The sequence below is a fragment of the Hypanus sabinus genome, chromosome 6 (assembly GCF_030144855.1).
Source record: "Hypanus sabinus isolate sHypSab1 chromosome 6, sHypSab1.hap1, whole genome shotgun sequence".
Lineage (NCBI taxonomy): Eukaryota > Metazoa > Chordata > Chondrichthyes > Myliobatiformes > Dasyatidae > Hypanus > Hypanus sabinus.
This window is the reverse complement of record NC_082711.1, coordinates 26,760,117-26,832,205: the sequence shown is the minus strand read 5'-3', so window position 1 is coordinate 26,832,205 and position 72,089 is coordinate 26,760,117. Positions and strand designations below refer to the sequence as shown.

Here is a 72,089-nt window from a genome sequence, read left to right as displayed (position 1 = left end):
GTTCAAAGTTCAATGTAAATTTATTATCAATGTTTGTATACTATATACAACCTTGAGATTCAGCCACAAAACAAAGAAACTGAATAGAACCCCTTTAAAAAAAAAGACCGACAAACACCTAACATGCAGAAATAAACCGTCGAAACAGTAAGTTCACGAAGATGAGTCCACAGCTGGAAAGCTAGTCATCACCGCAGCTGACCAAAAGCCTACTAGTTGCAGGACTGGTGCACCATCAATAACTCTCTCTGAGATGTAAAGGCGAGATATCGGCTTTTATTGACTGGAAGAAGGAACAAGCAGTGGTTGACCACCATACTACATCCTGGAGACTGAGAGGCCGGACTCAGGCCTCAATCGCCTTTATACAGAGGTCTGTGGGAGGAGCCACAGGAGCAGTCAGCAGGGGGCATGTCCAGACAGGTATATGTAGTTCACCACAAGGATACAGCCTCAGTTTAATGCAGAGACCAGTAAATATTAGCAGTAAGATCTCCTTCATTGTCTCACAGGCCTGGCAGTCTTTTCTCCCCCAGATTGTTCAACTAGTGTATCTTCCCTTAAGTTTTCAGACTGAGTGCACCATAAGACATAAACATTGCATGCTAAGTCAGTATCTATTGCAGATTCACAATTGTCCTCGAGGCTGTGGCAGAGAACAGCAGCACTGAGCTGCTGAAGCCCACATGGTATTGGATAAAGAGTTCAGCAATTTGCATTCAATGAGAATGAAGGAATAGTGATAAATTGCCAAATCAGAGGAGGGAGTGAGGTGGAGGAGAATCTGTAGAAAAATGTAATCACAACATCTTGCTTAATTACACAAAATTAAGAGTGGTATAGATAGGGTAAATACAAGCAGGCTTTTCCCACTGAGGTTGATCGAGACTACAACTAGTGGTCATGGTGAAAAGGGAGATGTTTAAAGGGAATATGAAGGGGCTTCTTCACTCAGAGTGGTGCGAATGTGGAATGAGCTGCCAGTGGAAGTGATTGATGATTGATTTCAACATTTGAGAGAAATTTGGATAAGTGCATGGATGAGAGGGCTATGGAGGGCTAAGATCCAAGTCGATGGGACTAGGCAGATTAACGGTTTGCCACAGACAAGATGGCCGAAAGGTCTGTTTCTGTGTTGTAGAATCGTATGACTCTAAGTGGAACAAATTGCCAAAGAAAGTGATTGAGGAAGGTTAAATAACAACATTTAAAAGGTATTTGGGTAAGTACATGGGTAGGAAAGGTTTAGAGGGATATAGGCTAAACACAGAAAATGGGACTAGCTTGGTTGGGATAGATGAGATGGACTTAAAGGCCTGTATCTGTGCTGTATGACTCTATGACGCTAGACTGGAAGTCTGAAATAATCAGAGAATACTGGAAACATGCTACAAGTTAGGTAGCATATGTGAAAAGATATATTCCTGTTGCCAATCTATCTATCCCTAATTTTCACTAACTTGATTCTTCTCATATATCCCGTTAGGATGAAGGTTCCATGACCCAAAACATTAACTCTTTTACTCTTTTACTTTTACTCTTTTACCGCAGACCAGGACCCCTCACCGCAGTCTAGGACCCAAAATGACAGTCCAGGACCCAACACCGCAGACCAGGACCCAACACCGCAGTCAAGTACCCTCCACAAATGCTGCCTCACCTGCCAGAGAGTAGCATGGTACAGAAGCAGGCCTTTTGGCCTATCAAGTTTACATAGACCATTTAACACCCACTTACCCTAATTTTTCACTTGACCTTTTATTCATCCCACATTCCCATCGACTGGATTTTCCCACTCATCAACACAGTGGAAATTGCCCCTGATCTACAGTGTAAGTTCAGTGTAGCTTACACTAGTCAGTTAACCTGTTAACTCACATGTCTCTAAGATGTGAAAGGAAGCTGGGACTAACGTATGTTGAATTCGCAGCCTAATACAAGCCAGGTTGCAGGTGGAAACCAAGTTTTAGGTCACTAAATCAATCAGTAAGTTTTGAAGCAACACTTGGACTAGGAATCAACTCTGCTGATTCTGATACAGGTCGTAATTATTGGAGAGCAGTTCATAACAGTCTAGTCAAAATGTGAAAAGTTCTCCAAATGTACTTCTTTTTCTAGCTCTCTAATATGAGCCTCAGGAAATATCTGTCCTCTAACCTATCCTCATTCAAGCTCAAGTTTAATGTCAGGGGCATAGAAAAGACCATTTTATCGTGGCTGATCTATTTCCCTCTCAGCCCTGTTCTCCTGCCTTCTCCCTGTAAGCCTACATTCCCTATCTATTCAAGAACCTATCAACATCTGCCTTAAATGTACCCAATGACTTGGCCTTCATAGCTGCCTGTGACAATGAATTTCATGGATATATGTGGTGTGTAGATGCCAAGAATGGTAGTACTTTGCAGCAGCAACACAATGTGTTACAAACATGACAAATATTATTTTCATAAATTTAAATTAACATAATTCATACATAACTTGCACAACAATGAAAAATAAACATAACAAAGTACAAGTTGAGGGATAGATAATCCGAGGTAGACTTAGGGTTTTTTGGGACACTTCAAGACCTGATAGCAGTGGTTGGGGTCAAAGCGGCTGTTGAACTTTCATGTGTGCGTCTTCAGGCTCCTGTACGTCCTGCTTGATAGCAGCAATGAGAAGAGGACATGGTCTGGACAGTGGGGCAACTTAATGATGAATATCATCTTTCTGAGATATTGTATCTTGTAGATATCCTTGTTGTACCCATAATGAAACTGGCTGAGCCAACACAAGGAAATCTGCAGATGCTGGAAATTCAAACAACACACACAATATGCTGGTGGAACACAGCAGGCCAGGCAGCATCTATAAGGAGAAGCGTTGTCGATGTTTCGGGCCGAGACCCTTCATCAGGACTAACTGAAAGGAAAGATAGTAAGAGAATTGAAAGTAGTGGGGGGAGGGGGAAATGCGAAATGATAGAAGACCGGAGGGAGTGGGATGAAGCTAAGAGCTGGAAAGGTGATTGGTGAAAGTGATACAGAGCTGGAGAAGGGAAAGGATCATGGGACGGGAGGCCTTGGGAGGAAGAAAGGGGGGGAGCAGCAGAGGGAGATGGAGAACAGGCAGAGTGATGGGCAGAGAGAGAGAAAAAAACAAACAACTAAATATGTCAGGGAAGGGGTAAGAAGGGTAAGAACTGGCTGAGCCTCTTGCATCCCTGTGTATTGGAGTTCCCATTTCAAACCATGAAGCAAACTGCTAAAATTCATTCCACTATAGATACTTGTCATAATCTTTAATAAAATGTGGAATTTCCTTAACATTTAAAAAAATAGAGAGCTGGTATCATCTTCCCCATCTCTCCCTTCCTCACTCTCATTTTTATGCTCATGACTTCTAATCAATCTGGTGCTGACTGAGATCTTTTGGTGTTATATTTTAACACATATCATTGGAAGTGTTGGGAACTATTGCTCAGCAATAGATGTGAGCACTCCATACAATCACAGTGAGACTAAATATTGAAGATTTGTTCTGCATGTTACAGATAAGCCAAAATATCTTTGGACTGTTCTCTTAATTTTTTTTTGCCGGTAGTTTTCCAAATTGATGGATGCATTAAAAACCAATATTTATTCTCTTTAGTAATTTAGTGAGTAAGCTATTTTTTCCATTTTTGCTAACAACTTTGGGCTAAGACCACTTGTTACTCCTGCTATGACTTAATGTCTGATTACCCCAGCATAGCTTTTTCCCTATAAATTTAGACAATGTTGTAGTTGCTGTTGGAACCTTTGAAGAGATTCATGGACAACAAGACAGATCAAACTGAGACTGAGAAAGTCTTCCCAACCTTTGAGCATATTTACAAGGAGCACTGACGCAAGGAAAGCTGCATTCATCATCAAGAACCAACACCCTACAGGTCATGCTCTCTTCTCACTGCTGCCATCAGGAAGGAGGTACAGAAGCCCAACATCCCATAACACCAGGGTCAGGATCGATTATTACTCCTTAACCATCAGACTCCTCAGCTAGAGTGAATAACTTCACTCACTCAACTGATTTCACAACCTACAGACTCACTTTCAAGGACTCTACAACTTATGTTCTCAATACTTAATTTTTTATTTATTGATTATTTTTATTTTCCTCATTGTATTTATTTATTGTCTTCCATGCTTTGGCTGTTTGTATGTCTTTGCAGTTTTTCATTGTGTTTCTTTGCATATGGTGTGTATGTCTGCAAGAAAATGAATCTCAGGGTATTACATAGTGACATATACTATATGTACTTTGATAATAAACTTACTTTGAAGTTTGAACAATGGAAGACCAAGAACCGAACATTAGTTGAACACCCAAGTTGGTGCAGTCTTTCATTGATTCTCTTATAGTTATTGTGGATATATTGAGTATGTTCACAAGAAAATGAATCTCAGGGTTGCATATGGCAACATATATATACATTGATGATAAATTTCCTTTGAACTTTGAATACATCAGAAAGAACCAGAAATAGTGGGAGAGTATAAAACAGGGAGAGAACTGAAAAAATGGAGGATAATATGTACAAAGAGAAAGAGGGCGCCATTTTCCCTTTACTTGAAGGTGCAGGCAAGGTGAGGTTTGTTAGCTGTTATTTCCCCACAGATTTTGAAGCCATAGATTAGACTAACACCTAAAGAGAATCAGGAAATACTTGCTGTCCTATACAGATAATACTCAAACAGGAAAACAAACATAATTCCTTATTTCAAATACCTTGCTAACTAATGGCAAGACCCTGCCTTACTTTAAGATTAGGCAAATGGTCTGCGAGCCTTGTCAAAACAGAATTGATCCTGAATAACGCTGACTCTGCTGCAAGCTTCAGTCACGATGATTGTCTAGTTTAACACTTTAAGTAGCAAGTGGTATTCAGAAGTTTTACAAAAGCTCTATTGGGGTTGTGCCCACGTTATTCTAAAGGTGTTCATTGTACTTATTCCATCTGAACAATTAAAATCATGCCAGATGACTAGAGTCCTGATGAAGGGTCTCGGGCCAAAACATTGACTGCTTATTCCTCTTTGTAGATGCTGCCCGACCTGTTGGACTCCCTCAGCATTTTGCGAGTGGATTTCCAGCATCTCGTGTTTAAAAGTTATCCCAATTATCCCAAGAATCCAGTGACTCCAAAAGAATCAGTACTTGTGGCATCTATTTCCACACTGGTGTCAATATACAGATTTGAAAAAGTCACTTTTCAGGTTAGACCCTCGCAAAAACTGTTAAGATGCTACTCATTTTTACTCCCAGAAATTCTTATTTTTGCGGGTAGCTATTTGAATTTTTATTAACGTTCGGAAAGTACTGATTCCTGCTCAACAGCTCAAAAATTCCTTTGTGCGTGTACATATACTGGCAGCTTATGAGGTGAGGTTGAAACATCAGACATGAGTTTTTGGTCTGAGGATTTTGGATCATAAAGGTCATCGACAGGGGAGGGAGAGGTCAAAAAGGGCTAAAAGGCAGCAGTCAGTCAGAAGACAATGGCAATCAGGTTGAGGTCACAATGGACTGATAGATAGAGCACTATAGCATAGAAACAGCCTCTTCTGCCCATCTCCTCCATGCTAAATTGTTATAAATTGTCAGAAACAGAGTATTCCTTATTTCAAATACCCTGGGAACTAATGACAAGTCCCTGCCTTACTTTAAGGTTAGGCTAATGGTCTGTGAGCCCTGTCAAAACAGAACTGATCCTGAATAATACTGATCCATCAAGCTGCACCTGGACCATAGCCCTCTACACCTCTCCATCCATGTACTTATCAAAAATTCTCTTGTACTTTGCAATTAAAACTGCATCCATTACTAACACTGGCTGCTCGACCCACACTCACACTGCTCACTGGGTGAAGAAGTTGCCTCTCAGGTTCCCTTTAAGTATTTCACCTTTTGCAATTAACCTATAAGCTCAAGAGCTACTCTCACCCAAACTCAGGAGCAAAAGCATACTTGCATTTACTTTATCTCTACCTCTCAATTTACCCCCCCCCCCCCCCACTTATTCTCATGCTCCAGCAAATAAAGTCCTATCCTATTCAACTTCGCCTTATAACTCAGCTCCTCAAGTCCTGGCAAAATCCTTGTAAAATTTCTCTGTAGTCTTTTAGTCTTATTGATATGTTTCTTGGATGTAGGTGACAAGAATTGCACAGAATACTCCAAATTTGGCCTCACCAACATCTTATACAACTTCATCATAACATTTCAAATAATCCCTGGAGCCGTTGATCCTGATACACAGGAAAAAGATAGTGAGGTTTGCTTTATTAGGGACCTCTTGTGCCTAATGAAGTGACCACTGCGTGCACGTTTGTGATGTTCTGCTGCTGCAGTCCATTCACTTCAAGGGCTGACATGTATGTTCAGACATATTCTTTTGCACACCGCTGTTGTAACGCACGGTGTTTTGCGTTGCAATCATCTTCCTGTCAGCTTGAGCCAGTCTGGCCATTCTCTGAGCTCTCTCATTAACAAGGCGTTTTTGCCCATAGAACTGCCGCTGACTGGAAGTTGTTCGTTTCTCGCACCATTCTTCATAAGCTCCAGATGTCATAAGGTGGGCGTTGGGAACGGACTCAAAGGCAAGACACAGACACTGAGCTACCAGGAACAGGACTAGGCCTGAGAAGGAAGAAGGGAAGTGAGGAAGGAAGGATGCTGGACATGACAAAGGCCCCGGACAAGACAAGGATTCCTGGCATGGGCTAGGACTTGACGAGGATAGCGGAACCAGGACATGGAACTGGGAACTAGGAACCTGGGCTTGGACTCCGAGCCAGAGACTGGACAAGGACCCAGAACTTGGCGAGGGCAAGACGTGGCTACAGGACGAGGAGAGGCACAGGACTGGATGTGAGACTTCTGGACAGGACAAGGGAACACCCAGGACCTGGCTGGGCAAGGTACTCCTGGGCTGGAGGAGGCACATCGACAAGACGAGAACACAGAACCCTGGTTGAGAGAGAACAGGAATGCAGAACAGAGTCGAAGGAGAGACAGGAACATGGAACACCGAGCTGGGACCCCTCCTTGAGTACAGGACATAGGGCTGGGACTCATTACACAGAATGCTGAACAAAACGAGACAGTTCCCAATGCTAGGTAGCGGCAAAACAGCCAGACCTACCTAGCGAAGGCGTGGACACAGACAGACAGTTCCAAACAGGGTGAGGCTCCAGACACAAGCGAGGCAAGGCAAGGCTCCAGACACAAGGATCCAGGCAGAATCAAGGTGAGGCAGAGCAGGGCCCCAGGCATAAGTTGCAGGGCTTCGGAGGGAAAGAAGGGAACAGTTCCCCCTCAGGGTAACAGCAAGGACAGCCTGACTTACCCCATGGGGGGGCGGGGACAGGATACCCATGGGACAAACCCACACAGAGGCAAGAACATGATACTGACAAGACAAACCAGCCACCACCCTCGAACCCAGGGCCACCTATATTCCTGCCCCCAAGAGGAGAATCAGGTACCTATGATTAAGCCCAAATGGGACAGGGGAACGCCGGAAGACCCGAAGTCTGGAGTCTATGGACTGGACTGTGAGCCGGAACGCAGACTTCACGGACTGGACTATGACACCAGAGACTTTTGAGCATATAAATCCGAGGAGATCAGCAATTTGTGAGACACTCAAATCACCAACAATCGTTCCATAATCAAAATTACTTAGATCATATTTCTTCCCAGCACTTCCCCAAATCAACACTGAGATGTTGCTGCATGAATGGCTGCTTAGATATTTGCATTAATGAGCAGGTGTAAATTCGTGCGTAATAAAATGGCCACTGAGTATAGGTTGACAACAATACGTAACAGAAGAAACGAGGCAATACAATGTGCATTTCTTCATAGCTGTGATATGGATTTCATCATAGGAGACCAGAAGATGTAGCACCTGTAGTGTGAAGTGATATAGTTAGCAGACAGGACTGACTGAGCTACACAGTGATAAGAGCATGACCTCATATTCCACCTTGCCAGTCTCCATTTGCAGCATTAACATCAAATTCTCCAACTTTCAGTAACCACTCCACTCCTCCCATTTTTTCCCCTTAGAGATACAGCGTGGAGGAGGCCCTTCCGGACTTCCGAGCCACACCGCCCCAGCGACCCCTGACAGCGCAAACCTAATCACAGGACAATTTTCAAAGACCAGTTAATCTACCCGGTATGTACTTGGACAGTGTGAGGAAAGCGGGGAAACCCCATTCATACCAAGGAGAGGATGTAGAGAGACTCCTTACAGAATGGTGCTGGAATTGAACTCTGAACTTCAGCACTCAAACTGTAATGGTGTCGAGCGAGTCACTACATTACTGTGGTGCTTCCTTATCGCTCTGGCCTCCATCTTTTTTCTCTTACCCTTTCCCTGCCCTCTCTATTTGCCCCTCACCCACACACTCTTCCCTTTGGTTCCCTTCCCCACCTGTCTGTCCATTATTATATGCTCCATTGTTCTCTCCTATCAGATTCCATTCTCAGCTCTTTCCCACGTCCCCATATCACTTCCCAGCTCCTTACATCATCTCCCCATCTGAATCCACCAATCACCTGCTGGCTCTGACTCCAACCCTTCAACCCACCTTTTTATACAGACTATCTCCACTCTTTACTTTCCAGTTCCTGGCAAAAAGTCCCAACTTGAAATGTCAACTGTCTATTTCCCTCCATAAATGTTGCTTGACCCGTTAAGTTCCTCCAGCAATTTGTGCGTCGGTGAGATCGTGAAGGTTGCTTTAACATAAGCAAATACCACCCTAGAGCTCAAGGAGTACAGCCACTGGAAAGCAGAATCCATCATCGAGGATCCTCGTCATTCAGGCCATGCTCTGTTCTCACTGCAGGAGGTACAGGAGCGTTAAGTTTCACACCACTAGGTTTAGGAGCAGATATAACACTTCAACCATTAGGCTCCACACCCAGCAAGGATATCTTCACTCATCTCAATGCTGAATTGACTCCACAGCCTACAGACGCATTCAACGACTCCATATCTCATGTTCTCGGTGTTATTTATTTCATTTTTAAAATAATTTGCATAATCTGTCTTTATCACATTGATTGTTCATCAGTCCTTGTTATGTATAGTTTTTCATAAATTTTATTGTATTTCTTTTCTCCCTGTAAATGCCTGCAAGAAAATGGTGACATATATAGTTCGTATTTGATATCCAGTTGATCACCACAAATCTGGAATGAGTGGGACCTGTGCAGTGCCAGAATCACAAGTGGTTAGGTAAGGGTTAAATAAATAAACACTTCTAATCCACTTGATGATCACCTCACCCTTGGATAATTTAAAAAAAAAGTAACTACAAATGAAAAGCAAGTGAAATTTGCGGATAGTGTTCATCTCAGAGTCCAGCGCCAATATAAAGCAGTTTTGTCTGCATTGTAGTTCTTTTCATCAGAAACTAACTTAGCAAACTCATCAACAAACTCAGCCCTGCTTCCTTGTCTGCTGATCGTTTTTCACTACACGCTGCTTGAAATTTCGTGCCATGTCGCTGTTTGAAAGGCTAAAGCTACCCTTCACTGTAATCACACTTATAATCCAGTCCTAGTTCTTCATGAAATAGTTTCACTTGTTTCTTCACTATCTCTCCTGACAGTTCTACGCCTTCGCTGATGGAGAGTTCGAGAACTTTATCTAGTTGTGAACACCTTCCATCCTTCATTGTTTTTGTTACGTACACCTGTTTTATTTTTGATTCACTGGAAAGAACTGGAGCAACTTTTCTTTTTATTTCTTTATATCATAAACGGTGAAAGAGCTAATGTTACACAAGCTGCATATGCTTTCACAGACAGACCACTGTCAAGTTTTTTCAGAATTTCCACCTTACCTTGTATAGATATTACATGCTGTTTGCACTTTACAGCACAAGGAGCACTTTCTTTATTCAATGAAGACATGACTGTGGCTAGATAAACACAGGTTATGAAAATAAATGCAGAATAACACAGACGAATGACTTGCTTCTTTTAAAGACCGTGCCAGCAGTTGATTCTGCTAATGGCACCACCAAAACAGCAATGACAGTCGACATGGCGACGTGGCAAATGAGAAATCAGGCAGGCGAAAATTATGTACAACCAGCAGTGAAATTGGATTATTGATATCCGGTCTTGAGGTGGTTAACCTGTAATAAATGTACTTTAAATGTTGAACTTGAAATATATCAGGTATGTAGCTCCAGATGAATTCCAGCAATGTTTCTTCTAACTTTTTTTACAGCTGCACAGACCAAGCATGGAACAGAGCAGGACATTTTTACCTGGCCTGAAAATTGTGCAGCACTTTAATAAAACATTATATAAAAGAGATTTCCAGCTACATGGCAGTAAAGGCTAGGGTGTCATTCTGTTCAGATATGGCCCAAATACAGAGCAAGAGACACTGAAGTGAGTCGATAGTTCACAGATTTTAATGTGAACAGAGTTAGGGGGAAATGAGTACAATAAACATTAGGCCAAACAGGGCTGTTAAATTAAACTCTAAAATGAAAAACAAAGCCAACACAACGGCTGAAAGGAATAATTAAATATAAAACAAATCCCGCTATTCTTCAGAGTCAGTTGACTCGACTGTCCGATTTCTCAGGCAAGACCAAATGCAAGCAGGCATTGAAACATTGCTGTGCTTTGCTCAAGTCTCAACATGCGCTATGATGAAAAGAATGGAGTTAAGTACCATCACAATGAAATAATAATTACCTGACGCGTGCATATTCCTGAGAGCAATTGCTGTATCTGCTGCACTGCTGAATCCGTGGTTGTGACAACGTGTTACTGTGTGGCCATGCACCCGCACAGCTTAGATAGAACAGTGAATATGAGATATTTTTGATGGCAGAGGGAAATCAAACCGGAAAAAAATAGTATACACAGACAGCATGAGTAGTGAGAAGCAGAGAAGCACAGTACTTCAGCATGTTTGCTAAAACCTAGCCCTAATTGAAAAGAGTTGGAGACAATGCAATGATGAAGAACACCAGAACAACATCAGGCATGGTAGAAGGCTGTAGTGGTTCAACATGCATCAACATGTGACATCTGGAGTTTGGAGTTCAATTCCTACATTGTCTGTAAGTAGTCTGTATGTCCTCCCTATGGAATGCGTGGGTTTTCTCTGGGGCCTCCGGTTTGCTCTCACAGTCCAAAGGTGTACCAGTTAGTAAGTTAATTGCTCATTGTAAACTGTCCCATGATTAGATGAAAGGTGGTGTGGCTCGAGGGACCAGGAGGGCCTATTCCCACTTCGGAATAAGCACATATTTAGAGCTGTATCTCTAACTTAAAAAAACCCAAAATAAAGTAAACGCAGATGCGGGAAACCCAGAGTAACATGCACTAAATGCTGTCATCTTTTTCTTTTTTTGTAATTTATTTTTTTATTGAAGTTCATCATCAAACAAACATTTCCATAAGATGTATTTCAGACATTGTACATATAAATCATATAATCATATATATAACAAATCTCCACAAAGCATTGTGTATCCCCCTCCAATATTTTTTGATAACAGGGCAGTCCCAAAAAATATGATAATGATTTGCATTTTGATTTCCACAATTTCTCCAGCTAACAGGGAGGTTACTATCATAATGGGATTTCTGAGAGGGTGTAATAAAATATCTTATCAAGTTTTTCCATCCAAACTCCCTCCATTTCTGTAAACTGGTACACTTCCATTGATATCTCCATATTGTTGTCCATTCTTCCTCAGATATAATTATCCCTCCTTCCTTCTCCCATTTTGTTTTAATGTATGAAGTCGAATGTGCTTTAAGATTTGACAACCCCTTATACGTGCTTGAAATGATTCTACTCCCATTATCTGAATTAAATGCTTTTCTAAAGAGCTCTATCAGGCATGTATTTGCCTTGGTTACATTTTTAAGCGTCTTATTAACATATTGTCGCATCGGATTTGATTTCATTTTTTATCAACAGAGCCACCCAACCCCTCTGCCTACTTGCCTGTCCTTTCAATACAAGTGTATCCTTGGATGTTACGCACCGAACTATGATCTTCTTTCAGTCACAACTCCGTGATGCCCACAACTTCAAACCTGCCTCTCTTTAACTGTACGACAAGATCATTTACCTTTTTCCATATACTGCATGCATTCAGATATAACACCTAGAGTCCTGTATTCATCACCATTTTCAAGTTCGTGCACGTTACACCTCAACTCATCCCACTGATGGCAATTTTGCCCTACCTTCCTCACAGTCTGCCTGTTCTTCCCCACAGTCTCACTACACACTAACTACCCCATCCACAGCCCCATCCCATCAGTGGGGTGAAGGTAGAAAACACAGAACCAATAGCATGGATGGTACATATAATTATGATAAAAAGATACATAATAAAGCATGTGAAAAAAAAATAGTCCAAGATATTGAGTATCATGACCTGCAGATTGATGGTATGTGAATGGGTGGGTGCAAGGATTAGAAGGATAACTACTTTGTAAAATATTTGTTTCTTTCTAATTGTGTTACATAATTACAGAAGAAATGTACTTTTTTCATGTGTAAATCTTGTTGTTTGCAATTTTTCTGGTCTTTAGATTGCATTTCTTTGGGGATTGTTATTGTTTTTACAAAATTCCTTTACTACAAATATTAGTGCTATACAATATATACAAAACAGTGACTAACACAATTACTTCACTACATATAGACAATACACATTAAACCAAAATGTTCCCATCTCTATCAATGATGGCATTTACACCCCGCGGAGCCCAATGGTCCTGGAACGCGTGTTCCTTTTCAATATTTACCCGAACATACCCTCTAAACATTGCCAGGCAGTCTGCCCGGGCAGATCCTCCTGCCATCCATTTCCAAGACCCACGGATGGCTGTTTTTGCCAGCCCCAAGAGCAAATTAACAAGGACATCCTTATCCCTCTATGTCCCCCTCCTGACTGGATGACCATATATAAATAGGGTGTGGCTAAAGTGCAACCAAAAGGTGAGAAGCAGCCCACGCAAATACGCAAAAAGAGGCTGCAGCCTTGCACACTCCAGGTACATGTGGTACACGGTCTCCTCCAGCCCACAGAAATGACATGCAGGTGGGAGATCCGTGTACAAGCTAAAGAACTTATTGCAGGGCACAGCTCTATGTAACACCCTTCAGCCAAGATCCCCCCAGGTGTATGGGAAGAACCCCCTCATAAAGGGACTTCCAGTGGGGACCCTCCTCACCTCCAGGTGGGCAGGAGGGCAAGGAAGTGGAGGGTGTGGAGCAGCAGCCCAAACAGACACATCCTACTCGCAGCCCTGAATGGGATGGTGGGTGTCGAGGAGAGACGGCTCAAGTTGTGTGGACTCGGCTCTCAGGTAAGATTGCGGTGCCTCAGCCCAACAAGCAGCTCAGCCTGAGTTGGTCCACACACCTGAGCCACACTGACATCCACTGAGATAGGGCAAGGATCAGCCAGGACTCTGACCTCTGCCAGAGGAGGGGATCCCCAGCCTGAGGCAACCATGTTCCAGATTCTCATTAGGTCCTGATAGAAGCCAGGCAGACTCCACAAAGCAGCACGACTGACGCCTGTCAGGGGTAGCTGCATATCTTCGTGAAGACAGCAGCCCCTCCGGAGGAAGAATGTCGCCAACACGTGCCACCTGGGAAGGTGCTCGGCGTACAGGAATCTCTGCAGAATCCTGAGGTGGAGAGCCACCAGTTGTGTCCACTCTCTCCCACTGGGAGACTCAAGACTGCTGCGGAGACCCAGTGTTTCCTGTTACCCCAGAAGAAGTCCACTAACTTCCTCTGCATTCTCGCAACAAAAGAGGCAGGAGGGGCCATCATGTGGCTGGCTGCTATATATGTTGTCACAATAGTCGAACATTGCAAGGCCACATTTGCAGCAATGTGTTCTGTTTGGTACGTTATGGTAGGAAAAATTCCAAAAACTCCTTGTGGCTGGAAAAAGTGTGGAAAAGACTTAACAGGATGTTCTTAGGGATTAAGTAATGGAGAGAGGTGGAGCAGGTTAGGTCTTTAGTTAATGGTGTTTAGAAATATGAGAGGTGTTTTCATGGAGGTGTATAAAATCTTGAGAGCCGTAGGAAAGGTGAAAGCAGTCTTTTTTATCAGAGGTTAGGGAATCAAGAGGGCATAGGTTTAAGGTGAGATAGGAGAGATTTAATAGGAATGTGAGGGGTATGTTTTTTATCCATCAGGTGATCAGTTTATGGAATGAGCTGACAGAGGAAGGGGTAAGAAGAGGCATGCAGTAGCGATGGGGTTAGAGGACCAGACAGAAGGTTTTGTGGACTAGATAGAGACACCCAGACGGTACGTTGGCTCCCAGGTGCCAGGGTCAGAAATCTCTCAGATTCAGTCCAAAGCATTCTAAAGGGGAGCATGAGCCGTAGGAAGCCATGGTACGGATTTGTACTGGAAACATAGGTAGGAAAAGCGAGTAGGTCCTGAAGAGATAATATATGCAGTTATGTAAAGAGCAGGAAACAGGAACTCCAGGGTAATAATCCCTGGATGGCTGTCTGTGCCACATGGATTGTGAGGGTGAGAATAGGATAATTTGGCAGCAGAATGCATGGCAGAGGAATTGGTGCAGAGCCAGGGTTTCAAGTGGACATTTTGCATGATACTGATATATGAGGAACATGTGTGGTTGAGAAACCATGTAGGATTGAGCAGAGAAGTAGTTTTCTTCAGTGCCGTGCATTGAAGCTATATGAAAATAGAGCTTATCATCTGTCCATACCTGACTCATTGTTTCGAACAGCAAGCCGGACTATTATTTCTTTCATTACGACTTGAAGATTACAGGAAAATAAAAGCCAGAAGTCATTTCTGAAGCCTGGTCAATGACTAATGAAGTTAATTCACATTTCATAGTGAATGGTTGTCAGGTGGAGAGTGAAAAACAAACACATTCTGTTGGTGTAACTGTGACTCATGCATTAAGCCAACACATTATTTACAAAATATTGATTGCCTTTAAAGCCTATTCTGCTAAAAATAATCTTTGAAAAGGGGGTGGTTTGATAATGATATCTCATTCTTAATGGCCATTGGAAGGAAAGTTATTGTAACACATTCTACAGGACAAAACCATGTGTTTGCATGTGTTTCAGGTCTTTTATCAGGTGGGATTATTTCCACTGCTCTTCTGTTGAATTGAACCCATTGCACCAGACAAGCATATTGTACCAACTTGAGTCTAAAGTGAACATGTTTTCATTGCTGGAGAAAGCTAAGAGCAAGCAAACATTCATCTACACTCAGTGGCTGCTTTATTAGGTACACCTGTACACCCGGCTGTTAATACAATGTCAGCCAATAATGTGTAGGCAACTCAGTGCATAAAAGCATACAGACATGGTCAGGAGGTTCAGTTGTTGAGACTAGACATCAGAATGGAGAAGAAATATGACCTCAGTGACTTTGACTGTGGAATGGTTGTTGGTGCCAGATGGGGTGGTTTGAGTATCTCAGAAACTGCTGATCTCCTGTGATTTTCATGCACAACAGTCTCTTGGGTTTACACCCAGAGCAGGTCGGACAGATTCAATGAGGATGCTCAGACACCTCTTCTTACATAACCCTTAAAAAGGACCTTTCTATGTCGCACCTTCACTAACCTCATCGACTCTGGAGTTCTCTTAACCACTACCACCTACCTCATTTTGAAGAGAAATCCTGATGAAAAGTCTCAGTCCATAACATTGACAGTGCATTCCTCTCCATAGACGCTGCCTGACCTGCTGAGTTCATTCAGGACTTTGTATGTGGTTCATTTATAAAGTACCTGCTTTTTCTGCAGCCCATCAATTACAGGTGTCGAGTCTTTTTTCCGGATGAAGAGCCTTGAACCAGGAGACACAATTTTATCATTCATCTGCACATGAGTGATAATTCACATTGGCTATCTTACCTACTGGCCTACACATCATTGGGACATGGGAGGAAACTGTAGGGCCTGGAGGAAATTCAGCTGGTGACAGGGAGGACGTGCAAACTCCACAAGGTCAGTGGCTGAGGTCAAGACTGAACTATATCATGCAGTTGGAGAACCAACCCATGCTGAGCAGTGGTACAGTTTCAGTCACAACCTGATAGAATGATGGAGCAGTCTTGCTGCGTTTTGTAGTCTGCTGCTGCCCTTAGTTCTGAAGTTCCTTCATTCAGAGTGGCTTTTGGGTGACTCCCTGTGCACTAGTAAGAATGCCCAGTTCACCTGGTGCTAGTTGAGACTGCAACACTGGGAAAAATTGTTCCAGTCATTATGTTATCTCTAATGTCATGGTATCTTCCATGCCACATCTAAGCGGGCAATCCAAGTGGTGCCTCAATGGCATTGAAGAAAAGTACCAGATATTGTAGATCTGACAGCAATCTTTTTCTCACTCTAATGCACCAGCTGGACTGGGCTTGTAGTGGGGCTTAAAACCAGATGTGAGAACACGAGCAACCGAGCAGAACAGTCACTGAACCATGAAATAAGGAAGATGGAACAAATTCATTAGTTGGTTCAGCCAACACTGATGAAACCCCAGGGCTGGGCCTGGCCATCCATCAAATGCACATTCTAAATCAAAAGAGAAACTCAAACAATGACAAGACAGAGTACAGGAAGGAGATAGAGTGTCCAGTGATGAGGTGTCAAGACCACGAACTTTCCTTCAGTGCCAAATTGATGGTTCAGAGTGACTGAGAGTTCCATGTTCCTCACAGTAACTGCCACCAACAATTTGCTCTGGTCCAGCCACATGGGTGCAATAGGTAAAAAGACACATCAACACCTCTACTTCCTCAGAAGGCTAAAGAAATTCAGCATGACCCTGATGACAATATCAATTTTTATAGATGCACAAGCTATCTGGATGTATCACAGTTGTTCTCTCTTTTGGCAGGGGTTGGGAACCCAGGCAGAAAGACAAAGGGAAAGTTAGAAAAGAGAAAAGCATGAAGAAAAGTAAGAAAAAAGTTGTGCAGAAAATTCAAAAGCAAGAGACACAACTCTTACTGGATTCTAAAAGTATAATGAGTGTAAAGCACTTTACCTGGATGTCCTTAGTATTCGAAACAAGGTCAGTGAATTTGTGGCACAAATCAAAAAGGATATGATTTAGCGGCCACTACTTAAATGTAGATGATTGGGAATTAAATATCCAGGAGTATCAGGTAATACGGAAGGGCAGGTAGGAAAGTAAGGGAGGTGGGGTAGTGCTCTAAATGAAGCATGAGTTCAGGATGATAGCGGAAGACAATGTAAGAACTAAGGAGCAGAATGCTGAATCCATCTGGATAGAGATTAGGAGTAGGAAAGGGAAGGAATCACTGCTGGAAATTCTCTTTCCGCCACCAAATGCTAACATTATAGTGGCACAGCAATAAAGCAAGGATGCAGCTAAAAGTGAGATGGTAGTTGTCATCTGGGAACTTTAACTTCCACAGAGATTGGGTGAATCAACCTTGAGAAGGACTTCAGAGAAAGCAACCATGAACAATGTGCTACTGAAACTGAAAGGGAACATGCTATCTTAGATCTGGTCCAGTACAATGAGGCAGGTAAAATTAACAACCTTGTAGTTAAGATCTTGTTACAAAGAATAATAACAGTATGGTTGCATTTCTTGAACGAGTGGAGGGTGCAAAGGAGACTACAAAGGGGTGAAGGTGGAGCTGGCTTGCAGAGATTGGGAACACAGGCTACATGGTGGGACAGTTAAGGAACAGTGGAAGACTTTCAACGAGCATTTTCACTGTGTTCAACAAAAATATATTCCAGTTAAAGGCAAAGGCAGTAAAGGTGGGGAGAGCCAGGCTTGGATAACAAAGTAAATAAAGGAAGGCATCAATTAAAGTTCACACATACTGTACAAAATCACCAAGAGTAGTGGGAAACTGAAGGATTGTGAAAACTTTAAAAAGCAGCCAGGATCCACTAAGTAAGCAAAAAAAGAAAAGAAAGGTAGATAATGAAAGTAAACTACTGCAAAGTATATAACCATATAACCATGTAACAATTACAGCATGGAAACAGGCCATCTTGGCCCTTCTAGTCCGTGCTGAACACTTATTCTCTAGTCCCACTTACCTGCACTCAGCCCATAACCCTCCATTCCTTTCCTGTCCATATACCTATCCAATTTTTTTAAAATGACAATATAGAACCTGTGTACCAAAAGCTTTCTTCACCACCCTATCCACATGAGATTCCACCTTCAGGGAACTATGCACCATTATTCCTAGATCACGCTGTTCTACTGCATTCTTCATTGCCCTAACATTTACCATGTATGTCCTGTTTTGATTATTCCTACCAAAATGTAGCACCTCACACTTATCAGCATTAAACTCCATCTGCCATCTTTCAGCCCATTCTTCTAAATCTCTCTGCAAGCTTTGAAAATCTACTTCATTATCCACAACACCACCTACCTTAGTATCATCTGCATACTTACTAATCCAATTTACCACCTCATCATCCAGATCATTAATGTATATGAGAAACAGATAATATGATAATATAATATGACAAATAATATTACAAAACAGATAACAGATAATATTTTATTTATAATTGTAAAATGTGGAAAAGAGTGGCTACTGTGAACATAGATTCTCTGGAAAATGAGAAAGAGAAATTAATATCGGGTAATGTAGAAATGGGCGATGCTTTGAACAATGGTTTTGTGTCAGCCTTCATGGTGCAGGACACATTAAATATGCAAAAAGAACCTTGATACAGTTGCTGTCACTAAGGAGATAGTGCCGAGCAAATTAACGGATTTGAAGGTCCCTTGGTCCTGATGGAATCCCTGATAGCATGATGGAAGTCTTATTTGAGGCATTTGTGATACTGTAAGGACTTCAGTTTGGTGCCTTTATGCCTTCTCACTGATCTCTCTTTCCCGATCTCTCTCTCCACACCCTCATTCATTTTTCAAGTTTCTTCAGTCCTTTACAAAAGATATGATTATTTGTCAAGATGGAAAAATATTTATCATAAGTATTCAATAATTATTTTTTCACAATAACTAACACAGACAAGGATGAGTTGATCCAATCACAAACAAGAGAAAATCTGCAGATGCTGGAAATCCAAGCAACACGCACAAAATGCTAGAGGAACTCAGCAGGCCAGGCAGCATCTGTGGAAAAGATTATTGTCGAGGTTTCAGCCTGAAACGTCGACAGTACTCTTTTCCATAGATGCTGCCTTGGATGACACTGTAATATTATCATCCATTTCAAGAGGTCTAGAATATAAATGTTAAGGGTGTAATTCAAAGACTTTAGAAGACATTGCTCCGATCACATTTGGAGTATTGTGAGCAGGTTTATGCTTCATATTTAAGAAAGGATGATCAGAGGATTTTCATAAGAATGATCTCCAGAACAAGAAGGTTAATATATGAGGAGTGTTTGATAGCTCTGAGCCTCTACTCTAGAAGAATGAGGAGGAATTCATTGAAACCTACCAAATTTTGAAAGGTTTTAATAGACTGGACGTGGAAGGTATGTTTCATTTAGTAGGAATGTCTAGGGCAAGAGTGCACAGACACAGAATATAAAGACATCCCTTTATAACAGAGATGAGGCAAGATTTCTGCAGCTCACCGGATAGTTTTCATTTCCTTTACACGGGGCATAAACACAAGAGTCTGAAGATGCTGGTCAACACATACAAAATGCTGGAGGATCTCAGCAGGTCAGGCAGCATCTATGGAGTGGAGTAAACAGTCGACATTTCAGGCCAAAGCCCTTCATTAGTCCCTAAAAGTCCAATGTATTATTCCAATCCATAGATGCTGTCTGACCTGTGGAAACAGATCATTAAGCCTATCAAGTTTGTTCTGGCTTTTCATAGACTTAGTTAAACTGTGTCACACCAATCCTATCTCCTCTTAACCTTGTAATATTATCCTAGAAGTGCTTGACGTCTTGCAGCTGTGGTGATGTCCTTCTGATGTGCTGATATTATGTGCTTTTCTCCAGCATTTCAACTCTCAAAGTGTCCCAAAAGTGACTGCCATCATTCACAGAGGTAAATGAAAATTATATTTCCAATTAATGTTCCTGATGACATTGTGTTTATCATGTCTTTTTGTTGGTACTAATGTCCTGAATTAACATCTGTCTTGATGGTTTGTTTGGTATCTACCAAAATGATAGATGGCTTGAGCATCGAGGTTACCCAGTCCAACTAAATGAGTTTTCGGGCTCGTTTGAGAATTTTTCTTTGAACTGCTCACTAATGTTGGTTTCCCAGGGTAATTATGGTTGTGGGAAGATGTCTCACAAACATCAGGTTGCTGCTTAAAACAAACTAACTGAAGAAAGCTAAGAAGCAAGATGTTACTTAAAGGAGCAATTATGCTTGCAAGAGATTTGCATTGCCTTTTTTTTTCGCCTTTGATTTAACAGTACACTGCATGCAGAATTCAATCGTACAAAGAACATGCAGCGCGGAGCTGTTTTACACTTCAGAAGACATGCATTAAACATGTCCTAAATCCAAATGATATCGGGCAATAGAATCTCTGCTAATTCAGGCCAGTATCTAAAGAGAACCGAGAAGTGTGTGTGTCTCGTAAAGTGATAGATCTTTTCTATAATCCTGGTTTTGAACAGGTTTACCATTTTGGTTGCAAATGAATGGGACGAATTTAATTTAAATCATAATGTGTAAGTTTTCACTTCTGCTAATAACTATTTAAATTCTAATTATAGCAGCATGAAAAGGTAGCCAGGGTTTTGCAAAGGTTTTATTTTGGCTCTCAGAAAGAATTTATTTACACTGCAAGAGGGTCACGTATTATCCAAGAGCTTTTCCTTATATGCCCTCTGCTTTCGTCTATCAACTTATGATAATTTCACTTTATATTTCTTTGAGATCACAGGCTCTTGAAAAAGCCATACCTTATCTAAAACCAGTTGCTTTATAGGCCAAAGAGGAGTGGCAGTTCCTTTGATATTTCACAGCAAAGAATAATAATTGCAACAGAGAATGAAATTATTCCCAGCGATACTGCACATTAAATTAAGTGTTGTAAATGGTGAAAATCCGGAGTTTTGGCTCCTGAGTTGCAGGCCGAGTTTCCCTTTCATACAGCCCATCCCATCCTCAATATTCAGCACATCTTCAAGGATCACTGCCACAAGAAAGAAGCACCCATCATCAAGGTCCCCCACCATCCAGCCCATGTTCTCTTCTCACTTCTGCTTTGGAAAGGAGGTACAGGAGCCTTAAGTCCCACACAACTAAGTTTAGGAACAGTTATTACCCTTCAACCATCAGGCTCCTGAACCAGCATGGATAACTTCACTCACCTCAATACTGAACTGCCTCACTGCCAAAGACTCTCAATTCACGTTCTCAGTATTATTTATTTCCTATATATTTATTGGAGTGCATGGGGTTTCCAGCGAGAGGTACTGTATCACCTCTGGTGAAAGCATTTGTCGTGTCCATTCTGGGGCGCTCACCTTTGGCACTCAGCTCTCACCTGTGGCTTCAAGTAGCCACTTGCATGTCACAGAGGTCGCACCCTAGTACATCCCTACAACAAGCACGCTATAAACCAAGTGCGTGTAGCCGGCAGGCCTCATAACCCAGTGAAACAGGGACACTTGAGTCGTAGCACCCGAAGTCTGCTCTAGCAGGCTGGGTGGATGACATCAACAGTGAGATCCAACAGCCAGGAAGGTGGTTCTGTAATGGTTCGTAGAAAGCAAAGGGCATGAGAAGGCACAGAGGAAGTCATGACTATCCACTGCAACCAAGGAAGACCCCAATTGTGATGACTACTTATAATACTAAACACAGGTCGAGACAGTGGAACTGCGCCAAGTGTAACAGCTTTTCCACTTTGAAAACTCTCCCACACAGGCTTCCTGTCACTGTTGGATGTGATAGACAACCAAGGAGTTATTTATTTATTTGTTTGTTTTTGTATTTGTGCACTGGCTATTTGTTAGTATTTGTGTGTTGTTTTTCACTGATTCTATTGTGTTTCGTTGTTTTTCAGTGAATGCCTGAAGAATGATTCTGTAGTATATGATGGCATAAAGATAATTTGATAATAAATTTATTTTGAACTTTGAACTTTTTTTTTCTTTTTCCTTCAGATTCTTCCTAGTTTTGAAAACTGGGAATCTCTCTTAAAATCCTATGACTCCTCTCAAGGCAACTAATTCTGCCATCTTCTGCTGAGGCAGTCCCTTGGGGTCAAGGTTGTTTCGATTCCTCTTGGGTCCTGAGGTAGTAAGGAGTCCTGGGCAGAAGCTGCAGACTGCCACAGTATGGCAGTGGGTGTTTGAGGCAGACGGTGTGGGTGAGTGGCTACTTTAAACATCTTCCATTGTTTGTGTTTGTCCTCTACATGCTTCTGCAGGGGAGAGTCAAAATGCTTGGTGCTGTTCCAAAGTTGTCCCCATGACTGTGTCAGTATGTTACAGGGCACTGAAACTTAGAGGATACGCTGGAAGTGTTTTTCTTTTCCTATTGGAACATGTAAGATCCGCCTTTTTGAGTTTTGGTGTCAGATATGTAGACCATACACCCTTCCTTCCATCAGAGCAATTTACCCCGCCCTCTCACCCTGTCCCACCGTCTTAGTAAAGAAGATTGTGGGAAAGCCAGCTCCAAACCCAACCTTGAAATTCACCCTGGAGCCCATGCATCTTTATCTTCTGAATCAGCCTACCATGAGGGACTTTATCGAGTGCTTTAGTAAAGTCCATGTAGATAACACCAGCTTGCCTTACCCTGAGTAACAGATACAAGATGGAGAAACTCAGCAGGTCAGGCAGCATCTATGGAAAAGGATAAACAGTTGACGTTTCGGGCCGAGGCACTTCAGGAGAATCTGAATGAGCGCTTCTGCTAATTTGCATGGTAGGCCCCATGAAGGACAGCTGAAGCCATGGATAAAACAGAAACAGAAGTGGAATAGTTCTCTGGAGAATAGGTCAGGAAGGAATGGGATATCCTTCACCAGACATGCTGTCTGACCTGCTGAGTTCCTCCACCATTTTGTGTGTGTTGTAATGGAATACATATTTGGTATCAAAAACCCATTGCAGTATGCTGAAATGGTGGGTGGTGATCTGGTTAGAATTATTCAAACACTGTTTTGTGTTCAAAGAATTTGATCTATACTAATGGTAAGCTAATATATTGATTTTGCAGTGTCTAATTTAAATTTCATTGTAGAAAATCAAATGCCAAATATCAAAAACAAAATCCTGCTGAAGGGTCTCTGCCTGAAATGTCAACTGTACTCTTTTCCATAGATGCAGCCAGACCTGCTGAGTTCCTCCAGCATTTTGCGTGTATTGCCAAACATTAAAAATGTATATCTCATTCCTTACACTTTCTTACTGTAATATCTGAATAGTTGTAGTAAGCTGGGTCACATTCTGAATTATTGGACTCCTAAGGTGTATTATTGTAAGTTTATACTTCATTAAATCTGATAGCAGAGTACTAAGAAATCAAGCTGGCAATACTGATGTGATCCATAGATCTCCTCCACCTGCACCTTCAAATCCTTTGGGATCTCTCTGAATTGCTGCTCCACCTCCAAAGCCTACTGCATGGGTTTGGGGAACACTTTCGAGTTCCGCACTATATGTTGGTTCAACAATGATATCAAATAGAATAAAATCAGGACTGAAAACAGTGGACCAAGCAAAGAAATCATTCATGACCCAAAGACAGGTGCCGTTGAGCTTCATTGACTTTGAAGGGCATGGGAAGCTTTAAACAGGATCCCAATGATACAATGGATCAAGTGGTTGTATGATGTACCATACCAGTATATCCTGCCTCCAATATAATTCAATTGAGTTATTTTAGATAATCTTTTTCAATAAGACTAAACATTAACCTATGAAGCTCAAACTTTACTGAGAAATGTTCCTCCAGCCATACACAAGGGGAAAAAGAAAATGCCTTTAATGTTTTTTGCCACTCACTTATCACCATCTCAGTTTATCATCCACTAAAGTTAAAGGCAAAGAACATTTATTATTGAAGTATGTATGCAGTATACAACCCTGTGATTTGTTTCCCTCAGACAGCCATGAAACAAATGCCCTGGAACCCGTTCAAAGAAAACATCCAACCTACAAGAAAAGAACAAATCATGCAAACGGTAAAAAACTAATGAATAACACACGGAATATTAAACATCAAACCGCTGAGACCTAGTCATTTCCCTGCTGTTTTCTCTCTGCTGCTTGACCATTTGTTTATTCCACCTTCACTGCCAACACTTTACTTGGAGATTCTTTTAAAATGGTTATTTATTTTTTTAAAGTTCTTTGTTCTAAAGAGGCCCTCGCCCTGTAGTGTTGAACTGTCTCTCAATATAGGAAGGACGTGGAAGCTTTAGAGCAGGTGCAGAAGAGATTTACTAGGACGTTGCCCCTGGTTTAGGCAGCATGTTTTATGATGGAAGTTTGAGCAGCTAAAGGCTTTTTGCTTTGGAGCGAAGGAGGATGAGAGGTGACTCGATGGAGATGCACAAGATGAGAAGAGGCATTGACTGAGTGAACAGCCAGAGACCTTTTCTCAGGCTGGCAAAGCATAAGGTGGTTGAAGGAAAGTATAGAGGGGATGTCACAGGTAGGTTTTTAACACAGAGTGTTGGGTGCATAGTCTTTGCAGTCAGGAGTGGCAGTACAGACAGATTGATTAAGAACATTTAAGGCTGTCTTAGGCACCTAGATGAAAAAAATAGGAGGGCTCTGTGGAAGGGAAGGGTTAGATTGATTTAGGGTAGGTTAAACGTTTGGCACAACTTGGTGAACAAAAGGTCCTGTTCTGTGCTATGTGTTCTTTGTTCGTTGTTCTGTGATTTATGTTCTATGTTGATTGACTCTGCATTTCCTGTACTTTCTGACTTCAGAATCAGAATCAGGTTTATTATCACTGGCATGTGACATGAATTTTGTTAACTTAGCAGCACCAGTTTGCAATACATAATCTAGCAGAGAAAAAAAAACAATAATAATAATAACTAAAATTAAAAAAAATAAACAAGTAAATCAATTACAGTATACTTGTGTTGAATAGATCTTTAAAAACGTGCAAAAACAAAAATACTGTATATTTAAAAAAGTGAGTTAGTGTCCAAAGATTCAATGTCCGTTAAGGAATCGGACAGCAGAGGGGAAGAAGCTGTTCCTGAATCACTGAGTGTGTGCCTTCATGCTTCTGTACCTCCTACCTGTTGGTAACAGTGAGAAAAGGGCATGTCCTGGGTGCTGGAGGTCCTTAATAATGGACGCTGCCTTTCTGAGACACCGCTTCCTGAAGATGTCCTGGGTACTTTGTAGGCTGGTGCCCAAGATGAAGCTGATTAGATTTACAACCTTTTGCAGCTTCTTTTGGTCCTGTGCTGTAGCCCCCCTGTACCAGACAGTGATGCAGCCTGTCAGAATGCTCTCCACGGTACAACTATAGAAGTTTTTGAGTGTATTTGTTGACATGCCAAATCTCTTCAAACTCCTAATAAAGTATAGCTGCTGTCTTGCCTTCTTTATAACTACATCGATATGTTGGGACCAGGTTAGATCTTCAGAGATCTTGACACCCAGGAACTTGAAGGTGCTCACTTCTGATCCCTCTATGAGGATTGTTATGTGCTGCTTCGTCTTACCCTTCCTGAAGTCCACAATCAGCTCTTTTGTCTTACTGTTGTTGAGTGCCAGGTTGTTGCTGCGGGCACCACTCCACTAGTTGGCATATCTCAGTCCTGTATGCCCTCTCGTCACCACCTGAGATTCTAGCAACAGTGGTTGTATCATCAGCAAATTTATAGATGGTATTTGAGCTATGCCTAGTCACAGAATCATGTGTATACAGAGAGTAGAGCAATGTGCTAAGCGCACACCCGAGGTGCACCAGTGTTGATCGTCAGCGAGGAGGATATGTTATCAGCAATCCGCACAGATCGTGGTCTTCCAGTTAGGAAGTCGAGGATCCAATTGCTGAGGAGGTACAGAGGCCCAAGTTCTGCAACTTCTCAATCAGGATTGTGGGAACGATGGTATTAAATGCTGAGCTATAGTCAATGAACAGCATCCTGAACAACATGTACAACACGCTGGAGGAATTCAGCAGGTCGGACAGCACCCATGGAAATGAGCAGTCAATGTTTCGGGTCGAGACTCTTTGTCCTGATGTAGGTGCTTGTGTTGTCCAGGTGGTATAAAGCCAGGTGAAAAGCCATTGAGACTGTGTCTGCCATTGACCCATTGTGGCAATAGGCAAATTACAATGGGTCCTGTTATTACTTGTTTCAAATGTTGCTCCAGCTATTACTATGGCATCCTTTCATAAATTCTGTAAATGTCTGGTTCACTTTACTTATTTCTTTTGGTGCTTAGACACTTTTGAATTCATAATTGAATTTTGATTTTCACATACACATCAGTTCAAGCATTTTTTAGGATGCATCTTTTCTTGTGACATCTTGTTCAAAGCCAAATGTGAGTTTGAACTTGTGAGGAGTAAAATGAAATTTCCACTATGGGTATCTGGACAACTATATTTGGCACAATGGTGTAAAGGGATTTCAGCTTTCAGTTGGCAGCTGATCTTCTATCCATAACATCTGTTCTTAAGAAGAGTGAGATCTGATTAGGAGAGAGGCCATTTCCCTCTCAAGCTGAAGTTCAGTTATTTACCCTCAGTAAATTGTTCAGTGCGACTTGGAACAATTACCTGAATGTTGAAAGCTACAGCTCTTATCTCTCAAATGAGGCAATCTTGGTATATCTATAGAACAATGTGTACAAAGAGTTGCTTTCAACTGCTTATTTTCTGAATGTACTGTATCCTAAATCTATTAAATTAATTTAAAACCTCTCAACCTGGTTTACAGATCCCAAACTCTATCAGCCCATCTGTTTCTAAATCTAATGGATTTCAGTCCAGATCCAGGTGAGGGCCTCGATCCAAAATACCAACTGATTCCAGTTTTTAATTGTCATTTGTCACTATATGAGTGGAAAGGAGAAGAAAATGATTGTTACTCAAGACCCGACGCATCATAAAAAGCACAATATGCATAAAGAATCCAATAAATATACAAGGGGTGATTGATAAGTTTGTGGCCTAAGGTAGAAGGGGTCAATTTTAGAAAACCTAGCACGTTTATTTTTCAACATAGCCTCCTCCTGCACTTACACACTTAGTCCAGCGGTCGTGGAGCATATGGATCCCTTCTTTGTAGAAGTCAGCGTCTTGGACCTCCAGAAATTGTTTGGTAAGTTCATGGCCTAAGGTAGAAGGAGATGAATTATACAGCTCTCGTTGCATGCACGTGCAGTTCAACTCTTTGGGTGATTATGCAGAAAGTTTGAAGTTAATAACTTTTGTGGTATTTTCATTTCAGATAATTGAAAATTGCAAGTAAGCACTGTCTGAGAAAATGGAGAACATCGGCCTTCGTGCAGTCGTCCACTACCTTGATCTCAAGGGCTAATCACCTAAGGAGGTCCACGAGGACATGGTGGCAACACTAGAGGAGGGTGAAAAATAAATGTGCTAGGTTTTCTAAAATTGACTCCTTCTACCTTAGGCCACTAACTTATCAATTACCCCTCGTAAACACAAAAGCAATCTTATAAAGCACAATGTAGAAGTAACTGTTATATACATAGACTGTATGCAAACAAATGATGAAGATGATGTGTATATGGTCATAGTAAGACTAATGTGTAGAAGTGCTGGTCACCTTGATAGCTTGTGGGAAGTAATTGTTGTTGAGTATAGAGGTTCAGGCATTGATGCTCTGTAACCTCTTCCCAGATGGGAGAGGGAAAAACAGTTCAAAAGCAGGGTCAGTGGGTTTGATTTTTTTGCTGCAGGTTCCAGCATCTGCACACTCTTGTGTCTCTATTTCGGTTGCTCTGCTTTAGGCACCCATATTTACAACTCCTACGAGTGACGTTCGCGCAGTTTAGAATAATGATGGGGGAAACTGAATATTGAAAGGTCTAGAGAGAGTGGATGTGGGCAGGATGTTTCCTATAGTGGGGAGTCTCGAACCAGAGGGCACAGCCTCAGAATACAAACTCATCCCTTTAGAACAGAGATGAATCTCTGTTCTTCAGCTAGGCAGTGATGAATCTGTGGAAGTCATTGCCACAGATGGCTGTGGAGGCCAAGCCATTGGGTATATTTAAAGCAGAGGTTGATAGGTTCTTCTTTAATAAGTTCATCAAAGGTTACAGTGAGAAGGCAGAAGAATAGGGTTGAGAGGGAAAATAAATCTGCCATGATTTAATGGTAGAGCAGACTCGATGGGCCAAATGGCCTAATTGTGCTCCTATCTCTTATGGTTTTATAGACTATTTTTTGGAATTCTCTTCCTAAACTTTCCCAACTCTTTTTTTTTCTTTGAGTTACTCTGTCCAAGCCTTTGGTCATCAGTCCTAATTGCCTCTGGGGCCAACTGATAACTCTTTTCTTTCATAAAGAACTGTTCACACTTTAATGACTCTTCATAATGGTTGATATGAAAAGGACTTCTAAAACTGCCCTAATGTTAACAAAACAGAGAATTAGAGCTTTTTTTGTGATGTGGCCTTTAGTGCTCAGGGAATGATGCTTCATCTCATCCCACAACAAAAGCAATTTTCAGTCTTGCCCCTATATTGCAGATAACTTTAGGTGAGATTTCCATTCAATGTTTATAAAGTCTTGAGCTCAGTGCCATGGCAGAATGTTTGCCTTAATATCTGGTCACTCTGTTTCTGCTATTGTTCACTAAATACCATGTAAACCCCACTTAATTCAGACAAGGAGTCCAGAGATTTGTGCATTTCAATGCAGCTTAGTTGACTCTTACATTGTATGTATTGGTTTGTTCACTCATTTACTCATTTCTGGAACACCTTGAAAATGAAGAAGCATATGTCAGGATGCTCTTCATTGACAACAGCTCATCATTCAATGCCATCATCCCCTTGAAATTCGTCACTAAGCTCTAAGACCTGCGACTTGATATCTCCCTGTGCAACTGGATCCTCAATTTCCTCACTTGCAGAGCAAAGTCTTCAAAGATTGGAAACAAAATCTCCTCCTCAATTACATTAGCACTGGCACAGAACAAGAGTGTGTGCAGAGCCTCCCTGCTCTACTTGCTTGATCCCCGATAATTGTGTGGCTAGATACAGCTCCAATGTTGGATTTAAATTTGCTGAAAACACAGTTGGTGTTAGCTGAATCAGAGGTGGTGACAGATTGCTATATAGGAAGGAGACTGAAAATCTGGTTGAATGGTGCCAGCCTCTCACTCTATATCAGCAAGATCAACCACAGGAGTAAAAAATTTAGGTCTGTGAACAAGTACTCTCCAGGGCATTCATGGTGGAAAGAGTCAGTAATTTTAAATTCCTTGGTGTTATCATTTCAGAGGATCTGTCTGGAAGCAGCACCAAGTGCCATCACAGAGACATCTCTACTGCTTTAGAAGTTTGCGTAGATTCAGCATGTCATCTGAAGCTTTGACAAATTTGAATAGATGCACAATGGAGAATATCCTAACATCATGGCTTGGTGTGGAAACACCAATGTCCAGGAACAGGGAAGTCTAGAAAGCAATGGATCAGGAACACTTATTATCCTTCAACAATCAGGTTCCTGAACCGACATGGATACTGCACTTAACAAACTACCAAACTGAATCCACAACCTACAGACTCACTTTGAATACAATCTACAACTTGTATTCAAAGTAATATTTACCTTTTCATTTTGTATAATTTTCATAATTTGTTCTTCTTCTGCACAATGGCTGTTTGTCAGTCTTTATGTATAGTTTTTCATAAATTCTCTTGTATTTCTTTTATTTTCCTGTAGATGTGTGCAGCAAATGAATCTCAAGGTAATATATGGTAACATGGAGAATACAGTACTGGGCAAAAGTCTGAGGCATTTTATGTATTGCACTCTACTGCTGCCACAATAAAATCACATTTCATGACAGATGTGAGTGATGATAAATCTGATTCTGATATTGTGGACTGTGAGTGGGAATGGCAAAAAGAGAGGGGAATCATGGTTGTGAAAAGGGGAAAGGAGGAGGGAAGGAGTGGGAAGAACCAGACAAATATTCTGTAAAGATCAATAAACCAATTGTTTGGAATCAAATGGCATTGCCTCAGCTGGGTATTTCTGAACCCATGGCACCCCCTGCCCTTGGCATTCCTTCTCTGCCATCTGTCCTACATCCCTCCCATGGTACTCTACCTTTGCCATTCCCAAAGTCATTTGCTCCCACCAGATTTGAAAACTTGCTCTCCGAACCACATTAACAAAGACAGTACTGTAGAAAGGTCTTAGGCACCATAGCTATATATTTGTGCTAAGACCATTGCATGATGATCCAGTTATGCTATATGGATCAGAATGTTGGACAATACCTAGTAACATGAGGAAACGAATTGAAGCAGCAGAGATGTGGTTTTTGAGGAGGATGCAAAGAATACCATGGACGAAACGAATATCTAACAAGGATGTCATGAACAGAGCAAACACAAAAAGAGAAATAATGTATGAGATCATGAAAAGGCAACGTAATTTCATTGGACATGTGATTAGGAAAGAGGAGTTGGAATGCCTGGTAATTATGGGAAAGATTGAAGGGAAGAAAGCAAGAGGAAATGAAAGACAAATGATGATGGAGACAGCAGCCAGAGAACTGGAAATGAATACCGATGAATTGATCCACTTGACCCGAAACAGGAGTGTGTGGGCCATGGCAGTCAAAGCTCAATCTGGGCACGGCACCTGATGATGATGATGATGATGATAAGACCTTTGCACAGTGCTGTATGTACTTTGATAATAAATTTACTTTGAATTTGTGATACCCTGAGAACTAATCAGGTAATTACATTCCACATCCTATGATTGTTATGCATTGGGTTAGTTTGAGTCAACTGAATTAGAGAAAAAAAACTTCAGCGTAAGATTTAGATTGGCCCTTCTGCAGTAATAATTGAACACTGCAGAGAAGAAAACATTATCTTTCATGTCAGATTTTACATTGTCTATTCAGTAGTCACCACTTGAATAAGAGCACAGATCACCTCTGCTGTCTATCAATACTATAAAGATTCTCGTCCGGAATTAACTGAATGTTGAGAATGTTTTCTCTCTGCATCTCTTTCTAAAATAAAGAGTCATCTCCTGTCCACTCTTACAATCCATTCATCATTTAAGGAAATTAATATACCTATTTCCAAGAAATAGAACCCAAATTGGTTCGATATCTTTGCATCAATGAAAATACTTCATCTCAGATGCCATTTGGTACTAGACTTTATTAGTCTAATGTACCATTGCGTGTCACTCAAAATTTAGTATTATTTAGCATTAAATCTGATTAGTATGCAGTAAAGTGTTCATGCATTTTAATTTGTCATAATACCTAATATTACTAGCCCATTAAATGTCTTTTTTATCTATGTGTTATCTACTAATAACAAAGAAACATAGATGCCCAATATCTCTACTTTCTACTTACAGTACTTCAGATTTCAAAGTCGAAGTTCAAACTTAATTTATATATTACCATAGATTATCTTGTAATTCATTTTCTTGTAGATATTTAAGGGAAAAATAAGTACAATAAAATCTAATGAAAAACTATACAAGAACAGACTTCCTGATGTGAACATTTGGGGTCCAGACACTGCACCAAGACTGAGACTGAAGAGAAGATAGCCTGTATAAATGGTGAGGAAGATGCTAGCAGGTAATCAGTGAACCATAGAAGGGTGGAGGTTGAAGGTGATGGCTAGAGGGTGATAAATGGGAATATAAGGGCTACCAGTGCTAAATCTGTTAAGTATTGTGATTAGCAAACAGGCCATCCTAAAGTTTTTCAAATCATTTTGGGTCAATTTGGCTCTGCTAAATCATTGACGTATCACCTGCAGCAGCAGGGGCCCCAACACAGTCGGCCACTGCTACACTACCATAAGGAATGCCTACCGTTCCACCTCTAAACTGTACATCAGGAAATCTGATCATCTGGCTGCCCTCCTCCCGCTTGCATACAGACAGAGGCTAAAGAGCAAGACACCAGAAGTAAGGACAAAAAAGAGTTGGTTACAGGAAGTGGAGGTGTGGCTATGGGACCGCTTCAAGTCAGTGGACTGGGTCACATTCAAGGACATATCAAAGGATATTAAAGAATACACCATGGTTGTCACAGATTTTATAAAATCAGTCATGGAGAAGAGGAGTGCAGTAGTTAGTGGAGCAGATTAGTGGATTCCATAGTTAGTGGAACAGAGAGGAGATTCTGTGGACTTAAAAGAGACACCCAGATAGTAAGTTGCCTCCCAGGTGCCAGGGTCAGGAATATATCAGATCAGGTCCTGGGGGGGGTGGGGAGGTGGTTTGGGCTAGTGAGCAACTGGAAGTTGTAGTACATATTGCTATCAGTGACATTGGTAGGAAAAGGGAGAAGGTCCTGAGGAGAGAATTTAAGGAGTTAAGTGGAAAGCTGACAAGCAGGACCCCCAGGGTAGTTACCTCTGGCATGCTACCTGCACCATGCACCAGTGAGGGTAGGAATAGGATGATTTGGCAGATGGATGTGTGGTTGAGGAATTAATGCAAAGGGAGGAATTTTAGAGTTCTGGATCATTTGGATCGCTTCTGGGGAAGGTATGACCAATACAAGGGGGGGGGTCAATATCCCTGCAGGCAGGTTTGAGAGAGCTCTTGGTGAGATTTTAAACAAATTAGGTTGGGAGGTAAGAACCAGAGTATTAGTTGACGAACAAGTAGACGCAGTATGCAATGAAACAGTGATAGGGAAAAATTGCAATTATTGGGATAAGTTGCAGTGTAAGAGGTGGGCAAAATCAAAAATGGGTTATGAATACAGGACTGAAGGTGCATTATATGGAATAAGGTAGATGATCTTGTAGCCCAATTAGAAATTGGCAGGTATGACATTGTGGGCATCACTAAATCATAACTGAAAGAAGATCATAGGTGGGAGCTTAACATACAAAGATACACATTGTATTGAAAGGACAGGCAGATAGGCAGAAGGGTGGGGTGGCTCTGTTGGTAAAAAATAAAATCTTAGAAAGAGGTGACATAGGATCAGAAGATGTAGAATACTTGTGGATACAGTTAAGAAAATGCAAGAGAAATAGACCCTGGTGGGAGTTACAGTATATCCAGGCAACCTAACAGTAGCCAGGATCTGGGTTTTAAATTACAATGGAAGATATAAAAGGCATACAAAGATATGGAGGTAGATTGATGAATACCGAGTTAGTTCTGGATCCCAAGAGAAAGAGTTTGCAGAATGCTTATGAGATGGTTTTTTAGAGCATCTTGTAGTTGAGCCTACAAGGGAAAAGACAATTCTGGATTGGGTGCTGTGTAATGAATCAGCTTTGAACAGGGAGCTTAAGGTAAAGGCACCATTGGGGGAAGTGATTATAATATGATAGAATTCACCTTGAATTTTAAAGGGAGAACCTAAAGTCAGGTGTATCAGTATTACTGTGGAGTAAAGGGAATTACGAGGCCTGAGGGAGAAGCTGGCCAAAGTTGATTAGAAGGGAACACTAGTAGGGATAACAGCAGAGCAACAATGGCTGGAATTTCTGGAAGCAATTCGGAGGGCGCGGGGTAGATACATTGCAGAGATGTAGTAGTATTCTAAAGGAACAATGATGCAAGGGAAGCTAAAGGCAGCTTGAAAGCAAACAGAGGGTATAATATCATAAAAATTAGTAGGAAGTTAGAGGACTGGAAACCATTTGGAGCCATAAGGACAGAAAGGCTCAAATATAAAGGTAAGTGAGCCAATGATATGAAAGAAGATATCCAATGTTTTTCTCAGATATACCATGAGTAAAAGAGAGAAGCAAGTGGCTATCAGACTGGTGGAAAATAAGACAATGAGACCCTAAGACATAGGAGCAGGATTACACCATTCAGCCAATAGATTCTTTCCATCATGGCTGACTATTATTTCTCTCAACACTATTCTCCTGTCTTCTCCCTGTAACTTCTGATGCTTGATTAATTAACAACCTATCATCCGTAAGTATACCCAATGACTTGGCCTTCACAGCTGTCTGTGCCAATGAATTCCACTGATTCACTTCCCTCTGGTGATTTTTTTTAATTTGGACAGTTTCTTGTCTTTTGCACACTGGTTGTCACCTGCTGGTGCGGACTTTCATTAATTCCATTGTAGGTATTGAATTTATTGAGTATACCCACACAAAATGAATCCCAGGGCTGTATATGGTGATGTATACTGTATGTACTTTGATAATAATTTTACTTCGAACTTTGATCTTATTGATACTGATTGAATATTGAAAGGCCGAGATAAAGTTGATGTGGACAGCATGATTCCTATAGTGGGGGAGTCTAGCACCAGCAGGCACAGCCTCGGAATAGATGGACATCCATTTCGAGCAGAGATGAGGAGGAATTTATTTAGAGAGTGAGCAGTGAACCTATGTAATTCATTGCCACAGACAGCTACAAAGGCCAAGTCATTGGGTATATTTAAAGCAGAGTTTTGATAGATCTGGAATAGTCAGGGCAGAAAAGGTTACGGGGAGAAGGCAAGAGAATGGAGTTGAGAGGGATAATAAATTAGCCATGATAGAATGATAGATCAGACTCAATGGGCTGAATAGCATAATTCTGCTCTTATATCCTACTGTCTATGATCTTTTCATTGATTCTATTGTGTTTCTTTGTATTTACTGTGAATGCTTGCAAGAAAACGAATCTATATATGTCGATAATAAATTTACTTTGAACTTTGATGGAAAGAATTTGGGGAGAGGTGAATTGTTAATTGGACCAGAGTGAGGAAAGGATCTGATGGGTAACATGTGTATGGTGTAAGTGGATAAAACTTGGAAGGGAAGTGGGAGTGAAGTTGGGGTGTGGGTTCCGCATGTAGTCCATAAGGAAATTTAAAAAACAAAGGGGATATCTGGAAGTGGATTATAAGGACAGACAGAAAAACATGGGACATGAGTGTTACCTGAAACTGTAAAATTCAGTGCTTGTACCCTTTAGTTGTGAGCTACTCAAATAGAGTATGAGGTATGTAAGTTATTGGTGACTACAGTGGAAAGATATAAATCAGTCATTCAGTTGAAGTTAGAGTTAAGTTGTTAGGTCACATGACAACCACTGCTTTGGTTGAAATGCTTCAAGTTTCTGGGCGTCAGCATCTCAAAGGATCTACCCTGGACTCAACATATTGATGCAATCACTAAGAAGGGCCATCAATGGCTCTACTTCATTGAGAAGTTTGAGGAAATGTTTACAGATGTATAGTGGAGATCGTTCTGACTGCTTGCATCACCAGTTTTTACGGAGGCACTAATACACAGGATCAGAAGGGGCTGCAGGGCAGCTCCATCATGGGCACAGCCCTCCTCAACTTTAAGGACATTTTCAAAAGCTTACTGCTCAAGAAAGTGGCATCCATGATTAAAGACCTTCACTGTCTGATTCATGCTTTCTTCTCATTATTTCTGTGGGAAAACCTGAAGATTCACACTTAATGTATTAGGAGCAGCTTCTTCCCCTCAGCCATCAGATTTCTGAATTGTCCATGAACCCATGAACACTCATAATCCCTCTTTTGCGGTATTTATTTATTTTTGTAACTTATAATGGTGGCCAGAAGGATCTACAGTCTACAAATTAGTAGATTCGAATGGATGATGGACAGGGGAGACAGGGGAAGCAGACAAACCAATTGTCTTGCTTCCCCCCCACCCCACAACATTTTGTGGACTCTGATTCTTGCTCTGGGATAATCTAATCAGAGTAATTGAACATGGACAAAGGGATTTTCAGGAAATGACTTGGTAATGACCAAGACCATGCTCAGGTGAGTAGCTATTTATTACACAGATTGCCAGACCTACCACAGAAGCAATCTGAAATCTCGTTCGACTCTGTCTGGGTCACCTAGTTTAACTGGTTTGGACCAGTCAGAGTTGAAAGACCAGCCAAAACCATGGAACAATGTAGGTTGTAGCCCTGGACTAGAACCAGTAAGAAGGTGACCTTGAGCCATTGGGATGGAGATCTACCAGTTCAACTGATGAGGAACAATAGAAGGGTCAAGAGCTCCAAAATCGTAACAGCATTAACTCTCCAGCAACTAAAGACCAACCATCACAGATGAGGAGGATCCCACAGACACACGGACATTGGGACAATGAGGAATGCCTGGCCAACACACACACCTTTTCTTGGTAATAACTTTTCTCTTAATTGACTGTTAACGGAGGGTCAGGGAATTCTAGTGGGTATGCACACAAGTAGTTGGTTTATGAACCCATGTGCTTTTTAGTCGAGACAATAAAGGTGGTCAGTCAATACGGATATCTCTCTGACTCTCCGATTATTATTACAAGGGGTGATTCTAGTAACAATAGCAATTTTTATGTTTTGTACTTCTGCAGCAAAACAGCTCGTTTCACAACATACAGGAATGTCAGTGACAATAAACCTGATTCTGATTCTGATCATTTGAAGTGTCTTTTAAAAATTAATTACGTGATATTCCTGGGATCTATTTAATTTGGGACTTAATTAATCTTTGACTTATTATGTAAGGTTTCATGGATGTGTTCTTCCAAGTCCTGACCTGGCACAGTTGGTAGATATTTCCATGGCATTTTGCCTACATCAGTATTAAATGTATCACAACACATGCAGAATCTTAAATCAAATGGCGAAAATCAATAAAGGTTTGACTAACCCTCAGAGTTCACTGTTTCAGGACCCAAATATACCTTAGGTAGGCATGTAAGGTGCTATTTCAGTGCAAACAAGGGAAGATGAGCCACAGTATATTTTATTCAGAAAATTAAAGTGATAGATTTGTACATTATATGGAACAAGTTTGTACCCACATTCTTAAAATGGTTGTTTTTGACTATGATACCCATAAAAATGAGCCATAAGGTCCATGCAAGAATTAGAATAGTTATCACAAGTGCCTTAGCAAAAGATAGAAAGAAATAGTATCTAACCACTTCAACAGGACTATAGCATTTCTCCGAACATTAGCTTGACTTCAAGTTAGTTTCACCTTTAAACCTGCATCGATCTGGTGTAGGTGAGACCCTGCCACAATGGTAACACGATTTAGATGTTGCAATTTTTTTCATGCTCACTTTCATTCCTGACGGGAACTTAATTGCATTTCTGTCTGCTGTTTCCATTGATACAGCGTTTTCAACTTCTTTCTTAAATGTGAGTTGTGCTTCATTTAGGAGCCATCTTGGACAGATTTCTCGTAAGATTCCACAATATAACTGATCTGTCAGTGTGTCATTGAGCCCATCACTGAACTGACAATGCTCAGAAAATCTATTCAATCCAGCCAAGTATACTGAAATGGATTCCTCTTCCTTCTGATTCTGCTTATGAAACCAAAAGCACTCAACAATGGTTTTGATTCTAAATGAATTATTTCCCCTGTATCAAAAAAGCTAATTTTGGCTGGTTTGTTTGGAGCAGTTGAACGACTAAGCAAACTGTATGCTCTTCCACCAATTGCACTCAGTGAAACAGGCACTTGTCTCGCATTGGCTATTTCAATAGACAGTAGTAGGTGCAGGAGTAGGCCTTTCGGCCCTTCTAGCCAGCACCACCATTCACTGTGATCATGGCTGATCATACACAATCAGTACCCCGTTCCTGCCCTCTCCCTATATCCCTTGAACCAGCTATCTATAAGAGCTCTATCTAACTCTCTCTTGAATGCATCCAGAGACTTGGCCTCCACTGCCTTCTGGGGCACAGCATTCCACATATCCACCACTCTCTGGGTGAAAAAGTTTTTCCGCATCTCTGTTCTAAATGGCCTACCCCTTATTTTTAAACTGTGGACTCACCCATCAGCGGGAACATGCTTCCTGCCTCCAGCGTGTCTAATCCCTTAATAATCTTATATGTTTTCAATCAGATCCCCTCTCATCCTTCTAAATTCCAGTGTATACAAGCCCAGTCGCTCCAATCTTTCAACATTTGACAGTCTCGCCATTCCGGGAATTAACCTTGTGAACCTACGCTGCACTCCCTCAATAGCAAGAATGTCCTTCCTCAAAGTTGGAGACCAAAACTGAACACAATACTCCAGGTGGGGTCTCACCAGGGCCCTGTACAGCTGCAGAAGGACCTCTTTACACCTATACTCAATTCCTCTTCTTATAAAAGCCAGCATGCCATTAGATTTCTTCACTGCCTGCTGTACCTGCATGCTTGCTTTCATTGACTGATGTACAAGAACACCTAGATCTCGTTGTACTTCCCCTTTTCCTAACTTGACTCCATTTAGATAGTAATCTGCCTTCCTGTTCTTGCCACCAAAGTGGATAACCTCACATTTATCCACATTAAACTGCATCTGCCATACATTTGCCCACTCACCCAACCTGTCCAAGAAACCCTGCATTCTCATAACATCCTCCTGACATTTCACACTGCCACCCAGCTTTGTGTCATCAGCAAATTTGCTAATGTTACTTTTAATCCCATCACCTAAATCACTAAAGTATATTGTAAACAGCTGCAGTCCCAGCACTGAACCTTGCAGTACCCCACTGGTCACAGCTTGCCATTCCGAAAGGGACCCGTTAATCACTACTCTTTGTTTCCTGTCGGCAAGCCAATTTTCAATCCATGTCAGTACTCTGCCCCCAATACCATGCGCCCAAATTTTGCCCACTAATCTCCTATGTGGGACTTTATCAAAAGCTTTCTGGAGGTCCAGGTACACTACATCCACTGGCTCTCCCTTGTCCATTTTCATAGTTACATCCTCAAAAAACTCCAGAAGATTAGTCAAGCATGATTTTCCCTTCATAAATCCATGCTGACTCGGACTGATCCTTCTACTGCTATCCAAATGTGTCGTAATTTCCTCTTTTATAATTGACTCCAGCATCTTTCCCACCACAGACGTCAGGCTAACCGGTCTATAATTCCCTGTTTTCTCTCTCCCTCCTTTCTTGAAAAGTGGGACAACATTAGCCACCCTCCAATCAGCAGGAACTTTTCCTGCATCTATAGAACATTGGAAAATGATTACCAATGCGCCCACGATTTCTAGAGCCACCTCTTTAAGTACCCTGGTATGCAGACCATCAGGTCCCAGGGACTTATCAGCCTTCAGACTCAACAGTCTATCCAACACCGTTTCTTGCCTAATATAAATTTCCTTCAGTTCATCCATTACCCTAGTTCCTTTGGCCACTATTACATCTGGAAGATTGTTTGTGTCTTCCCTAGTGAAGACAGATCCAATGTACCTGTTCAACTCATCTGCCATTTCCTTGTTCCCCATAATAAATTCACCCGTTTCTGTCTTCAATGGCCCAATTTTGGTCTTAACTATTTTTTTGCTATTCACATACCTAAAGAAGCTTTTACTATCTTCCTTTATATTCTTGGCTAGTTTACCTTCATATCTCATTTTTTCTTGGCGTATTGCCTTTTTTGTTATCTTCTGTTGCTCTTTAAAAGCTTCCCAGTCCTCTGGTTTCCGGCTCATCTTTGCTATGTTATACTTCTTCTCTTTTATTTTTATACTGCCCTTTACTTCCCACGTCAGCCACAGCTGCCCCTTACTCCCCTTAGGATCTTTCTTCCTCTTTGGAATGAACTGATCCTGCACCTTCTGCATTATTCCCAGAAATACCTGCCATTTTTGTTCCACTGTCTTCCCTGCTAGGGTATTGTTCCATTGAACTTTGGCCAGCTCCTCCCTCATAGCTCCATAGTTCCCTTTGTTCAACTATAATACTGACACATCCGATTTTCCCTTTTCCTTCTCAAATTGTAGGTTAAAACATATCATATTTTGGTCACTACCTCCTAATGGTTCCTTTACCTCGAGGTCCCTGATCAAATCCGGTTCATTCCCTTCAAAGTGCTGCTCAATTCACTCAATGTACATAAAACAGTTATCTCTTGTGCAAGTGAATGCATATATCTTTCTTATGGAGCCAGGCATTTCTGCTTTTATTTAATTTATGATTATTGTCACTTGGTACTCACTGTTTATGGACCTGTAAATCCATCCATTTTCTGCCTTCTTTTTTTAACTTGACCCATCTCTGTCCCTTCCCAAAGAAGCACATGTGCACTTTTTTAAAACTTGAAAGTCTCACTGCCCCTTTTCAAAAAATTGAACATGTCGCCATGCTGCAATAGGTAGGACTTAGATTTGTTAAAAACTTCCTCTTCTTTAATAGAACTCTATTCTAAAAGGACACCCCTCTATTCTGAGGCGGTGTCCTCTGGTTTTAGACTCTCCCAGGGAACATCCGCTGCACATCCACTCTAGCAAGGCCTTTCATCATTCCATGGGTTTCAATCAGGTCACCCATCATTCTTCTGAATCCTAGTGACTCCAGGCACAAAGCCATCATACGCACTTCATATGACAAGCCATTCAATCCGAGAATCATTTTTACCAACCTCCTTTGAACTCTATCCAGGATCAGCACAATGCATTTTGCAAGATTGGTATTTGATTCCCACGTCTGTCTGTAAGGTGTTTGCAGGTTCACTCCATGACTGTGTGGTTTCTCCAGGTGCTCTGGTTTCCTTCCACATTCCAAGGATGTACGGGTTAGGGTTAGTCTGTTGTGGGAACATGTTGTTGGTTCTGGAGACGTGGTAACACTTGTGGGCTGCCCAACAGAATCCTTGGCAATTTGATTTGACTCAATCAATGCATTTTGTGAGATGTCTCAATATATATTTGACAAAGTTAATCTCCCTTTATCTGGTTTACTCATTCTGTGTTCTCATTGAGTAACTAAACACATACCCGAGGGAGGTGATGGGCAGAAATGAAGGGGTAAGAAGGTAATTAGAATGAGGACTGGGAAAGCAGAGAAGTGGGGATGGGAAATAATTACCAGAAGTTAGAAAAAGATGTTCATGCCATCAGGTTGGAGGCTACCCAGATGGAATATCATGCCATTGTGATCCTGAAGGACTGATATTTCATTAATGTCAAGTGAATTCTGCCTCCACCAATGCCAGAGAAGAATCCTAATCTAAAATGGAAACTGGAAATAGAATTTGACTGTCTGTGTTAGTCTACCTGCTAATTAATGCATAAATCTTGATAGCAGCAGCTCCAGGAGGCAGCTCGCTCTCACCTTCTCAAGGACAATTAGCAATAGGGTATAACTGCTGGCTTTGCAAGCGAAAATCACGTCGTAAATGCTGGCTTTGCAAGTGAACAGCACATCATGTAAATGAATAAGAAAAGCATATTAGCATTGCATGCAGCAATCGAAAACAGGTGCGCAGGTTCCTCGTGCCAGTGCAAGGGTTGTTAGTAACGCCACTGATCCAGGAGGCTAAAAATATTCAGTTCAGAATCAGAATCAAGTTTAATATCACTGGCATGTCACCTAAAATTTGTTATTTTGCAGCAGAAATATATTGCAATGCATAATAAAAGCTTATAAAGTACAATTAGAAATATGGAAATATAAAAATAAATTTATGTATTTCAAACTAAATAGTGCAAAAAAAGAGCAAAAATTAGGGAGGAAATTATGAGGTCATGTACATGGGTCATTCAGAAATCTGATGGCAGTAATGATCTCCAGTTAAACATATAATATGCCATTCTTGATGTAAGCGGTGTTTCACACAGGGATTCCTGCATTTTATATTTCAGGAGCTTACACAAGTCATGTTTGCATTCTGGTGGCCCTATTCACATACACACCCCCTGCCCCCTTCAGCAATTAGTTTTAAAATCCCCACAATGCAATCATTACTGTGGAATTATCACAGATTAGAAGAAATCAACATTGGCACTTGTTAAATACCCACCAATGCTTTTAAACTTGCGTGCATATCTCTGCGGTGTACTTTGAACTTTCAGACGTCATAGATGCTTGTGAAAAGGGACCCTGTGAACTGCTTCTGACCAGCAGGCTAAAATTGTCTGTTAAATATTGAAGCCAGGACACACTCACAATCTGCATGAGTGATTTTTCCGTTCCCAAGCCCTCTCTTGCCAGATACACAAAACACCCATGTTTGTGTTTGCCATCACTGTTTGCAAGAGATGAATTTTATTCTGGGCTTTGTTTGCTCATATGAGGCTTAGGGTTTATGTAAAAATTGGCACCTAAGTATAAAATAGTTTCTTTGACAGTAATGTTTTTTTTTGTAGAAAAGTTGGGTTCTTAGCTCTGATTTAATTGTTGCTTTCATAATCCCTGGCAAGTGAATGCTTTTTTTAACAGCCAGAGACTGAGTACACATGGGTAAAATAACCCTCGAAGTGCAGTTTAAACTGCTAGGCATTTTAACAAGGCACTTTTTTCCTGGAATGCTGCATTACTGTAGCTTGCAATCTTTGCATTTTGTAATTAACCATTAGTGCTGGAGATTACAAAGTTGAGAAGCTCATTAAACCTTAAAAGTAGAATGCTATTGTAAAGCATAAGGTGCACATTATTTTCTAAAGATTAGCAATACTTTACGAGAACTGGTAGGTTCTTGCAACTTTGCTGCTTTTTTTTCTCAAATGGCCAAGCCATGCCTCAGCAAACTCCCACTTTAGACCTTTCAACTCACTGTCCATCTTTACAGCATCTGGCACATAAAGAAATCAAATTCCAAGAAGAATTCCTTTTATATTTTTGTTTCAGCATGAAGCATCTTTTTTTTTAAATTCAAGCTCCTTTACATAGCTTCATTTGAGGACTTTACACTATTCTGACAACCGTGTTCAAACTCAACATTCCACTTAATTTCAGATTTTTAAATTTTTAAAATAATGTTTACCCATAAGATTGGACCTGTCCTTTTTTGGCCTGTTTGTTTTGGATTTAACCTCCTTGTTTGAGTTCCCTGCCTTCCTTCTATACAGACTGTGAGAAATTAGGTATGAAAGTCTCAAAAGGTTTCTTTCTTTCAATCAGCTGAAACTTTTACAGCTTCTCAAACATTGCAGATCTGATTTTTATATTCATGCAACAAACTAAACTGGCGAGTTTATACTCTAATAAAAGATGTTTCAAAGTACTCTTCTGCTATTCTTGTATCTATTCTGTTTAAAACATAGAACAACAGCTAATGTGACTACAAAAGTAGTTTTGTATGTAAGCACACAAAGCAATCATCAATATTTTTGTTAATCTATCAGTACAAATGTTTTCAGTTGTATTTATAGATTAATAGAAAAATATTCAGTTTTAGTAATATTCACCAGATCTGTAATCACGTAAAAAGCACTTCAGACAAGGAACAAGGCAAACCCATTAGTCGCTCATCTAGGGGAACAACAGAGCAAGACAGGGCAATCTTTTGAAACAGCTCATTACTGCCACTCAAAGTTGCAGGTCTTATTCAATTGTTGGCAACATTCTGGAAGGTAACAAAGGCTATGAGCTGTAAAGGAATGAAGTGGAACCCAGCAACTGTGATCAATAAAAAACCTATCAAAGAAAATGTGAGAGAGTTTGTACTCCACTCTCTTGATTGTTGTGCCCTGGTTCTCCACCTCATTCTGACTTCCCTTTTGCAATTCAGGCTTCTCCAGGTAGGCACCGTCCCATCCCTTCCCTATGGACAACAGCCTGCCTGAGCTGGGCGGCAGGCTGACTTGGCCAGCTCAGGTACAGCAGACTGAGACTTAGCTCGCAGAGGATTGGCATAGGCATGTCAAATTGTGGCATCCTTAAGTGCAGCACATGCAAACATAGCATGCTGGGTCATGCTATGGGTAAGAGGTATTAACCCACTGTGTGTGGGATAGTGGGGTAGAGCTCTACAGGGTTGGTGTGCATGGATGGCAGTCGAAGCTGTAGTATCATGGGGCTACGGTATAAACACTGAGATGTGGCATGAAGAGGCACTATGTAGTGGGCATGGAATGTATTTGTACAGCACATTAGAGATTGTGTACTGTGGGACAGTACACCAGAGCCCAGTGCACTGGAGATAGCCTAGATAGGCTGTGCATACTGGATATTAAGCAAACTACAGCACACGATACTGTGATAGAACCTGCTGAGCCATTCAGATCTTGTGATCAAATCCTGTGATCAGCTCATAATATCAAGTGATTTTTCTTGATTGATATCTAAAGAAAGAATCACGTCAGTGGGACTTCTAAAGATGCACAGTTGCAAAGGATTATGGATGAGAAATTTTGCATTGCACTAACAGACCACAGCACATTCTTAGTGCATGTAAATTCATTCATTTATTCATTATGTATCATGTCGTATAACATGGCCAATCATGCTCTTTCTATGACCATGATTGTTCCTGGCAAATTTTTCCACAGAAGTGGTTTGCCATTGCCACCTTCTGGGCAGTGCCATTACAAGATGCATGACCCCAGACATCATCAATACTCTTCAGAGATTGTCTGCCTGGTGTCAATGGCCACCATCTGTTCCCATGATTCATGGTATCTGATCTAGAGGTGCGGGGGGTGTTAAGCAGGTACTACACCTTGCCCAATGGTGACCTGCAGGTTAATGGATGGAAGATGAGCCTTACACCTCCTTTGGTTCGGACATACCTCCACCAAACCACCCAACATGTAAACTATATGGTGAATAAAGTTGATCCTTAGTCAGTATAAAATGGAGATGTGATTTTCTTCCTGTTAATTGTGAGAAAGATGTCTGTTGGATAATTGCAAATACATATGCAAAATTTCAAAACCGAGATTAATTTGCAGGGTTACAAAAAAACTAAAGCATGCAGACAGAAGGAAGATATGGATCAGCCATAAAAACCAGAACAGGATTGAGGATCTGAGAAGTCTACTCCTGCTTCTCTGATTCCTGTTGCTGTCATGTAAGAGCTGGGTAGGAAGAATTTGTCACTTATTTAATATCAGCACACTTCCTAATAGTCCACTCTTCTCTCCTATCAAATTCCATTTTCTTCAGTGCTTTACCTCTTCTACTTATCACTTCATCTCCACAACCCCCCCCTTCCACCCCGACCCACCAAACTTCACCCTCACCTGGTTTCAACTATCACCTGCAAGCTTGTGCTACATCTGCTCCTTTCCTTTGCAGTCATGATAAAGGGTCTTGACCTGTCTTGTTGGTTGCAAGTGGCATTATAAAGAAGGCTTTGTAGTACCTTTACCTTTTTTTGAAGTTTGTGCAGATTTGTCATGTCATCTAAAACTCTGACGTATTTCTATAGATGCAGAGTGGAGAGTGTACTGAATGGTTGTATTAAAGCCTGGTATGGAAACTCCAATGCCCTTGAATGGAGAAGCCTATGAAAAGTAATGGATACAGCTCAGTCCATCACAGGTAAAGTCCTCCCCACTACTGAGCACATTTACAAGGAGCACAGTCTCTGGAAAGAAGCATCTATCATCAAGAATCCCACCATCTAGGCCATGCTCACTTCTCGCTGTTGCCATCAGTTAGAAGGTACAGGAGTATCAAGTTCAACACCATTATGTTTATGAATAACTATCACCCCTTAATCATCGGGCTCTTGAGCCAAAGGGGATAACTTCACTCACCCTATCAATTAACTTATTCCACGAACTATGGACTCATTTTCAAGGACTGTACATCTCAGGCGGTCGGTATCTATTTATTTATTTGTATTTTTGCACAACAGTTGTTGATTCACCTTTATTATGTGCAGCTTATGATTAATTTCCCAAAGCATTTTGCAGCCAATACAGTACTCCAGAAATGTAATCATTTCTAACAGCACTGTAGAATTCTGGTTAGCACAACACTTTACAGCACCAGTAATCATCAACCAGGGTTCAACTCCTATTAATGTCTGTACAGAGTTTGTATGTTCTTCCCATGACTGTGTGCATTTTCTCCAGTTTCCTCCCACATTCCAAAGATGTATGGGATAGGATTAGGGTTTTTAAGTTGTGGCTGTGCTGTGTTGGTGCTCGAAGCATGGCGACTCTTGCAAACTGCGTCCAGCATGTCCTTGGACTGTCTTGGTTGCTGATGTAATGTACAAGTAACAAATAAAACTAAAGCTAATCTCTTTAAGCTTTTATAAAATCAGCCAGCTTCATCATGGTCACTAGCTTGCTCAGTGGCAAGGACATCGTCAAAATGTGATATGTATCATGAAGGACCACCACCACCCCCAGGACACGCCATCTTTTCATTACTAGCATCAGGGAAGACTCCTCTATATATAACCTATTTTAATTTAAGGTATACATTTCATTGCAATGCTGCTGCTTCATACACTGTACATCAGTGATAATAAACCTGGTTCTGATTCTGATCTGCAGAGAGCATCACCATGGTGATGATGATCAAGGCTTGGTTGAGGATCAGGGCTAAGTCTTCTTTGCTCTTCCTTGGTTTAGGGGCATCAGGGCTAAGAACAAGTTCTTGGTCATCAAACATGTGACAGAGCAGCACATGTGAGTTGAACTCTACTTCTGAAGTTCAATTTTAACAAAGTCTATGTGATCAGGGTTTAAAAGGAGACTGTGCCACATTTAGTTCAAGTAACTGGGAGTAAATCTCTATTTCACAGTCTTTTACATTCACCTATAGGGCAGAAGGTTTAACATCCTATACAAAAGCCTGTGATGTTGACAGTGCAAGCCTGGAGACCCTTAGCTGGGACCTGAATTGACATTGTTCCAACACAGAGGAGAAGGCGCTTTCAGCTGAGACACAGTAGAGTGAAACCTGTAAATGTAGATACTCGAAATAAAAGCAGGTGCTGGAAGATCACAGCAGCTGTGTCAGCATTTCAGAAGAGAGAAAGAGAAAGTGGGTTAAATATTTCTCGAGGGAGCCATTTCGTCAAAGCTGGGAAAGACAGGCCATGCAAAATGTTAAGCCGTCTTTTCTCTTTCATGTGCTTTTAAACACGCTCTGTATTTCCAGCATTCCATCTTTCCTACTCAATAAAATTTGAATTTGGCTGCAATTGTTGACTGTAATGACAGCTTTTGACCTTGGCTGACTCGATCTTGAACTTAAGATAAATCTGTGTCAAAGTAAATCCATTGAGGTGAATTTTAACCCTCTCCGCTCAGCATGCAGTGGTCACTGCATGTAAGTTTGATGGTTTTCTGCTGCTGTAACCCATATCCTTCAAGATTCAATGTGTTGTGTGTTCAGAGATGCTCTTCTGCAAACCACTGTTAAAACGTGTGGTTACTTGAGTTACTGTCGCCTTCCTGTCAGCTTGAACCAATCTAGCCATTCTCCTTTTACGTATCTCATTGTGTTTTCACACAAAGAACTCCAAGTTGCTGGATTTTTAAAAATAATATTTTGTCCTATTCTCCTAGTGACTGCTGTGTGTGAACATCCCAGGAGATCAGCAGTTTCTGAGAGACTCAAAACACCCCTCTGGCACCAACAATCAATCCATGGTCAAAATAATTTAAATCACATCTCTTCCCCATTCTGATGTTTGGTTTGACCAACAACAACTTAATGTCTTGACCATGGATGCATGCTTTTCTGCACTGAATTGCCTCACACATGATTGAGTGATTAGATATTTACGTTAATGAGCAGGTTCACCTAATACAGTGACTGCTGAGTGAAGTGACTCACCATGTAATGGGGTGGGGGCTTTGTTTCATTCTCAATACTTACAGTCTCAATAAGTAAATATGCAAATTAAAGACAAACCATTTTACTGAAGGACAACTGATTAAAAACTGGAGACTTCCCCCTTACTGTGAGCTCAATTTATCTTCATCTCATGTTCTTGATGTCTATTATTTATTTATTATTGTTTTTATTATTATTTCTTTTTTTTCTTTTTTTGTATTTTTGTTGTTCTCTTTGCTTGTTGTCTGCCCTTTTGGATGCAGTCTTTCATTGACTCTTTTGTGTTTCTTTCATTTACCATGATTGCCCACAAGAAAATGAATCTCAGAGTTGTATAGAGTGGTGTATATGTACTTTGATTAGAAAGTTACTTTGAACTTTGAAAGAATCCTTGCTGAACTCTTCAGCTATAAAGGAAATCATCCAATGAGATTGAAACTGCATTAAGCTCAATCAAGCTCTACATGCTTGGCCTTCTGCAAATTTTTCAAGATTCAATATAGTTTAATGTCATTCCCAGTACACAAGTGCAAAGAAGAACAAGATAATTGTAACCCTGGATCGAATGTAATTTATAAAACACACATGAAGATAGAGAACACTAATTAAAAAAAAGTTAACCCTAACTCTTAACTCTAAATCCATATACAAATTCCTTCAAGTAAAATATTGCAGATGCAGGAAACCTGAAATTAAAACAGAGATTGCTGGAAGTACTCCATGGGGCAGGCAACAGAGAAAAACAGGGTTAATATTTCTGGGCATTGACCTTTCAACAGAACATAATGCCATGTAGGAAATCTGAATGCAAAAAGGATTTTATTGAAAATGCTCAGTATTTGCAGAGAGGGAAACAATGTTAAAGACTAATGTTGACACACCCTTCTGAACACATTCCTTGATGTGCCAAAGGTTGGTCATGTTCAAGGATAACATCTGACTTGATCTATCTGAAGAGATGTGAAAATACACAGAAAGATAATTGAAACAGTGTTACAATTGTTTAATCCCAGCAGGAATAAGTAAAGCAATTCCTCAAGGAAATTTGATCTATTTTTGAGCATCTCCTCACAGTTTGTTCAGCAGTAATCAGAAAACAGTATCATACTCAAAAAGTATCAAGCCTCAGAAAGGCAGCATCCACCAGTAAGGACCCTCATCACCCAGGTCATACCTTGTTCTCATTGCTACTGTCAGGAAAGAGGTACAGAAGCCTGAAGGCACACACTCGATGATTCAGGAACAGCTTCTTTTGCTCCGTCATCTGATTTCTGAATGGACGTTGAAACCATAAACACTACCTCACTACTTTTCTACTTCTATTTTTGCACTACTAAACATAAATTTCAATTTAACTATAAATAAATACTTGCTGAAATTCATGTTTTTAAAATTATTATGCATTGTATTGTACTGCTACTGTAAAGACGACAAATATCATGATATATGCAACTGATGTTAAAGCTGAATTTGATTCTGAATCTGACATGGATTCGTAGAATACTATAGCACAGAAACAGGCCCTTTGGCCTTTCAAGTGCATGCCCTCCAGATCTTCTGTCTAGTCTAGTAAAGCTGCACTAGACTACATCCCTCCAAGCCCTTTCTATCCACGTACCCATCCAAACTTCTCCTAAATGTTACAATTGAACCTGCATCTACTACAGCTGCAAGGCAGCTTGTTCCACATTCACACTCTGAGTGAAAGTTTTCCCTTCGGGTTCTCTTAACTATTTTACCTTTCATCTTAAACCTGTGACCTCTAGTTCTAGTCTCACCTGACCTGAGGCCAAAATATCTGCATTTACTGTGTTTAGCCTATAGTTTTGTCTACCTCTGTGTAAGATCTCACTGTTCTCCAGATAAGAAAGACCTAACCTACTTAACATTTCCCAATAAGCCAGGTCCTCAAGTCATGGCAAATCTGTGTAAATTTTCTCTGCACTCTTTCAAACTTGTTGATATCTTTCCTGTTGGTAGATGACCAGAACTTCACACCTTCCTTAAAGGTGCACTCACCATGGCTGCCAGACAAACGTAACAAAGAGCCTGGCTGCTGTGAATGAGTCAGGTTGTAGAGAAGAGATAATCAACCACTATTTTTGCTATGTTTCACACACTGGGTTCATGCAAGTAGATGCAGAATGTCCTGTGCCACAGGAGATCCAGGAGTCCTGCCAAGTGCTCCCAGTGAAAGATTCTGGCATGAGATGGCTACAGAAGTCTTCTGCAGGAGAAAGACACCACACAATGGAAAAATGCAGAAAGACATCTAATTTGTACACAGTCCTACACTAATCCACATTTCATTGTTTATACCTGCACGTAAAAAACACACGTATTGTATCATGATCAAAGTGCTTTAGGCTCACCGGGAAATATAGATGTAGTTTTGATAATTGGGACTGAGAATCATTTGAGGTAGAACTAGAAAACAGGATCAGAGGTATCTTTATGCAAGGTGTGACTCTCCCACCTGATCATTGCTATACTCAATAAAGTATGTCTGTCCGTCTGTCTGTACTGCATCTGTAGTAATAATCAGAGTGTGAAGAAGGCTTTATTTTTATCTTGAGATACAGCACGGTGTCCGCCCATGAGCTCGCGGTGCCAAATTGCAACCATGTGACAAACTTCAGCACGTGAAGGAAACCAGAACACCCAGAAGAAATCCATGTGGTCAGGGGGAAAACGTACAAACTCCTTACGAGCAGCAGTGAACCTGAGTCACGGGCACTGTAGTAACATTATGCTAACCACTAAGTTACTGTGTTGCCCCTGCATTAAGGAATATGATTTTCCCATTTCTTTTAAGATAAATGTCTCTGTTAGCCTAGGATGGTGAATCTGTGAAATCCATTGCCAGAGATGGTCGTGGAGTCAAAGTCACTGGGTATATTTAAAGTGGAGAATTGCTAGGTTCTTGATATGAAGCCTTGTACATGCAGGGCCATTAGTATTATCAGGGATCCATCCAGCATCCTCTTTGACATTCTATCATTAGGCGGAGACTCAGAGACATAAAGAAAGAACAGTCACGATGGGAAACAACTTCTTTTCTCAGGTCACTAGGCTTCTGAACTCCCTGCATTCAAAGTGTCACCAGATAATTCGTACTGTTCAAATGTTTCCATTTTAGTACCAGAGAAAAGATACAGTATACAACCTGAAATTCTTTCTCTTCACAAATAGCCATGAAACAGAAGAGAACCCTAAGAATGAATGATAGAAAAACATTTGTACCCCAAAGCCCCCTGTGCCCCCGCCCATGCACAAGCAGCAGCAAAACATCAACCTCCTCCCTCTGCACCCACCCATTCAGCAGTAAGTGTTAATGCCCACCACCCACCAAGCAAGCAAAGGCTAAGCCCACCAAGAGAAACTATGTTCTGTAGTCAACAAAAACTATTGTTTACCCAACATTTCAACAAGCCACAGGCTCTCTCTCTCTCACTAACAAGGGACAGAGAGATGTCACCCATTTCACAGCGAAAGGGGAGACTAACAAACAGTACCCTACAATATTTAACTTATACACTTTATCTATGAGTAATTCATTTGTAGACTTAATTCTTTCTTCCTTAAGTTATTGTGCACTATACGTATGTTATAAGTACTACTGTGCTTCCCACCCTGGTCTGACGAAACATTATCTCATTGGCGGTATACATGTATACAAATAAATGACAATAAACTTGACTTGACTTGACTGGATTAGTAAGGGGATCAAAGGTTACAGAGCGAAGGCAGGAGAATGGGGTTGAGAGGGAAAATAAATCAGCCAAGGTCAAAAGGTGGAGTTGGCTTGATAGCCTAATGGCATAGTTCTACTGTAATGTCTCATATCTCACCAGAAAGTTTACTACAGTCCATACTGATAATACCTCCTCCACCACTCAGCATGGAGATGAGGCTGAGCAGGGACAACTCTCTGGTAGCAATGTTCCTCTCTGCTCCTACAGTTGGCCAGGCTGGACAGCATGCAGCACATTGCAATGAGTTTTCCACATCTGCTTGGCCTATGTTGATGCAAACAATGAAATCCCAACCTCAGGGAACAAGAACATTTTGCATCACGATAGTGCTATTTGAAGTCAGCTCAAGCTGGATTTATTGTCGTGGTAAGGTACAGGTACAATGAAAACCTTGCTTGTGGCAGCATCTCGGGCACATACATTCAGCCTACATACAAAACAAGAAAACACACACATAAATTGAAAGTAAAGAATAGGAAACAATAAGAAAAAAAGACTGATAAACAAGACGTCAGTCCAAAAAACACAATTAAAAACAAGTCTATGATGGTGAAAGAAGTTCCATTGTTGTGGTAACATTAGGGTTGTAAGGTTGGTCAAAGACCTAATGGTTGTAGGAAAGTAGCTGTTCCTGAAGCTACGGGTATGGGTCTTCAGTCTTCTGTATCTCCTGCCCAACGGTAGTGGTGAGAAGATGGCATTACCCGAATGGTGGGCTTGGATCCTGTTGTCATTATGTCATAGAGTCACAGCGAGATACAGCGCAGGAATCGACTCCTCATCCCACCACATCTAAGCCAACCATAAAGCAGACACTTTTTTTTTACATGAATTCTACCCTAACCTGCTAGTTTCTCTCCCATATACCATGTTTTCATTGGGGTCCTCATCAGCACATAAGTGGGGTCTAAGACTCCCCTTGCTTGCAGGAATCTACCAAAATCTGAAATCTCAGTCCCTGATCAGCCTCCTGCTCTTCATTAAAATCAATGTAGATGAAAACATTAATTTTCGAGTATGGTGACTAATGACTTCACTGATGTAGCATTGAGCAGAATATTAGTGTGCACAGCAGACTGCTGTTGAAGCTACTTGGTGAGGAGGCTGAGAATCCTCGTCATGGGGAGAGCCACCAAGGCACCAGATCATGATCAAAATCAGAATTGCAATCAGAACTAAAATCAGGGTCAGACTTAGAATCAGAATTAAGTTTGTTATCACTGCCATACAGAATGTCATGACATTTGTTGTTTTGCAACTGCAGTACAGTGCAATATATAAAAAATGTTAAATAAATTATAATAAAATACCCTCCATACCAGATGGTGATGCATCCAGTTAGAATTCTTTCCGTGGTACATCTACAGAAATTTGCTGGAGTTTTTGGTAACAAACCAGATCTCCTCAAACTCCTAATGAAATATAGCCATGTAGAAGCTACAGTACAGTATATTCTTCTTCATAGTTGATGCAATTGCAAAGAAGAATATAGCCTTCTTCATAATGCATCAATATGCTGAGCCTAGGATAGATCTTCTGAGATGTTGATACCCAGGAAGTTGACACTGCTCATCCTTTCTACTGTTGACCCATTGATAATGACAGGTGTGAGTTCTCTTGACTTCTCCTTCCTAAAGTCCACAATCTTACTTGGTCTTACTGACATTGAGTGCAAGGTTGTTGCGCAACACCACTCAACCAGCTGATCAATCTAACATCAGTGATGATAAATGATAAAAAAATGATAAAAATTTCCGCCACTTTCAATGGGATCCTACCACCAAACACATTATTGTTTCTCCCCATCCCATTTTCTACTTCCTGAGCGGATTGCTTCCTCTGTGATTCCCTGGTCCATTCTATCTTCCCTACTAATTTCCCTCTTGACACATATCCCTGTAAGTCAGATTCAGATTCAGATTAACATATCAGCTCCGGAATGGCTGCTGCAAGCTGCGTCACGCCGCCATCTTGAACATCTTGAAGTGAGAGAAATGCTATACTTGCCAATTCACCTGCTCACTCACCTCTATTCAGATTCTATCAGATTCCTTCTTCTCCACCCCTTTACCTTTCCCATCTACCTGGCTTCACCTATCTTCTTCCAGCTGTTCTCCTTCCCTACCCACATCTTTTTATCCTGGTGTCTTCTCCCTTCAATTCCAGTCCTGATGAAGGCTCTTTGCCTGAAACATAGACGCTGCTTGACTTGCTGAGTTCTTCCAGCATTTTGTGTGTGTTGCTTTGGAGTTACAGCATCTGCAGAATCTCTTTATTGAAATCAGATTTATTATCCCTGATGTTTGGTCATGAACTCTGTTCCAGGGATGATTAATTGTTCACATTAGATGTAATTAAGTGGACTGCATTTTCTGCAGTTAACAAAAATACGAAGAAGTCTCACTGAAATCCAAAATATTCTTACAGGGGTTTTGACTGGGAGGATTTATTCCATGGTTGAGAAGATTACATGCAGGAGTCACAGGCCCAGAATATGGGCAAGAACATTTAGTACTGAAATTAGGAGACATTCCTCATGCAATAAATAGATTAGGAATCTTTGGAATTCTGTACCCCTGTTGGCTGTGGACTTCATTCAAACTTCTGGACATGAAGAAAATAAATGGATATGGGGAAACTGCAAGAAAATGCTATAGTGGTGATGTTGATAAGTGGCAAGGCTGGACTGAAGGGCCAAATCATGTAATGAAAGGAAAAACCTACAAGGTGCACTGGATACAGCCTTGTCCATCACAGGACGAGCATTCCCAGCACTGAGCACATCTACGAGGAATGCTGCCACAAGAAAACTGCATCTTTTATCAAGGACTCCTAGCATCAAGACCATACTGTCTTCTTCCTGCTGCCATTGGGAAGGAGCTACAGGAAACTTAGGTCTCACACCACCAGATTCGCTAAGTTATAACCCTTCAACCTTCAGGATAACTACACTCACCTCAACACTGAATTGATTCCATAACCTATGGAACACACACAAAATGCTGGAGAATCTCAGCAGGCCAGGCAGAATCTATGGAATAAAGTACAGTCAACATTTTGGGCTGAGACCCTTCATCAGTCCGAAACGTTAACTGTACTATTTTCCATGGATGCTGCCTGGCCTGTTCAGCATTTTGTGTCTGTTGCCAGTATTTACTAGATGCACCTTTGGCAGTAATTACAGCCTTGAGACTGTGTGGATGGGTCTCTTTCACTTCTGCATATTTGGACACTGCAATTTTTCCCCACCCTTCTTTACAAAACTGCTCAAGCTCTGTCAAATTGCATGGGGATTGTGAGTGAGCAGACCTTTGCAAGTTCAGCCACAAACTCTCAATTGGTTTGAGGTCTGGACTGTGATTTGGCCACTCCAGCACATTAACTTTGCTGTTTTTAAGCCATTCCTGACTAGCTTTGGCTTTATGCTTGGGGTTATTGGCTTGCTGGAAAATAAATCTTCTCCCAAGTTGCAGTTCTCTTGTAGATTGCATTAGGTTTGCCTCCAGGCTTTCTCTGTATTTTGCTGCATTCATTTTATCCTCTACCTTCACGAGCCTTCCAGGGTCTACTGCAGTGAAGCATCGCCACAGCATGATGCAGTCACCACCGTGATTCATGGTAGTGATAGTGTGTTTTTGATGATGTGTGGTGTTTGGCTTATGTCAAACATAGAGTTTAGTCTTATGACCAGAAAGCTCAATTTTGGCTTCATCAGAACTAAGAACCTTCTTCCAGCTGACTTTAGAGTCTCACACATGCCTTCTGGCAAACTCTAGCCAAGATTTCCTGTGTGTTTTTTCTCAGTTGCTTTCTCTTTGCCACTCTCCTTTAAAGCTGCAACTGGTGAAGCACTCAGGCAACAGTTGTTGTACTGTATATACTGTTTCTTCTATCTCAGCCACTGAAGCTTGTAATTCCAGAGTTGACATAGGTCTCATGGTGGCCTCCATCACTAGTCCACTTCTTGCATGGTCACTCAATTTTTGAAGATGGCCTGGTCCAGGCAGATTTACAGCAGTGGAATATTCTTTCTATTCCTTGATGATTGACTTAACCGTAGTCCAAGGGATAATCAGTGACTTCGAGATTTTCCTGTATCCATCTCCTGTCTCGTGCTTTTCAATAGCATTTTTGTGGAGTTGCTTGGAGTGTTCTTTAGTCTTCATTATATAGTTTTTGGCACCGGCTGTTGGGCCTTCCAGATACGGGTGTATTTTTACTGCAATCAATTGAAACACCCTGACTGCACACAGGTTTATATATAGCTAGGACACCCTAACTGAATATATGGCTTCCAAAATCAATTGGCTGCACCAGTGATGATTTGGTGTGCCACATCAAATGGAGTGAATACTTATGCAATCAATTATTTGTGTTTTATATTTGTAAGTAATTTAGATCTCTTTGTAGAGATATGTTTTCACCTCAACATGAAAGTTTTTTTTTTCTGTTGGCCAGTGTCAAAAAAAAAGCCAAATTAAATTTACTGTGATTCAATGTTCCAAAACAATAAAACATGAAAACTTGCAAGAGGGGTTAATACTTTTTATAGGCACTGCATGTACTTTAATAATAAATTTGCTTTGAACTTTGAACTCAAATCCTGCTTCTTATTATTACTTATAAATATTTTTCACTTCATTTTGTACTTGCACAGCGTGTTGTCTTAATACATTGGTTGTTTGACCCACTGTTGTGTGGCATTTTCATCAATTCTATTGTGTTTCTTTCTAGTTACTATGAACATCCACAAGCAATGAAACCTGGGGTTGTATATATTATATATATACTTTAATAATTAATTTATAAGACCATAAGATATAAAAGCAGAACTAGGCCATTCAGTCCATCGATTCTGCTCTGTGATTCAATCATGGGCTGATCCAATTCTTCCAGTCATCCCCACTCCTTTGCCTTCACCCTGTACCCTTTGATGCCCTGGCATCAAAATTGATATTTTGAACTTTGAACTTCTATGGTTCTAATGCAAAAGGGATGCCCTTTATTTTGAATGGGATATACAATTAACCGTATCAAAAGGGGAAAAACAATCAAGGCATGGTTCAGAAATGAAGCTTTAATAGACTAAATTAAAAGCAAGGAGAAATGCCTTTGTTTGAGAATCCTCCTATGTAGTGTACTTCTTTCAGAGAAAATGTCAACAAGAGAAAAAAATGATTTAGTGATGAAACCCATTAAATGACAGTAAATGCAGGAATGAAGTAAAGCAAACACATTCTTGGTGGGGTAGGGCACTTTCCTAACAAGTAAATAAGCCATGAAGTTTTCTAACATCTGACAGATGGGTTCAAATGGGTGCTTCCCAGTTTGACTTCCTGAGCAGAGTTTCAGGCAACAGTGCAAAAGTTAAATCAAGTGAACAAAGTGGGGAATAAATATTCCTGTGAAGGTGTGGCAGACAGTAGATTTAAAAAAAATGGAGATGGCTATTGCACAGAAACAGAAATTACAGCTCAAATGTAACAAGAAGTAGTAGTATAAATATAAGGTGCATGCAAATTATATTACACGTGCTATATGGACATGTATTCCAATTCCTGCTGCTCCCTGTGGCTAGTAAATATCAAATTGCATTAATAAGGCACTTTCATTGGCTTTAGGATATCTCAACATGTCTCAGTCAGTGAAGTGTTCTGTTTTAAATTATAACATACAATACAAAACTGCACCTCAATGAATCATTCAAAAGGCAATTAAAATGTTATCTGTGATTCTTTCTTACGGAGTGCTTTCCATTTTAAACATTGTTCACTCCTACACGCATGCACAATGGCTTCAGGGGCTTCACTAGAATAACTGGACTGCATCGCCCAAACCTGGGACTTCCACTCGCTTCAGATGCAAGTAAGTTCCCCTCCTAGCTGAACATAACCTTGAATTGGAAATATGTTGTTGCTCTTTCACTATGCATGTAACTAAATCTTAGAAAAAACCTCCCGAAAAGGAAGGAGGACTATGTGAAGGGGGTTTCTTTTCAAAGACTTATGTTTGGGTAATAATTGCTGGCTGTGTCAGCAATGTCAGCTATGGCCAGATCCACAAACCAACAAATAAATAAATAAATTCAAGCTTTTCTGTTTTGTATTATATCCCCATTCAGAGGGATTACTAGAAAGTAATACACTCAGTGACCACTTTATTTAGTATGTCCCTATTGACCCTCACCATTTTTTATAGATACACCATAGAAAGCATGCTGCCTGGATACATCACACCTTGGTGTGGAAACTTCTCTGCTCAAGACCACAAGTAATTGCATAGAGCTCTGAATGCAACCTAGTCTACGATCAAAATTAGCCTCTTCTCCATTGATTACATCTACCCTTGAGAAAACCAGCCAAACCTCCCACCCCAGTCATTCTCTCTTTTCCCCTGTTTTGTTAGGCAGAGGATAGAAAACATGCACCATCAGATTCAGGGTAGCTCTATCCTGTTATTACAAGGCTCTTTAAAATATATCTTGTGCAATAAAGACACTCTTAGTCTCTTACTCAGTACCAATAAAGGAACTGGGATGCATTTTGGAATGTCATAACAGGATAAGACATTTATTTATTTCCAAAATGTATCACCTCATACATGTCAGGGTTAAAATCTATCTGATGACACTCCACCCAGTATTCTACCTGATCTATGTCTGTTGTAGCTTAAGATAACCTTCCTTGCTATTCATAAAACCAATGTTTTTGTGTCAACTGCAAACATATTAATCATACCTTCTACATTCGCATTGAAATTATTAGCATATATCACAAACAAGGAAGGTCCCAGCACCAGTCTCTGTGATACACCACTGATCACAGACTTCTAATATAAGGCAGTTTCCTTACATTAAAATTTCTCATGTTTGTCACAAAACATGGCCAAGAAAAAAGATGGCTAAGGATCTCAATTGTGATTTATTTTCAAAGACATTGCTAATACCTCGAGTCATTGGGATAGGTTCACCATCTTCACTTCCATCACAAAGTCCATGTTCAATCCTATCACCCTCACTGGATGTCTGAAGGAGCTGTTCTCTCATTGCCATTGAAGCCACACAATAAAAGAATAGTTAAGGTCTACTACAGCATATACACTGATTGATGCTTTAACGTACAAGTGAGACTTCTGCACATAAAGTATCAGTGCACTTCTAACCTTTCTTCATTCAATTAGTGATAATAAATTTACATCTCGCTACTGGACAGTGGAACACTTTGCTTTAGCAAAAACCTGCATAATCTTCTCCACTTCTATAATCTCTCTGTAAGGCATTCTATCAAAAAGATTCTCAATCTCTCTGAATAACTGATGCCTCTCCTTTGTCAGTTTGGCAAATGTAAATTTCTCTGAGCTATTGCAGTGGGATGTTCTCTTATTACTCTATTTGTAATAATTCCTAGCCACCTGTTAGATCATAGAGTCATGAATTCATACAGCATGGAAACATGCCCTAGCTGGTCTATGCCAACCAAGATGTCCCATCCAAACTAGCCCCATTTACTATCATTTGAACTAAAATCCTCTTAACATTTTTTAAACCAGCATTTCCTCAATACTAATCAACAAGTTCCAAAACTTGGGCCTCTGGACCTCCCTCTGCAACTAGATCCTTGACTTCCTACCAAGTCGCCATTGTCAGTGCAAATTGGAAATAACAAATCACTGACAATCAACACTGCCGCACCTCAAGGTACTTACCTCGCTGCTCTACTCTCTCTAGACCCATGACTATTTCACTAGACACAGTTCAAACACCATCTATAAACTTGCCAGTTAAACTATTGTTGGCAGAATTTCAGATGGTGTCAAGGAGGCATACAGGAATGAGATATATTAGCTCGTTGTGTGGTGTTGTAACTACAACCTCGCATTTAACTGAGGAATTGGTTGTAGACTTCAGGAAAGGGAGGTGGAGAGAACACACACTTGTCCTCATTGAGGGATCAGCAGTAGAAAGGGTAAGCAGTTTCAAGTTTTAGGATAGCAACATCTCTGAAGATCTATCCTGGGCCAAACATATTGATGAAATTACAAAGAAGGCATGACAGCAGCTATATTTCATCAGGAATTGGAGGGGTTTTGGTATGGCAGCAAAAACTCTTGCAAATTGCAATAGAGGTACCATGGGGAGTATTCTAATAGGTTGCAGCACCATTTGGTATGGAGGGGTGACTACACAGGATTGGGAAAAGATGCAGGAAGTTGAGAACTCAGCCAGACCCATAATAGGCATTATCCTCCCCAGCATTGAGGACCTTAAAAATGCAGCATCCATCATTAAGAAGCCCATCACACAGGGCATGCTTTGTTCTCATTGCTACCATCAAGGAGGAGGTACAGGAGCCTGAAGACACACACTCAATACTTTGGGAACAACTTATTCATCCTTGCCATCAGATTTCTCAATGGACAATGAAACCCTTGGTACGCTCCCTTAATACGTTTTGTCTCTTTTTACACCATGTAGTTAACTTAATTTAAAAATTATAATATCATCGTAATTTATAGTTTCCTATTGTTATGTATTGCAATATGCTGCTGCTACAAAGCAACACATTTCATGACATATGTCAGTGATATTAAAGCTACAAAGAAACCTTTTTAATTCATGTACCTATCTAACTGTCTTTTAGAAGTTGCAGTTGTACCTATCTCAAACCTTTCTCTAGCAGCTGATTCTACATAGGTACCAGCCTTTGTGTAAAATTTCTCTTAAAATGTTCCCTCTCACCTTAACCCTATGCCCTCTATCTCTTGGATTCTCAACACTCGGAAAGAGACTGTTTTCATTCACTCCTCTATTCCTTCCAAGATTTTATACACTTCTAAAATGTCACCTCTCAGTCTCTTAAACTTGATGGAATAAAATACTAGCCTGTACAACCTTTTCTTATAACTCACTCCCTCCAGTCCTGGCAGCACCCTTGTAAGATGTGTAATCTTCCCCAGAACGCGAAACAGACTTGATGGAAGGAATGGCTAATTCTGCTCCAATGTCAGATTTCCAAAAGCTAAAAAAAATTAACATCGATGGAACCTACAAAATTACGGCTTTCTTTTGTCAAGACCAATGTTTTTTGACAACTGGTATGCACTGAGTGGCCAGTACACATGCTGGTTAATGCAAATATCTAATCAGCCAATTATGTGGCAGCAACTCAATGCATAAAAGCATACAGATATAATCAAAAGTTCAGCTGTTCAGATCAAACATATGAGTGGAGAAGAAACGTAATCCAAGTGACTATGACCATCATTGGTGCCAGCTGGGGTGGTCTGAGTATCTCAGAAACTTCTGATTTCTTGGGATTTTCATGCACAGCTGTCTCTAAAGTTTAGAGAAAATGATGCAAAAAAAAAACAGAAAACATCCAGAGGGTGCCTGTTGCATGGGCAAAAATTCTTTGTTAATGAGAGAGGTCAGAAGAGAATGGATGGACTGTTTCATAGACAGGAGAAAATCTGCTGATACTGGGAATCCAAGCAACACGCACAAAATGCTGGAGGAATTCAGCAGGCCAGGTAGCATCTAGGAAAAGAGTACAGTTGACGTTTTGGGCCAAAACCTTTCCCCAGGACTCGTTCATAGGTTCAAAGGTTCATTTTATTGTCAAAATACGCATGCTCAATACAACTCTGATACCTGTCTACTCCAGATAGCCACTAAATACAGAAATACCATGGGTGCCGATGAAAGAAAAGACATCAACTACCCCCCCAGCATGAAAAAGTAAATAAACAAAACTCACAGACTGCAAAATCTCCTCTCACCCACAGCAAAACACAGCCACAATAGCAATCAGCAACCCCCACATATAACAATCCCCAACCCCCTCACTCGCAGGACAGAAAAGTAACAGTAGCGCCAAACCCCCAACCCCTCCTCTTACACAAAACAATTAATAGATCACCCATACTCCAAACATCGACAAGAAAGAAACCAGAAACTGAAGGAAACCAATATAGAATATAGACTCAAAATCTGGGAAATGTCTTCACCTGCATACAAGCAGAGCAGCTGCACAAACTTAGTCCTTTCGAAAAGAGTGACCACCAACCCGGGGCTGAATGCACCGATCCAGCTGCTGACTCTCTCTGTTGGAAGCCATTGCTGACGCCTCCGCATTCAACTCGATGCTTCTTCAGTCTTCCTCACCATTTTGAGATGGAGCCATTCATGACCCTGCAGCTCATCACCGGTCCTTTCCGCAAGTCAGCTTGTGTACTCAGACATCTTCGGCCCCACCCTCTCTGACCACCATGAAACAGCTCTGCGGACACCAGCATAGCACTGGATCCTGCAATCGAGATTCAAACTAAACGCCACTGGCGCCAACAGTTTCCATCACGCAAACACGACAAAAAGGACAAGCAGAAGCATAGGAAAAGTGAAATAATTGGAAAGATTTACTATCTGAATGATCTTGCCTGAGGAACCATTGTTCTCTGGCGCCATCTTGATTGGAAGACTGGTAAAACTCTGATTTTGAACTCTGGTTCAAGTTGACAGGGAGACTAGAATAACTCAAATAACCATCTGATACAACATTGGTGTGCAGAAGAGCATCTCTGAATATTCACCATGTCAAACCTTGAAATGGATGGGCTACAACAGCAAATGACATTGAACATATACTCAGAGGCAACTTATTAGTCATGGGAACATTATGAAAACTCTACAGGTAATCCATGTTCATTTCACCATATTTCTCAAGAAAGTCACTGATTCAAACAAATTGTTGAATTTTTAGTATTGTTTATTGATTTAATTATTTACCCATATGATGCAGATGTCACAAAATGAATGTTTTACCTCTTCTAAATTTAGCCAATCAAGTTACATCGTGCTGGGCTAATTAGTACAGACCGAGCTTTTCAAATAAGTAATGAACAAGAAAGAGTGGAAGAAACCTTTTCATGTTATTGCAAGAGTGTTACAATTGAAACGCAAAAATGAAAGGAGAAAGACTAGTAATTTACACAGCTAATCTTTGTTCAGGGCATCGGGAAGATTTTTTTTGCGTCACTCTTTTTAACTATGGTTTTTGTTATGTATAGAAGTGTCATTAAAACTTGAACTACTTCTTTCTTCTTTACATGTGAAAAAAACAGCTACTTCCCCTTTGGTCCCCAAGCTCGCTACCAAGCATTCATACTGAAGACTATGTTCAAGTGAAGTCACTTGTTTTTCTTGCTTTGTATATCTATCTAAAAGCATTAAATGAACTGTGGGTTCTTTTTTTCTTTTCACGCAGGCACAGTTTTACCTTTCCCAAGAAATTCCATGTCAAAGACGGCTAATTCTTTAAAATGTTGTCTTTAGGATCAAACCTCGTCTGCATTGTGCTTTGGGCCGAGAGTATTTTACACTAATGTTGACAAAAGATTCTCAGTATTAGTTTTTTCACAATATGGCATAAATTAGTTGAATTCCCACAGGTGGGTTTTTTGAACAGACATATCTTACATATTTAGTTCTGGGGTAATGTTTACAAAAGGCCCCGTGTTTTGCTTGCTTCATGCAACGGTCTAAATTATTGAGTATGTGGACAAATAGTTCATAGAGCTAGAGACTAATTCTAAGAACACTATGATTGTTCCCTTTACAATTTCTTTCAGATGAATTGTTTCAGTTAGTGCAAAGGCAGGATAGCACCTGGCCCCTGGGTGAGAGATTAAAGTTTAACAGAAGTATCCTGCAGACCTTGCCCGAACCAAAACCTTGAACACTTAATTTGCTCCTTTTATAAAAATACTACTTCCATATCATTTCTTACATGCTTTGATAGAAGTGTGTAAACTCAAGATGTGGCAAATTGAGAGAAGCTGTTATTTTCATCTTAAGGACCAGAAGCAAAAACTCAAAGGGAATATAAGGAAAAAAAAACTAATTTCACATTAAATAAGGCAATGATAATAAACCTGATTCTGATTCAAAAGAAAAACCTTCATTACACAAAGCAACAGACACAAAATGCTGCAGGAACTCTGCAGGTCAGGCAGCATCTATGGCGAGGGATAAACAGTCATACTTTGAGCTTGAGATGCTTCAACAAGTCCTAGTAAAGTGTCTCGGCTCAAATCATCAATTATTTAGCCTTCTCCATGGATGCTACCTGTCCTGCTGAGTTCCTCCATTCTTTTGTGTGTGTTGCTCTGGATTTCCAGTATCTGCAGAATATCTTGTCTACACACAGAGAGTTTTTTAATATATTTATTCAAAGGATTTAAACTTCGGAGGTTGAGTCAGCATTTAATTGCCCATCCCTGGTTAACCTTGAGAAGGTGGCAGTGAGCTGCCCTCTTGAACCGCTGAACTCATTGAGGTGTGGGTATAACTGATTCTCTGATATGGGACTTATTAATTTGGAGGACTGGATAGGCATTTCTGGACAAATACATTGCAGGATCTCAGAAAAAGCATGTCAAAATGGGATTGAATGGATTGTCCCGCAACAAGCCAGAATGAACACTAAGGCTCGAATAGCTTGATTCTGCGCTGTAGCGCATGATTTTACGTTCGTACTTGTACTCCCATGTTTTAGAATTCACATTAAGCTTATTTATCTACGTAATTGGAGAGTGGTGGTGGCAGGGTAGTTAAGATATTGGACTAGAATCCATTATGATGATAGACTATGTGAGTTCAAATTCCAACAGCTGAAGCATTTCAAATCAACTAATGAAATAAATCTTGAATGGAATCCCAGTCTCATTTACAGTGCATGTGAATCACTAGAATCTTTTAAAACCCATCTGGTTTATGAATGTCCTCCAAAGAAGTGAATTGGTAACTCTTACCTACATTGTAGTTTAGCCTGAATACACTGAACACTGAATACACTAGCCTCCATACACTGAACTCCCTTGATTTTTAATTGTTCCCTAAAATGGCTGCCACTGGGTTCTTCAGGTTAATTGAACACAATTTAGACACATCACACAAAATGTTGTTATCCAATTAATTCCATTCTCCTGCTTTTTCTCCACAAGTAATGATTCTTTCCCTTTTCTGGATTCTAACCAATTCCCAAATACTTCCTCCTTAGTCTGCTTACCCCTATTGGGAAGCCTTTCTAGTTCATAGCAAAGTGCTACCAAGATACTGAAATTTTCTTCTCATTCCTCACATCTTCTGAAGGTTTTTTTTTGCCAATTAGGTTAAAACTGTATCTGCCAGTTTATTTATTTATTTTTTATTTAGAGATGCAACATGGTAACAGGCCTTTCTGGCCCAATGTATCCACCCTGCCCAATTACATCTACGTGATCGATAAATTACTAACCCAGACATCTTTAGGAATATGGGAGTAAACCACAGTATTTGGAGAAAACCCATTTGGTCGTGGGGAGAATGTACAAACACTTTACTGACAGTGGTGGAATTGAAGCTGGGTCACTGGCATTGTTGTAGCATTACGTTAATCACTATGCTACCATCCCACCCTCAGTTACTGAACCTTTTAACTTTGGAATAATTTCCTTTAAATTAGCTTGTGGTCATATTTGAAGAGGTCTATTAAAGCTTATTGGCTGTATGAAAAGTAAACTGACGTTTCTGGTCTCTTTACACTGTTGGGATTTCTCATGCCTGGTATTATTTACTATCCTAGTAAATCTCATCTCCACCCTCTCCAAAGCATTAACTCTAGATTGTAAATCAATCTACCATTCCCAATGAGTTTATTGCCTGTGATATGATGTTTCAGGCTGAGACCCTTCATCAGGACTGGAAAGGGGGAAGAATCCAGAATAAGGTGGGGGAGGAGAAAGAGTACAAGCTGGCAGCTGATATGTGAGGCGAGGTGAGGGGTAGGCTGGTGGATAGGGGTAAGGAATAAAATAAAAAGTTAGGAGGTGATAGGTGGATGAGGTAGAATTGTGGAGAAGAAGGAACCTGATAGGAGAGGACAGTGGAGCATGGGGGAAAGGGAAGGAGGTACACCAGAGGGAGATGATAGGCAGATGAAGAGAGGGATACCAGAATGGGGAATGGAAAAAGAGAGAAGGGGGAGAGGTGAGAAAATGCTAACACTATTGCAATGAAGCAGATCTTCTCAATTCAAGCAAAGGGACGTTCCAAGTTTGTGTTCACTTTAGTTTCTCAGAGGCTCAACAGGAGATTTCCGGGAAGATGTGAGCATTACATAGTTAGGGAAAGCTGACTGTAGAGAGAACTGACCCATTAAGACTCCCTTCCCTGCTGATGTGTATTCTCTTTTACCGGACGCTTTGGACAGGCCGTCCGGAAAGGTCCCGGACCACCACAATAGAATTAGGAATCTGTTCTCCTGCACCACTCTTCTCCCTCGAGAGAGACGCATGCACCCCACTTACACGGGCTCTTCCATGGTCTCAGTGCGGTGTGGTGAGGGAGAGGGTGAGGAAAGACAGTGATGTTGAGACATCCTTTCCCTGCACCAGTCAGTTACCCGGTCGCCAACTCGAACAGCCAGATTAATTAGGTCATCCAGCCTACTCAGCTCGCCACAGACAGCGATCTCGTGCCGGAACCCTCCGTTCAGTCCACGCTGGAAGGCAGAGATGAGAGCTGTCTCTGCTGCAAGCGTGTGAAGTTTGATTGTGTAGGCAGTCACAACTTGTCTGTCTTGGCGCAGGTCCAAGAGTCAGTAGGCAGCCTCCTGACTCCGTACCAGTAGGTCAAAAACTCTCCTTAACTCTGCAACGAAATGGTGTAATTACTGAACTGCAGGACATCCTTGCTCCTGGAAAGCATTGAACAGGCTGAGTGGAGGTCCATGTAGTAGATTGACCATGAAAGCCAGTTTTTGCGCATCATCACCAAAACGACCAGGCTGTGCTTGGAATGTCAGCTCGCATTGGGAAATGAAATTCCTGTAGCCTTCGGGATCACCAGTGTCTGGCTCTGGAATACTTGGTTCTTGTTCAGACACAGAAGTCTGTGGTGGTCAGAAAGCTGGAGTGGGAGCATTAGTGGCAGAGCTTGTCGGGACTGCAGAAAAGGAGGACCTGGGAGTGGGACTGACGCTAATAGAGGCTGATGAATTGCGTTGGCAAGATGGCTAATGGCTATCAGCGGACGCTAACTGTCCACAGCGAGTTCGTGGACCGTGGCCACTTGAGCCGAAATCGCAGACACCAGACTCCGATTGTCTGGCATGAGCTGTTGAACAGTTGCTACAGGGGATGATACCTGTTCCTCCAGATGAGACTGGGTTTGTTGGCATGCGATTAACTGCCTCATTGCTTCAGCAACTTCACCCAGAACAGATTCAAATTCTTGTAGCTTGCCTCCTAGCTGAACAATGAATCTCAGGGCCAAGGTCAGCTGCTGTCTCACTGCTGTGTCCATCGCTGTGTGGTCGAGACTTGCTGTCAGTATGGCCTAAGTGTGGAGAGAGACACACAAGCAGGTTGATAATTCACAGATTTTAATGCGAACAAGGTTTTACGGGAAAACAAAACAATGAATGCAAGGCCAAGCAGGGCTGTTAACTGAAACTCCCAAATGGAAAACTAAAAGCCAACGCTGTGGCTGAAAGGAATATTGAAATATAAAATAAATACAGATAGACTTCAGCCTCAGTAGACTAGTCAGTCCACTTTCTCAGGCAAGGAGGGAAATGTAGACATTCAATGGAAGGGAAATGTAGATAGTCAATGACAGGGAAATGCAGACAGTCAAAATAAGAGAAATGTAGACAGTAAATGGAAGGTAAAAGTAGAAAGTCAGTGGAAGAGAAATATAGACGGTCAATAGATGGGAAATGTAGACATAGTCAATGGATGGAAAATGTAGACAGTCAATGAATAGGAACTGCAGGGAGTCAATGGAAGGGAATGTAGGCAGTCAATACAAGAGAGGTGTAGACAGAGTCAAAGGAATGTGAATGCAGAAAGTCAATGGAACGGGAATGTCAACGTCAATGGAATGGGAATGTTGACAGTCAATGGAAGTGGAATGTTGATATTCAGTGGAAGTGGAATGCCGGCAGTAAGTGGAAGTGGAAGGGAAACTGCAATAGAAGTGAATCAATAGAAGGGAAATGTAGACAGAGTCAATGGATGGGAAATGCAGATAGTGAATGTAAGTGAAATGTGGATAATCAAATGGAGAAGGGGAAGGAAGACAGAGTGAAGAGAAGGGAGATGGAGACAGAGTAAATGGAAGTGAGATGTAGATATTTCATGGAAGGGACATTCAATGGAAGGGAAATGAAGACAGAGAAGGAAAGGTTAATGTAGATGGAGTGAATAGGAGTGAAATGCAGACAGTGTCAGTTGGAGGGAAATGGACAGTCAATGTGAGGAAATGTGGACAGTCAATGGAAAGGAAAAGTAGAAAATCAATGGAAGGGGAAAGTAGAGAATCAATGGAAGAGAGATGCAGAGGCAGTCTATGGCTGGGAAATGAAGACAGAGTCAATGGAAGGTAAATGCAGAGTGACAATGGAAGTGAACATAAACGTAAGAACATAAGAAATAGGAGCAGAAGTTAGCCATCCGACCCATTGAGCCTGCTCCATCATTCAATAAGATTATGGTAGATCTGTCCGTAAACTCAACTCCATCTACCTGTGTTTTCCCCATAACCCTTAATTCCCTTACTATGTAAAAACCTATCTAACTGTATCTTAAATATATTTAGTATGGTAGCCTCAACTGCTTCCCTGGGCAGAGACTTCCACAGATTCACCAGTCTCTGGGAAAAACAGTTTCTCCTCATCTCTCAAACTAAATCTTCTCCCCTGAATCTTGAGGCAATGTCCCCTAGTTCTAGTCTCACCTACCAAAGGAAACAACTTTCCTACTTCTATCTTAAAATGTTGACTGAGTCAATGTATGGATAATGCAGTCAGTGAATAGTATAGAATGTAGGCAAAGTCAAAGGAAGGGAAATGTTGGAAGTAAGTGGAAGGTCAATGTAGACAGTCAAGGGAAGGTAAATCAAGAGAGTAAATGGAATGGAAATGTAGATAGTGAAAGGAAGGGAAATGTAAACAGTGAAGAGAAGAAATAATTAGACAGTCAATGGAAGGGAAATGTAGAGTTAATGGAAGGGTAATGCAGACAGACTACTGAAGGCAAATATAGACAGACATTGTAAGGGAAACATAGACAGTTTGCAGATGGAGATGTAGATAACCAATGGAAAGGAAATGTAGATAGTCAATGGAAGGTAAGCATTGACATTGAAAGAATGGAAATGGAGAGAGTCGTTGGAAAGGAAATATAGACAGAGTGAATGGAAGCGAATTGTAGCCAGCCAATAGCCAGCCAGACAGTGTACAGAAGAGATATACATGCAGTCAATTGAAGATAACTGTAGATAGTCAATAGAAGTGAAACATTGATTCTCAATGGAAGGGAAATTTAGGCAGTCAATAAATGGGAAATGCAGACAGTCAATGGAAGAGAAATGTGTATGGCAAATGGGAGTGACATGTAGACATCCAATGTGAGAAAGAAGTAGACAGTCAATAGAAGGGAAAAGTGGACAGTGTCAATGAAAGTGTAATTGCTACAACGAATGGAAGTGAAATGTAGACTGAGTCAATGGAATGGGGCCAGGGACTGTCAATGGATGGGGAATGTAGATGGAGTGAATGGAAGGGAGATACAGACAGAGTGAATAGAAGAGAGATGTAGACAGCGGAAGGTAAATGTTGACAGAGTCAATGGAAGTGTAACTTAGACAGACAATGGAAGGGGAATGCAGACAGTCAATGGAAGAGAAAAATAGAGTGAATGGAAGGGTGATATGGACAGGGAAAGGAATGGAAATGTAAACAGTCCACCACGGTGAGTACAGCAGTGTAATCATGTGAAGGGGGTAGTCCAGTAATGAAATACAGAGCAATGTGGGACCAAGGGCAGCTGGGGACAGGTAGGGGTTGAAGCAACCCAGCAGGTGGTCGATGGGAGGCTTTTTCACGAGCACCCACCGAACTGCTGTACTCACCGTAGGTGGACCATTTCTCCAAAGCCGTGCACTTCATAGCCCATCCCAAACCCCCTACAGCCCGTGAAACAGCCGACCTCCTTGTCCGTCATGTCTTCCGCCTTCATGGAATTCACTCTGTTGTTGTTTCTGACTGGGGTCCCCAATTTATCTCTCAAGTCTGGAGATCCCTCCGTCAAGCCCTTGAAGCCTCAGTAAGTCTGTCTTCAGGTTTCCATCCACAGACTAATGGTCAAATGGAATGAGCAAACCAGTACTTAGAAGCAGCACTGCGCCGCCTATCCGCCAACAACCCGTCATCCTGGAGCACCCATCTCACTTGGGTGGAGTATGCCCACAACTCCCTGGTCAGCACTGCCACCGGAATATCTCCCTTTGAATCAACCCCTCTGTTTCTTGCCCATGAAGACGACATTGCTGTGCCTTCAGTTCAGGCCCATCTCCACTGGTGCTGCAAGATCTGGAAAGATGCACGCGTGGTCCTGCTCCGCTTAGACGACTGCAACCAGAGTATTGCTGATCGCCATCGAATTCCTGCACCCAACTATCAGCCTAGTCAGAAGGTTTGGCTCTCTTCAAGAGACATCCTCCTCAAGAATGAACTCAAGAAACTCACCCCTTGTTACCATGGACCATTTGAAATTCAGAGCATCATCAACCCCTCGGTGATCAGACTCAAACTGCCCAGATCCATGAACATTCATCCCATGTTCCACGTCTCCCAAATGAAACCTGTATCTGTCAGCCCTTTGTGCCCTCTTGCTGAACCTCCTCCACCCGCCAGGATCATTGACGACTACCCAGTTTACACTGGTGAATATTAGATGTGCGCTGCCGGGGCAGGGGTCTCCATTGGGAGGGATACGGTCCTGAGGAGTACACCTGGATTCCCTGCTCCTTCATCTTGGATCCTTCCCCCATCCGAGATTTCCATTGAGACAATCCGGACAAGGCTGGTGCCCTTTGTCATGGGTACTGTCACGGTCCCGACTGTTATTCAGGAAAGTTAGATTGAGTCATTTGAAGGTGAATATAGAGTGTCAATAGAAGCGAACGTTGACAGTCAATGAAAAGGAAATGCAGACTGTCAATGGAAGGGAAATGCAGAAAGAGTGAAAGGAAGGAATATGTGGACATATAATAAAAGGGAAATGATGACAGTGAATGTAAGAGAAATTGTAGACAGAGTCAATGGATGGAAATTGTAGACAGATTCAGTGGAAGGGAATTGTAGACTGAATCAATGGAAGTTGAATGTAGAGAGTTTATGGAAGGGAATGTTGACAGTCAATGGAAAAGAAATGCAGGCAGTCAAGAGAAGGGACATGTGGTAAGCTGTGGAAGAGAAATGTAGACAAAGTAATGGATGAGAAATGTAGACAGAGGCAATTGAAGAGAAATGTAGACAATCAATGGAAGGGAAATGCAAACAGTCAATGGAGGGAAATGTAGTCAGTCAATGGATTGAAATGCTGGGAGTCAATGGAGGGAAATGTAGGCAGTCAATAGAAGGGAAATGTAGACAGAGTCAATAGAAAGTAAGTGCAAAATGGAAGGGAAATATAGGAAATCGTGGAAGACAAATATAGAGAGTCAATGGAAAGGGAATGTTGCCAGTCAATGGAAGTGGAATATAGACAGTCAATGGAAGGGGATTGTAGACAGAATCAATGGAATGGAAATTGCAGCAATCAGTAGAAGAGAAATGTAATCTGAGTTAATTGAAGTGGAATGTAGAGTGTCAACGGAATGGGATGTAGACAGTGAATGAATAGGAAATGCTGACAGTCTATAGAAGGTAAATGTGAAGAATCAATGGAAAGGCATGTAGACAGCCAATGGAAGGGAAATGTAGACAGCAAATGGAAATGATACATAGACAGTCCATGGAAGGGAAATGTAGACAATCTACAGAAGGGAAAGGCAGACAGGCAATATAAGGGAAATGTAGACAGTCAATCAAAGGGAAATGTAGAAAGTTAATGGAAGGAAGATGGAATCAGCCAGTGGTAGGGAAATGTTTACAGTCAATGCAAAGGAAATGCAGATAGTTAATCAAAGATGAACATAGACAAAGTCAATGAAAACGAAATGTAGACTGTCTGTGAAAAAAATGCATATAGTTAGCGGAAGAGTAATGTTGACCTAGAATGGAATGGAAATGTAGACGGTCAATGGAAGGGAAAGTTAGAAAATCAGTAGAAGAGTTATATAGACAGAGTAATGGGTGGGAAGTGTAGACGGAGTCAATGGATCTGAAATACAGAGAGTCAGTGGAACAGAAATGTAGGCAGTCAATGAAAGGGAAATATGGATAGAGGCAATGGAATGTAAATGCAAATGCAAATGGAGGTGGAATGTCGACAGTCACTGAAGTGGAATGTAGACAGAGTGAATGGAAGGGAAACTACAGCAATCAATAGAAGGGAAATGTTGACTGAGTCAGTTGAAGGAGAATGTAGTGTGTCAGTGGAAGTCAATGGAAACAAAATGCAGACAGTCAATTGAAAGGTAATGTAGGATGTCAATGGAATAGAAATGTAGACTGAGTCAATGGAAGGGCATGGATGGGGATGCGGATTGAGGTAACGGAAGGGAGTTGTAGACAGAATGAATTGAAGTGAGGTCTAGACAGTCAGTGGATGGCAGATGTAGGAAATCAATGGAAAGGAAACACAGTCAAGTGAGGGTTAATGTAGAT

General features: G+C 41.1%; 1 long non-coding RNA gene across 1 annotated transcript; it reads right to left on the bottom strand.

Moving 5' to 3' along the window:
* Window positions 1-18,599: 18,599 nt before the first annotated feature.
* On the bottom strand, window positions 18,600-42,052 carry LOC132394974 (uncharacterized). The gene is made up of 3 exons (XR_009512466.1): window positions 41,961-42,052; window positions 24,106-24,175; window positions 18,600-19,002 (listed from the first exon to the last, which is right to left on the bottom strand). It is a non-coding gene; the product is annotated as an uncharacterized LOC132394974 (long non-coding RNA).
* Between the last annotated feature and the right edge of the window lie 30,037 nt (window positions 42,053-72,089).